Below are 72,089 nucleotides of genomic sequence, written 5' to 3' on the forward strand. Positions count from 1 at the left end.
ACTCAGTAAATTACAAATGCCATTAACCACTCTATCAGACGGTGTGGCTGGCCGCCAACACACCAGCGAACACTCGCAATGGCGTCGCCGTTCAAAGACGGATTTACACCGGCCTGTGGCCTAACTACTAACCTATCAAGCGGCGGCGGTTAAGCAGTACACACAAAATCTCCAAATTTCCGAAGTCATCACGTCCAGTGGAACCAAACAAACCACCAGGTCTACGGCAAACACCAAACTCAACATCGCCATCATAGCGGCCCTTGACAACGCTGATAACAATGGACTTGCATTCGGGAGGACGACGGTTCAATCCCGCGTCACGCCATCCTGATTTAGATTTTCCGTGATTTCCCTAAATCACTCTAGGCAAATGCCAGGATGGTTCCTTTGAAAGGGCACGGCCGACTTCCTTCCCCCTTCTTCCCTAATCCGATGAGACTGATGACCTTGATGTCTGGTCTCCTTCCCCAAAACAACCCCCATCCCCCCGCCCCCAGCCCAACAACGCTCATATTACCGATGGGGAAAACCGACAGGTTAAAATCGATATCAGTGTGTTAGTTCTGAATAATCGATATTTTTCAGCATTTGTCTGCTCTCTGTTATAACAGGCGCTTTTTTCCATTTTTTTTACTAATAACTGGGCGAAAGTGACCCGCCAGGTTAGCCGAGAGCACTAATGTGCTGTTTCCTGGACTCGGGCAGGCGCGCCGGCCCTAGATCGAATCCGCCCGGCGGTTAATGACGAGGGTGGGTGTGCCGGCCAGCCTGGATGTGGTTTTCAGGCGGTTTTCCACAACCCAGTAGGTGAATACCGGGTTGATCCCCATGTCCTGACTCAGTTACACCACTCGCTGACATTTGAAAGCGTTCGCTCTATTTCATGGCTTACACTATATGCAGACAGCTGGGGTACACTAATTGTGTCCTGGGGGGTGCAGGGTGGCAGGAAGGGCATCTGGCCACCCTCTGACACTAGCTTCGCCGAATCCATAGTAACAAAGCCGACCCCGTGTTGAAGTGGGACAAAGGCCCTAAGAAAATGAAGACTAATAACCGGGGAAAAACACATGAATATCAATTAGTTATTGCAGCAGTGTTAAAATTTTTCGTTTTTTAATAAACCGTTTTCAAAGAATGAGTAATTTGTATTCATAAAATTTGCACTGTTCTGAAATGTTGGATTATTATAGAAAATGGGAAAAGTGGTCAGTGCTATTCTAACAACAAGGCTGACAGGAACAATCCACAAACACATGGTGTAAGAATTCGTATAGCATGCTGAGACAATAATGTACCTGTTAGGATGTGGTGTGGCCTATTAGATGGTACGCGTGTACATGCAAGACTTGTCCCATCTAGTCTGTATAGTAGTTTCTCACTGATGTCTTTGGACATCAGTTGTATTACAGAATGGCACCAACCATAATGTGGAAATTTTTAGGAAGTGCAGTATCAATGAAGTAGAATGCTCCACTTGCTTTAAAATATTAACGGTTCACTCATAGCTTGCAATAAAAATAGAAACGGATGACTCCCTGTATCTATTTAATACATGTATTTATTTATGTGCTTGTAGCCCTTGAGAACGGACAAATTAAAGCGAAAGATACAGTTCTTCAACCTCAATTTTCACTCTTTAGCATTGACTATTAGTCCAAATAGTGGTATGGTCCTGATTGCAATGATTTTTAGCAAAGTTTCAAAAAATTAGAATCAATATGAGAATACTGGTGATTTTTTTTAATAGTCAATTACTTATATCTTTTAGAGGAAAGCACCAAACAGTGGACGGACCAGGCTTTCTTTTATTTGACTATTTAATTTAATATTTTGGTTCTACTTTTCTTACAACTAAGGGAGTAAAAATTTTTCAGTCTTTTTTTCGATTTCTTCATTTAACACACGAAATAATACGAATAAAGAACCGAAAATCGGTTATTTCAGAAATTAGTTATTTTGAACGACTTTAACAGTCCGGTTAAACTGGCGTTGAAAAAATCGACATAACCGAAAACCGGCAGTTTCAGCGAGAACCGCCATCTACATGTGTTGGTGCAACCGCCACCGGCAAGGCACTGAGAGCCTCCCAGGCGTCACTCCACGCCCCACGACCACTCCGGTCGTCGACTGTGACAGTCCACAGCAGTGCGTGAAACACCGCTGTCGAACGGACGACGAAACAGGCAGAGGAACTCTTCAATCCGTGGCTACGGTGCGAAATCAAAAGTCCCAGAAACAAAACCAACGGGGACACCGTGCTATAAAAACCGCTTGGCAGCGTTATCATATATCTGATAGTTATTATTGTGAGAGTTTTAAGACAAGCTAACACTTTATGAAATTTTACTAACTTTCGTTCTTCAACTGCTGGGTTTTTGGTTTGCTAGCTGTGCATTGGGTTGTTTCGAGTAGGAACCGTTGTTTAGTCCACGAACATGTCATTTATTGATCATAATTTGTAATGACAACCTTACTCATCATGCTCATCCAGATCAACAAAATCTAGTGCAAGCGCAGATGTGCTGGCGAGGAGTATGTCTGGTTATTTATTCCTATGCCCTCGACAGAAGCTAGACAGGAATCATCTCACGCTTATGGAATTAATTGTGTGATCCAATCAAACCTGATATACTTTCTGAAACCTTCGTTACCAATGAGTACTAATAATTTTATTTATAGGTAGAAACGTTTGTATAAATCTAGGTTTTCTAAAATTCATTATTAATGGATAACTATTTACATTCTACGTCACTATGATAATTTTGAAGCTTTAAGTTGAAAATATGTATATTTCAATTTTACTAAGTTTACCAAACTATGTATCAGTTAATCGAAGCAATATCTTTGACAAAGATGTAACTCATCCAAACCTATTTGCCTCAAATGTAATCTTTGTACGTCTACTTGTTGGCACTTGGCAGGAACCTGTGGTGTAAAGGGGCAGAGTCATGTTTTGTGATGGTATAGAAAGCAAACTTTTTTAGTTGGAATTAGTGGCTCACGGGAGAAATGGATGTTAAATGTCGCCGGCCGAAGTGGCCGTGCGGTTAAAGGCGCTGCAGTCTGGAACCGCAAGACCGCTACGGTCGCAGGTTCGAATCCTGCCTCGGGCATGGATGTTTGTGATGTCCTTAGGTTAGTTAGGTTTAACTAGTTCTAAGTTCTAGGGGACTAATGACCTCAGCAGTTGAGTCCCATAGTGCTCAGAGCCATTTGAACCATTTGTTAAATGTCGTCAGCCTGGTACATGAAGAGTTGAAAATACTAAAGTTGAAAGTGTAGACATTTGATTTCATTTCGTAGTTAGTGGTTCATCTGCGCGTCCACAATCCTGGAAGCATTACATATTCTTCGCACAGCCTAGACCTCTGGCCAAAGCAATACTTCTGTGAAGATGACAACAAGATCGACTTTAAGAACTAAAAACTTATATTTTATTAAAGTGAACATGCCCTTCAGTCACATTCTCCAGAATAATGACAAAAGTCAGTTAAGAGAACAAGTAATTGTTGTTGAAGATGTGTGTTACACCACACAGTACCAGTTGATCAAAAATTTTCGATTAATTTGAGATCATTTGAAAAAGGTCGCTCAACGGAAAGTAGCTGTCTAGAAATGAACATCGAGGTACAACTGCGGTAGCAAATAGTAAGAAATTTTTATTTTTATTTTAGTGAATTCAGATTCAGAATACATTTAAGTAGGAGAAAGGAAATAATTCGCTAACTCCAAGATAAGAAAATACCACATATTGTGTGGTATTGCTACCGAAATGTGAGAAAAAACTTAACAGGAATTCCACCAAGAAATTTCAAGCAATTTGTAGGTTAATATATTTGGAGCAGAGGAAACTCACTGAAGACTAACATGATGTTCTAATCTGGCTACCTCGCCATTGGAAGATATGGGGGATGAAACAGACAGTAACAAGTACCTGCTGATCTCCTTATCAGCAATTTCCTACTAAATGCTTTCAAAAACCCTCGTCATATTCGATAGAATCGAAAGAAACAAACTTTTTGATATTTTATAAAAAATCAAATTAAACAGTAAGAAAAGACAATTTATGAAAGTGACCAAAACATTTAAACGTTTTGATATTAAAATGGGACTGGGTATGGGAATAGGAGACTGGCCTTGGCTCAAAGTTATACTAGAAAAAATAAGCAGGGCGTCGAAACAAGTGAAAGAAATAATTGACAGACTGCCTCACTCTAAAGCTCGCTTATGTTGTTTCGCCTTCCCAGGTGATTTAGCAATATTTTATCTTGTAATGAGTAAGAAGCTTCCTAGTCCGTTCGATAGTGAAAGTGCAGCAAAACTGGAACACAAATATTATACCAAAAAGATATGGAATAATCTCCAAGAGATCTCGATGGACAATCTATAGTAACTTAGTTCAGCTACATATTTCAACTATCTCAATTCACCTACGAAGTTGAGTCACCCTACCGTCACGATTATATCATAAAATAAATAAATGTCGTGTGACTAGGGCCTCCCGTCGGGTAGACCGTTCGCCGGGTGCAAGTCTTCCGATTTGACGCCACTTCGGCGACTTAAGCGTCGATGGGTATGAAATGATCATGACAACATAACACCCAGTCCCTGAGAGGAGAAAATCTCCAACCTAGCCGAGAATCGAACCCGGGCCCTTAGGACTGACATTCTGTCGCTCTGACCACTTTTTTTTATCTCATTTTTGCTCGGTATTGTTTGTTTGATTTGTTCGGTGTGGACGTCCCATGACACCCGTTCAGGTTCATGAATGATCCATACACTCAGTTTTTTTTTTTTTTTTATTGCAGAGGGATAGCTGCACTCTGACTGAACACGCTGAGCTACCATGCAGGCGTCACTCAGCTACCGGGGGTGGACGATTATATCATGAAGCTAATAAAGAGAGAAGGTCTAAACTAAAGGAAAACTGTTGACTCATCCCGAATATCTGACAAAAACCTGAGAAAAAGATAAGTTTTTTTATTTTTTACCTCTTTTTTTTATCACATTTTCAGTTTCATTAAAAAAACTGCTTACACGAGGTGAACATTAATAAAAGCGACAAAGTGCAGTGACGGATTCCTGACTAGAAATGGAGAACAAAATGCCCTATGAACTTGTGTCCAGAAATTCATCATTGCCATGGTAGGTGGCACTGACGAATGACAGTTCCTCTGACCACCTGTGGTGTGCTCCTTGTGTACCCTCACAGACGCCAACCATATCACACGATATTTCAAGCCATTTTGATTGATGCAGTGTACTGTAAGCAGCGGAATGCCACAGCCAGCCCTCTCACGCCCATGTGGGGCAGGGGAATGAAATTACAGTAAAGGCAAAAAAGGCGTCTGTGTGATCATGGGTCCATTTTGACAGACAGACGTGCAGGGAGGTGGCAGACTGTGCGTACACCAGATTTAGAGAACCGGGTTCTGCAGGATATTGAGACAGAACCCTAGTACAAGCTCCAAATATGGTGTACACGCAGCACACCACCTCCCTGCACGTTTGTCTGTCAGAGAGGGCCCATGATCACACAAACGCCCAAAACAGGCTTGAAATGTTATGTCATGTGGTTGTTGCCTGTTAGGGTATTTGTTTTGGTCTGGCCACGCTGCCTCTCAACCGTTTCTATCGGCTTGGCTGTACACAAGCACCGTCTCGGCTTGTTCCCATCATAACTACTGCACCATTCTACTGCTTGCAGCACTCTGTGTCAACCACACAGCCTGCAACACACAAGGAACGCACGGCGCGTGGTCAGAGGAACAGTCATTCCTCAGCGCCATCTATCGTGGCCATCTATCGTGGCCATCTACGGTGATGCTGTGTCGATGAAGGAGACATGCAGGGAGTGCCAAAGATGGCGGGCTTGGTGATACCTTAATGGCAGACATTTCACAGTTCATATACAAATTAATAGTAGCCAGATGAATCATAGTACCTCAAAAAGAAACAAGTACAGGGCTATTACAAATGATTGAAGCGATTTCATAAATTCACTGCAGCTCCATTCATTGACATATGGTCACGACACACTACAGATACGTAGAAAAACTCATAAAATTTTGTTCGGCTGAAGCCGCACTTCAGGTTTCTGCCGCCAGAGCGCTCGAGAGCGCAGTGAGACTAAATGGCGACAGGTGCCGAGAAAGCGTATGTCGTGCTTGAAATGCACTCACATCAGTCAGTCATAACAGTGCAACGACACTTCAGGACGAAGTTCAACAAAGATCCACCAACTGCTAACTCCATTCGGCGATGGTATGCGCAGTTTAAAGCTTCTGGATGCCTCTGTAAGGGGAAATCAACGGGTCGGCCTGCAGTGAGCGAAGAAACGGTTGAACGCGTGCGGGCAAGTTTCACGCGTAGCCCGCGGATGTCGACGAATAAAGCAAGCAGCGAGCTAAACGTACCACAGCCGACGGTTTGGAAAATCTTACGGAAAAGGCTAAAGCAGAAGCCTTACCGTTTACAATTGCTACAAGCCCTGACACCCAATGACAAAGCCAAACGCTTTGAATTTTCGGCGCGGTTGCAACAGCTCATGGAAGAGGATGCGTTCAGTGCGAAACTTGTTTTCAGTGATGAAGCAACATTTTTTCTTAATGGTGAAGCGAACAGATACAATGTGCGAATCTGGGCGGTAGAGAATCCTCACACATTCGTGCAGCAAATTCGCAATTCACCAAAAGTTAACGTGTTTTGTGCAATCTCACGGTTTAAAGTTTACGGCCCCTTTTTGTTCTGCGAAAAAAACGTTACAGGACACATGTATCTGGACATGCTGGAAAATTGGCTCATGCCACAACTGGAGACCGACAGCGCCGACTTCATCTTTCAACAGGATGGTGCTCCACCGCACTTCCATCACGATGTTCGGCATTTCTTAAACAGGAGATTGGAAAACCGATGGATCGGTCGTTGTGGAGATCATGATCAGCAATTCATGTCATGGCCTCCATGCTCTCCCGAGTTAACCCCATGCGATTTCTTTCTGTGGGGTTATGTGAAAGATTCAGTGTTTAAACCTCCTCTACCAAGAAACGTGCCAGAACTGCGAGCTCGCATCAACGATGCTTTCGAACTCATTGATGGCGACATGCTGCGCCGAGTGTGGGAGGAACTTGATTATCGGCTTGATGTCTGCCGAATCACTAAAGGGGCACATATCGAACATTTGTGAATGCCTAAAAAAACTTTTTGAGTTTTTGTATGTGTGTGCAAAGCATTGTGAAAATATCTCAAATAATAAAGTTATTGTAGAGCTGTGAAATCGCTTCAATTATTTGTAATAACCCTGTACATTACCATTATTTGCACGACGATTCTGATGGTGTCATCAGATTTTCAATATCTTTATCGTTTAAAGTTTAGTATCTGACGATAAATTATACAAGTAACACCAAGCAACGAATTTCCTAAATCTAAACGATTCATCCGATTTTGTCGGTCAACATGTCTTTAGAAAGCTATTAGTGTAAACATAAATTTGTATAAATTACAGGCATGTAACTTTAATAGTACATGAGTTATTGGAGGTCAAAGTGGCCCATTACTATCGATCACGTCAGGCCATAAGTACTCCAAAGTTACACGAAAAAACGGTAGCAGCATGCTTGTAAATATATTTATTCATCTATGTCTTTCTTTATATCCGATATAGGCTATTCATGAAGAAATTGGTTAAATATTTACTGTGTTTTAGAATGCACAGAGACATTAGGCTACTGGCCTACCTTCTGTTCTATCCCTTTGATATATGTTTATTTAGTTTGTTTATGTAATTAATAATGTGTGTTAGGGTGTGTTTATGGTCAAGCTGTAGGAATATTTACTTAATTTCAAGTTATTTAAACGTAAATGCCCGCAATGTTCATTCTTTCTCATTTTCTTTCCTTCCAGAATCGTTGTTGTTCGTTTGATACTTTGTTTCTATTTGAACGTATACTAATTCCAGTCCATCGCTCATCCGTATGCTGTTAGCGGGTTAAACTAGTGATAAAGGCAAAGAAGCATCTCACCTAAAGCAGCCATGTAGTGCAGCCAGCGAATAACACTCGAGCTAATATCATTGTGTCAATGCCAATGTTGAAGACGTCACGATCGCACCGGACGCTCCTCATCCTCGCACTGCTCTTGCCTAACTGTCTTGGAATTGTACTTTTCTTTTCAATGTAGCCATTGGATTTCGTTAATCTAAACTGCACACCTGCATTTAAATTTGTACTTATTGAGTCCTCGTATAGCGAGCAGCAGGGGCACATTGTGCATCAAATCTTTTTCCCCCTTCCCGTATTACTCTTGACTGGAATGCAGGAAGGATGGTTGTCGGTATATTGTGTAGCATGAAATTTCTCTGTCATGTTTCCAGAATAAATACTATGGCTGCTTCTTTCTGTCGGCTTTTAGCTACTCAATGAGACGAAAACTATTTATTTTTCTTTAAATCGCTTGTTCTATCGTGCTCATTGCCTTCATCGAACTTGAATTCTTGGCCAATTGTCTTAGAATTTTGATCGATTGAATAGAACATACTTATCCCTGTAAAAGTGGTTTCGTGAGGCTACAACAACAATAAGTATCTTCCCAAGCTGTTATTCTTGAGTCACTTCCAAAGTTATCCCTCTTTTCGTTACTGTCAAGATACAAGTTCCTGTCAGTCCAAATATTGTCAAGAAGCTGTAAGTATGCTGTTGGTAAAGCCCACTAGTGCTCTGTATAAAAATCACTGACTGCGCTGTGTAAAGTCTGTGGCTGGTTGGAATCATTGTCGGAATATTCGCTATTGTAGTGTTGGGGAGTTGGATGTGAACAGCGCGTAGCGTTGGACAGTTGAAGGTGAGCCGCCAGCAGTGGTGGATGTGGGAAGAGAGATGCCAGAGTTTTGAGAGAACAGACGATCGGTCGCCATATGAAACTTCCCCTTTGAAAATTAAGAATGACAGTGCTGGGAAAACTCTTACGGTATTTGATACAGAAACAGCTGAGTAAAACTCAGCGTACTCAGACAGTTTTCTCTTTACTTATTCTGATCATCACTAAACTGACACACAATATTTTGGCGCAACGCAATCTGACTTTCAATAACCCCTTACTAACAATAACATATACCTTTCATGAGTCACTTACCTCACAAAATTCTTCGTTACTCGAACTACTGTAATACAGAAAGCGCCAATACTGCCAGCTAAATAAAAGATTCTAACTACTGAAGGTACTAACTACTGATAAGCATAGTTAGCAAATGAAAGATTTTGACAGAGAACAAACAATGTATTTACCTCAATAGTGTTATATCAGTTCATGACATCCAGTCTTACAAATTTCCTTTTTCTGGCGGACACACTTCCAGATCGCCCTTTCTCAAAACTCTGGCATCTCTCTCCCCACATCCACCACTGCTGTCGGCTCACCTCCAACTGCCCAACGCTTCGGGCTGTTCACATCCAACTGCCCAACACTACACTAGCGAATATTCCAACAATGAGTCCAACGAGCCACAGACTGCACACAGCGCAGTCAGTGATTTTCATACAGAGCACTACGTGGCGTTACCAACATAAAAACCTAAACAGCCTACTTACAAAGCGTATGTAAATGTAGGTCCGTAATAGTCTTGTCCTCAATATTGCTGCAAATATTATTGAAGTACATAAGGCAGCATAGCCGTATGGCCCGGCAATATTGCTATTGCAGCAGGCTGTTGCAGGTAGTTGCCGGTGTGTGGCGGGGGAGTCGCCGGTTTGGTCCGTCTGGACTGGAAACTGTTTCGTGTAGTCGGGCCGTACCTGTCTTTGTCTCCCTAGTACACTCACTCTCGCCTCCTCTTTCTAACACCGACAGCACTGGGGTGCTCAGTCACGTAATCTGACCAGTGAAAAAAAGTGATTTCGCATTACTTCGAAAGTCTGCGCGCCTCCGTAGAGGCACTCAATTTGTTTTTGCCTACAGGAATGGAAAAGTGGACAAACATGAATTTCACAAATGCGATATATATATATATATATATATATATATATATATATATATATATATATATACGACAAGACCTATGGGACGTAATGCATACGAAGACTGCAGTCTCAAGAAGTATATTCTCGCTACTATTGTCGTAGTAGAAGATGATAAGCAGTAGTGAGCTATGATTGAGCTCTACGTGCGTTCAAAAACTTTGAACTTTTTTAATGCATCATTACGCGTGTTCTGTGCTCATGGGCAGAAATTTCCCAAATGTCCATTTTTATAATAATTGCAGTCTTTGTATATATTTCTTTTCACGCAACAGGACTCAGAGATGAAAAGCATCTACAATATTAACAGTTCTCTCACTGTACTGGTTAACCACGCTAAAATATTAACAAAAACATTTGATTTTTTTTCGAACTAACCTTAATGAATTCATTGATCCCTTCTACGAAATCGTTGCATAGTTCTGGTTTAAAAGGCATATCGATGTCAAGTGATGTTCAAAGAGGTACATCGGGCTTCTGTATATATGACCAGTTACCAAGAACTGAAGGGTGAACGCCAGTCTAATTGCAACAGTTACACTGTTCCTCATATTGGCATTGTTCTTACTAATTCTTGGAACAAGAGTTTTTACGTCGAATACAAAACCACGGTGCAACATACTGGTAATGTTCTGGATTAGGTGCTTATCCAGTCTCTGCTCACTGGCTAACGATTCAGGAACAGTTCGACTGCTGAAGAAAGAACGTATCGACAGATCTCGATCGATTTCTCTTTGTCTTGCAAACTTCCTTACCTGTGGAACGCAAAATCAGAAGAACCGCACTTCCACCAACTTCGTTTCACCCACTTTGCGGAAATACAGACGACTTTGTAAGCACTTCTGGCTCGGCAATGTATTGCGGAAAACACTGCCTGGCAACAGTGGTTGGTAATGTTGCCGAGTATACGGCTGCATCTTGTGTAGTCTGCTGTGGGGTGTGGCAGTGTACAATACCTATGAACCGTGTAAGAGAATCCTTAGTGGCAGTTAGATATTAACGCGTATATTATCTGACCTCTATTAGTTGACTTTTACATGCGTGTGTCCACAATGACGCGTCTGCTCACGCAATATTACAAAAGGAATAGTAGTTTGGTTTTTAAGTAGAAATTGAAATTATTCACTGGAAAAAAACTTATAATTAACTGGAGCAGACGGCCATTGTTGCTGACGAATGCATTTTTGTTAGTGGCCAAACTGACTTCTAGAAAAATGCTTCAAAATTTTGGCGAATACTACATCTTTTAATACCACCATCAATTTTGCGGGGCCAGTATCTGTTATATACGAGCGAAACGGCATCATAGCTTGGAGACTGTGATTAGATCATAAAAGGTTCCGTGCTAGCATTCAAGTTTGCAAAACACCTCGTGATGATCGGCAATTAATCTCAGGGACGCTGTACCAAGTTGCAAATGAATAAATGACGGAATACTAAATGTATTTGGCCAGTGCGTCTCCACACCATAATCCGTTAAGCTCGTATTGGTCGTTGCTTCTAACAATAAAACATTTCATGTGCACACATCGAAAAAAGTTTTGCATCACCCCGGTTCCCAGACCTCCTGAAGATAGACGTTGACTGTGGATATTGTATCACAGACACAGTCTCTTTAACTGTTCGGAGACGTTACTAAACCCGTCCAAAGATGTAAACAACCATGCATGAGCAACGTCTATTAGACGGAAGGGGTCCGACAGCCGATCAGTTTGTCATTCCAACCGGAAGGAGCTACATGGCTCGTGTTGTCTGTAGTTCAACCATGCCTAGACGGTCAACACCGTGGTTAGATCGTGCCTGCATTGTTACTTTATGCCAGGAAGGGCTCTCAACAAGGAAAGTGTCCAGGCGTCCCGGAGTGAACCAAAGCGATGTTGTTAGGATATGGAGGAGATACAGAGAGACAGGAACTGTCGATGATATGCCTCGCTCAGGCCGATCAAGGAATACTACTGCAGTTTTTTTTTTTTTTTTTTTTTTTTTTTTTTTTTTTGTGGTTTTAGGGCGCACAACTTCAATGGTCATTAGCGCCCTGACTACTCTAAGAATGCACCGCGAGGCACAAGTTGAACACAACAACTAAAAGGGAAAACACGATAAAAGACAGACTGACAGGCATAGGATTAAAAAACAGCATCATCAAATGTCCTTAGCGAGGTTTGTCAAATTGATAAAACGAAGAACACGAGCAGCTGCTCGTGGGTCATCCGCTAAAATTGCATCGAAAGTATTTGGCAGGTTAAGATCGAGGCGCAGTGTGTTAAGATCTGGACAGGACATTAAAATGTGTCTAACCGTCAGCAAGTGCCCACATGGGCAGAACGGCGCCGGCGCAGCCGTCAGCAGATGGCGATGGCTGAACCGGCAGTGTCCAATTCTTAACCGGGCTAAAACGACCTCCTCCCGCCGAGAAGGGCGTGAGGAGGACGTCCAAGCCACGATACTACTGCAGTGGATGACCAATAGCTACGTATTATGGCTTGGAGGAACCCTGACAGCAACGCCACCATGTTGAATAATGCTTCTCGTGCAGCCACAGGACGTCGTGTTACGACTCAGACTGTGTACAATAGGCTGCATGATGCGCAATTTCACTCCCGACGTCCATAGCGAGGTCCATCTTTGCAACTATGACACCATGCAGCACGGTACATATGGGTCCAACAACATGCCGATTGGACCGCTCAGGATTGGCGTGACGTTCTCTTCACTAAAGTGTCGAATATGCCTTCAACATGACAATCGTCGTAGACGTGTTTGGAGGCAACCTGGTCAGGCTGGATGGCTTAGACACACTGTCCAGGGGGTGCATCAAAGTGGAGGTTCCCTGCTGTTTTGCGGTGGCATTATGTGGGGCCGACGTAAGCCGCTGGTGGTCATGGAAGGCGCCGTGAATGCCATCCTTCAATCGATAGTGCAACCATATCGGCAGCATATTGGCGAGGCATTCGTCTTTATGGGCGACGATTCGTGCCCCCATCGTGCACATCTTGTGAATGACTTCTGCCGGCCGGTGTGGCCGAGCGGTTCTAGGCGCTTCAGTCTGGAACCGCGCGACCGCTACGGTCGCAGGTTCGAATCGTGCCTCTGGCATGGATGTGTGTGATGTCCTTAGGTTAGTTAGGTTTAAGTAGTTCTACGTTCTAGGGGACTGATGACCTCAGATGTTAAGTCCCATAGTGCTCAGAGCCATTTGAACCATTTTGAATGACTTCTTCCAAGGTAACGAAATCGCTCGATTAGAGTGGCCAGAATTTTTTCCAGACATGAACCCTATCGAACATGCCTATGATAGATTGAAAAGGGCTGTTTGTGGACGGCGTGACCGACCAACCAATCTGAGGAATATACGGCGAATCGCCTTTGAGGAGTGGGACAATCTGGAACAACAGTGTCTTGATGAACTTGTAGATAGTATGCCACGACGAGTACAGGCATGCATCGACGCAAGAGGGTGTGCTATTGGGTATTAGAGGTACCGGTGTGTAAAGCAATGTGGACCACCACCTCTGAAGGTCTCGCTGTGTGGTGGTACAACATGCAATGTGTGGTTTCCACCAGTAACAAAAAGAGCAGAAATGATGTTTATGCTGATATCTATTCCAATTTTCTGTACAGGTTCCGGAACTGTCGGAACCGAGGTTATGCAAAACGTTTTTTGATGTGTCTATCATACATCTATTAGGAGAACTGTTAAAATCAGAACTAATTTACATTAATTTAATTTAAAATGGTTCTGAAGCTAATACATGACACTTATATCACATTTGTCTACTCAAAAGAAAGATTAATTAAAGATACGTAAGGAACGCAACTATAGTGCGTCCTCTCATTAAAAAGGCTAACGGACAAGAGAAAGAGATCGGAGCAAGACTCTCCTCACTTACTTTCTCAAACAGAAGAACGTATTACAATAGATCGCGAACAGCCACCAGCTTCGCTCTTTATACCACCTCTAGCGTCACTTACCTCTGATTCAAGAAATGTGTACTACTGACCATTAAAATTGGTACACCACGAAGATGACGTGCTACAGACGCGAAATTTAACCGACAGGAATAGGATGCTCCGATATGCAAATGATTAGCTTTTCAGAGCATTCACACAAGGTTGGCGCCGGTGGCGACACCTACAACGTGCTGACATGAGGAAAGTTTCCAACTGATTTCTCATACACAAACAGCAGTTGACCGGCGCTGCCTGGTGAAACGATGTTATGATGCCTCGTCTAAGGAGGAGAAATGCGTACCATCACGTTTCCGACTTTAATAATGGTCGGATTGTAGCCTATCACGATTGCGGTTTATCGCATCGCGACATTACTGATCGCGTTGGTCGAGATCCAATGACTGTTAGCAGAATAAGGAATCAGTGGGTTCAGGAGGGTAATACGGAACGCCGTGTTGGATCCCAACGGCCTTGTATCACTAGCAGTCGAGATGACAGGCATCTTATCCGCATGGCTGTAACGGATCGTGCAGTCACGTCTCGATCCCTGAGTCAACAGATGGGGACGTTTGCAAGACAACAACCATCTGCTCTAACAGTTCGCCGACGTTTGCAGCAGCATGGACTATCAGGTCGGAGACCAAGGCTGCGGTTACCCTTGACGGTGCATCACAGACAGGAGCGCCTGCGATGGTGTACTCAACGACGAACCTGCGTGCACGAATGGCAAAACGTCATTTTTTCGGATGAATCCAGGTTCTGTTTACAGCATCGTGATGGTCGCTTCCGTGTTTGGCGACATCGCGGTGAACGCACATTGTAAGCGTGTATTCGTCATCGCCATACTGGCGTATCACCCGGGGTGCCATTGGTTACACGTCTCGGTCACCTCCCGTTCGCATTGACGGCATTTCGAACAGTGGACGTTACATTTCAGATGTGTTACGTCCCGTGGCTCTACCCTTCATTCGATCCCTGCGTAACCCTACATTTCAGTAGGATAATGCACGACCGCATGTTGCAGGTCCTGTAGGGGCCTTTGTGGATACAGAAAATGTTCGACTGCTGCCCTGGCCACCACATTCTCCAGATCTCTCACCAATTGAAAACGCCTGGTCAATGGTGGCCGAGCAAGTGGCTCGTCACAATACATCAGTCACTACTCTTGATGAACTGTGGTATCGTGTTGAAGCTGGATAGGCAGCTATACCTGTACACGCCATCCAACCTCTGTTTGACTCAATCCCCAGGCGTATCAAGGTCGTTATTACGGCCAGAGGTGGTTGTTCTGGGTACTGATTTCTCAGGATCTATGCACCCAAATTGCGTCAAAATGTAATCACATGTCAGTTCTAGCATAATATATTTGTCCAATGAATGCCCGTTTATCATCTGCATTTCTTCTTGGTGTAGCAGTTTTAATGGCCAGTAGTGTATGTGTTATGAGGAGCTGTTAGAGCTCTGTATCCTAATCTCTTTAACTCCCTAAACACAGTCGCTGTGCTAGCTGGACTGCTGGGAGCACTTAATTTACGAGTGATCCCTTCTGCTGATTTCGTGGGACTTTTTACTATCACCGTCTGCAATGCTCGGTGGACCCTGTCCGTGAGTACACGAGGTCTGCCAGGTCTCGGTATAGCTGTGATTGCTCTTTCGCGTTTCCATTTCACGATCACGTCATCATCAGTCCACTATGGTAGCTTTACAAGGCCTGAATTGTCCCCGATTGGTTCGTTACTCAAGGGACATCCAATAACTTAGCCCACATTCAAAGTCACTGAACTCTCCTGACCGACCCATGCTGCTGTTACTGTTTCTCTGCTGACAACGATACTCACAGCCTCCTTTTATAGCTGCAGGTCAGCCTCCCGCCTCGCGTTACGTGCGAGTGTCCACACATTTTTGATCAGACGCTGCATACTCAGGTGTTCCGGCGAAACCGTGTACCAGCACTTTCACCTGAAGATCGTGGCCAGTTGAACCGCGGAAATATTGTGTCAAGATGACGTTATGATCCAGCTGCACACCCGAGAAGAATATTATCAATTATTACGCCGGGAAAGCCTTCGTAATCACATGGTTCGTTCATTTGTTGTGTGCCGGCGGTGTGGTATAGTGCCAGGCAACGTTGCTTAACGTCCCTTGCTTGCGAATCCGCTTAAAAAAATCTGATTTTTTGCGTTTCATCTTAGAACGATGCTCAGAGTACTATCAACAAAATGGGAGTCAAAACATTCAAATGGACACAGGGACGTTGTTTAAAAACCAACTTAAAGATCTCTCGGTGTGCGACGACACTCATGTTTCCATTGCTTTCACTAGTCAGATGTCGTCATTAGACTCCCTTCCGCGAAAGAGTTGGCAACCCTGTTAGAAGATACGCTTTGCGACAGTCTTATGTTTTCCCTTGTATATCTTTGGTTTTCGAGTGTTGTTTCGCATATAAACAGTTCTATAGTTTGAGTTTTTGCTACTTTGTCACTCTCGAAACTTATTATGCCTGCAAGAGAGTGTTTTGGTACTGGTATGACGTTCTAATGTTGCTAGGAGTATATTCTGGGTTCGGAGTGAGGCAATCTTCGGTGGCAGTTAATTTCATGAGCGTGGCCCCAGCCGAAAAGTGAGTCCTTGATGCAGTTAAAGAGGCTAGAATAACAGGAGAAACAAGAAAAGGAACAGAAAGAATGACGAACATGTAAACCAAGAAGATTATGCAGTTAGAATGTATTAGGAGCAACACAAGTGACAATAGATCAAATATAACTTTGAATGCAGTTTCCTGAAAATTTAATTTTCTGTATGTTTATTTTATGGTTCAAATGGTTCAAATGGCTCTGAGCACTATGGGACTTAACTTCTAAGGTCAACAGTCCCCTAGAACTGAGAACTACTTAAACCTAACTTACCTAACGACATCACACACATCCATGCCCGAGGCAGGATTCGAACCTGCGACCGTAGCGGTCGCGCGGTTCTAGACTGTAGCGCATTTAACCGGTTTATTTTATGCACAAAAATCAATTTGAGTAGAGGTTTGAAATTTCTTGGGATGTTTCAGTATACTATTTGCAGTAAAGAAAACTACAGACGCTAAAAAAACTACCAACAGGAAGAGAACTGCATACTGAATAGTAACAGAAAAGTATTGTCAGATGAAATTATTTCTGGAATAAAAACTTGTGACTGAAATGTCACGACTGTAGTCTGCTTTTTAGATGGACATCTTGCTTATGTGTACATAAAGTTTCAGGCATCTAAGAAAGACCGTGGTGTATGGGCCTCGCCGTGCTCGCCGCCCTTGTCTTTTGTCGTCCTGGATGTACGGTGCCCCGATCATTGGGTGCCTTGACGTGCAGAATTGTGGTAGGTTCGTCGTCTCGTGCTCAACAGCTTCCCAGCTCGTAATTTACAAGCTACAAATTACGTATGACTTTTATTCTGTGTTTGACTAAGAAGGTCGTTGAAACTTACTGTGGCATGGGTAGCTGCCGGAGATGGTTCTGAACTTGGTTCCACAGGGGCTATTTTAAGGAGGCTGATGTTCCTCATTTCGTTTCTCATCATCTGTGGAGTGTGTGTTTTAAGTGTTTTCATGTAATTTTAACTTGTTTTAGGACATATTGACCGCTTGGGGACTGGTTGCCGTTGTGTACGATCCCGGCAGCCGTATAGTTAATGGTTTAATCATTTGTCACGGCAGCATTTGGTATGTTTATTTATTGTTGAAACTGCCTTAAAGCAACTGGAAGTGATCTATAAGTTTCCTGCTAATTTGCTGGGAGACGGGTAATGTTAGAGTATTGCTCCATAAGAATTTGGGGGCATGATTATACAGGGTGGTCCATTGATCATGACCGGGCCAAATATCTCACGAAATAAGCGTCAAACGAAAAAACCTACAAAGAACGAAACTCCTCTAGCTTGAAGGGGGAAACCAGATGGCGCTATGGTTGGCCCGCTAGATGGAGCTGCCATAGGACAAATGGATATCAACTGCGTTTTTTTTAATAGGAACCCCCATGTTTTATTACATATTCGTGTAGTACGTACAGAAATATGAATGTTTTAGTTGGACCACTTTTTCCGCTTTGTGGTAGATGGCGCTGTAATAGTCACAAACATATGGCTCACAATTTTAGACCAACAGTTGGTAACAGGCAGGTTTTTTAAATTAAAATACAGAACGTAGGTACGTTTGAACATTTTATTTCGGTTGTTCCAATGCGATAAATGTACCTCTGTGAACTTATCATTTCTGAGAACGCATGCTGTTACAGCGTGATTACCTGTAAATACCACATTAATGTAATAAATGCTCAAAATGATGTCCGCAAAACGTCAATGCATTTGGCAATACGTGTAACGACATTCCTCTCAACAGCGAGTAGTTCGCCTTCCGTAATGTTCGCACATGCATTAACAATGCGCTGACGCATGTTGTCAGGTGTTTTCCGTGGTCACGATAGCAAATATCCTTCAACTTTCCCCACAGAAAGAAATCCTGGGACGTCAGATCCGGTGAACGTGCGGGCCATGGTATGGTGCTTCGACGATCAATCCACCTGTCATGAAATAAGTTATTCAGTACCGATTCAACAGCACGCGAGCTATGTGCCGGACATCCATCATGTTGGAAGTACATCGACATTCTGTCATGTAGTGAAACATCTTGTAGTAACATCGGTAGAACATTACGTAGGAAATCAGCATACATTGCTCCATTTAGAATGTCATCGATAAAATGGGGGGGGGGGGGGCAATTATCATTCCTCCCATAATGCCGCACCATACATTAACCCGCCAAGGTAGCTGATGTTCCACTTGCCACAGCCATCATGGATTTTCCGCTGCCCAATAGTGCATATTATGCCGGTTTACGTTACCGCTGTTGGTGAATGACGCTTCGTCACTAAATAGAACACGTGCAATAAATCTGTCATTTTCCCGTAATTTCTCTTGTGCCCAGTGGCAGAACTGTACACGACGTTCAAAGTCGTCGCCATGCAATTCCTGGTGCATATAAATATGGTAGGGTGCAATCGATGTTGATGTAACCTTCTCATGACCGACGTATCTGAGATTCCCGATTCTCGCGCAATTTGTCTGCTACTGATATGCGGATTAGCCGCGACAGCAGCTTAAACACCTACTTGGACATCATCATTTGTTGCAGGTCGTGGTTGATGTTTCACATGTGGCTGAACACTTCCCCTTTCCTTAAATAACGTAACTATCGGGCGAACGGTTCGGACACTTCGATGATGTCGCCCAGGATACCGAGCAGCACACATAGCACAGCACACGCCCGTTGGGCATGTTGATCACAATAGCCATACATCAACACGATATCGACCTTTTCCGTAATTGGTAAACGGTTCATTTTAACACGGGTAATGTATCACGAAGCAGATAACGACCACACTGGCGGAATTTTATTTATTATTTTTTTTTTCTTTATTGTATTTCAATTCCCCATCGGGGCGGGCTGGCAGCAGCACATGCGCTGCTCTTCAGCCGAAAGACATAGAACAAAACAAGAGAAGACATTTAAAAACAGCAAAGGAGAGAAGAAGGCGAACATAGATATAAAAAAGGGAGAACATCATGGAAGGCAATATACAAAAAACGGGGTGACTGTAAAATGGAGATAAAAAACTGTTTAAAAGTAGCACACACAAAAAGCCACACATTGCGACGATTAAAAGAACACAAGGCACAGTATGACTGGAGCATAAAGGTGTTGACGGATGGCATAGCACACAACGTAACACTCACGGCGAACCTCACGGCAGTACACAATGAAAATCACACCTCTTGACGCACACGAGAAAACAGCACTAAACACAACATTGACGTGGCACACTGATGATGATCAAGACAGAGGATCTGCCAGGTTCAAGGAGATGAGGGAGACCTGAAGAAGGGAGGGAGGGGAAGAGATGGGGGAGGGGAATGGGGGGCGCTCGGGAGAGGGCCAGGTAGGGAGGGATGGGTGAAGGAGAGAGGCAAGTATGGGGTGCAGGATCTCAGGGGAGGGGGGAATGGAGGAAAATCCGCTCTGGGAGAAGGAGGAAAGAGGAGAAGGGGCCCTGGGGAGGGGGGGGGGGGGAACAAGGCCGGGTTATAGTTGGAAGGAAGGGTATATGTCACGGCGAAGTTCGTCATCCGGGAGGGGGAGGCGTTGGAAATTGCCCTGATGAAGGAGATGGAGGGTGTGGAGGTGGAGAGAGGGAGGGATACAGTGATAGAGGCGCGGCAACGGGCGAGGGGTGGAGAGGAAGGAGGAAACCAGAGGGTGGGGGGGATCAACCCTGCGAACAATGTAAAGGATGCGGAGATGTTGGAGGAACAAGAGGAGGTGGGGGAAGGGGATCAGTTCATACAGGAGCCGTGTGGGGGAAGGAAGGCGGATACGGAAGGCAAGGCGGAGCGCATGACGTTCAAGGATTTGGAGAGCCTTGTAAAAGCGGGTGGGGGCGGAGATCCAGGCGACGCTGGCATAACAGAGGATAGGACGGATAAGGGATTTGTAGGTGTGGAGGATGGTAGAAGGATGCAGTCCCCATGTCCGGCCGGACAGGAGTTTCAGCAGGCGGAGGCGGGAATGGGCTTTCTGCTGGATGGTCAGGAGATGAGGGGTCCAGGTGAGGTGTCGGTCAAGGGTGAGGCCAAGGTATTTCAGGGTGGGGGTGAGTTGGATAGGACGCCCATAAAGGGTGAGGTAGAAATCTTGGAGGCGAAAGGAGCGAGTGGTACGACCTATGATGATTGCCTGGGTTTTGGAGGGGTTGAGACGGAGGAGCCACTGGTTACACCAAGTGGTGAACTGGTTAAGGTGGGTTTGGAGGGTACGTTGAGACCGTTGAAGGGTAGGATAGAGAGCCAGGAAGGCGGTGTCATCAGCATATTGGAGAAGGTGAACTGGTGGGGGTGGCTTGGGCATATCAGCTGTATACAAGAGATAAAGGAGAGGGGAGAGGACAGAACCCTGGGGGACGCCAGCCGTGGGATAAAAGATACGGGAGTTGGTGTTGTGGAGGGTGACATAGGAAGGACGGTGCGAGAGGAAGGAAGCGACCAGACGGACAAAATTGATAGGCAGGGCGTAGGTTTGGAGTTTAAAGAGGAGACCGGGATGCCATACACGGTCATAGGCATTTTGGAGGTCAAGGGAAACAAAAATGGCGGAGCGACGGGAGTTGAGCTGGAGGGACAGAAGGTGAACAAGGTTGAGGAGTTGGTCGTCAGCAGAGAAGGAGGGTCGGAAGCCACACTGGGTAAGGGGGAGGAGGTGGTGTTGAGCAAGGTGCCGATGGATACGGTGGGAGAGGATGGATTCAAGGACCTTACTGAAGACGGAGGTGAGGCAGATGGGACGATAGGAAGAGGTGGCAGAAGGGGGTTTGTTGGGCTTGAGGAAGAGGAGGACGCGGGAGGTCTTCCACAGGTCAGGGTAGAAGCCAGTAGAGAGGATGACATTATAGAGATGGGCGAGGACAGTTAGGAAGGAATAGGGGCTTTCTCGAAGGTGACGGTAGGTGACACAGTCGTGACCAGGGGCCGTGTTGCGTTTGGACTGGAGAAGAAGTTTAATGTCTTGTGCTGTGATGGGAGTGTTGATGTCGGAGGGGGGCAACTGCCCCAAGTACTGGAGACTAGGAGCAAGTGGAGCGACTGAGGTATCAGCACGTTCCATGACGGTGGGGAAAAGAGAATAATCAAAGTGGGGATCGTCGGGGATGGAGAAGACCTCGGAAAGGTGGGAAGCGAAGTGGTTGGCCTTACTGAGGTTGTCTGGAAGGGGGCGATCGTTATGGAGAAGGGGGTAGTGGGGAGCGGAAAGGGAACCAGTAAGACGATGGAAGGCAGACCAGTACTTGGAGGAGTTGATAGGGAGGGTGGCATTGAGTCGTGTGCAGGTCTGGCGCCAGTCCCGGCGTTTCGTTGCTGTAATAAGGTTCCGTACGTGTCGCTGTATTTGCCGGTGGCGTTGGAGTGTATCCCTGTCACGAGTGCGGAGGAAGGAGCGATAGAGGCGGCGGGATTCACGGAGGAGGAGGACAGCCCGCGGGGGGAGAGTGGGACGGTGTGGGTGGATGGTTTTAGTAGGAACATGGGCCTTCACGGCGTCAGTAATTACCGTCTGAAGGAAGGACGAGGCGCGGATGATGTCGTCAGGATGGCGATAGGTAAGAGGAATTTTACGTGATACCACGTACTTATACGTTTGTGACTGTTACAGCGCCACCTATCACAAAGCGTTTGACCTATCGCAGCGCCATCTAGCGGGCCAACCATAGCGCCATCTGGTTTCCCCCTTCAAGCAAGAGGAGTTTCGTTCTTTGTAGTTTTTTCGTTTCATGTTTATTTCGTGAGATATTTGGCCCGGTCACTATCAATGGACTACCCTGTATAGTCCAGTGTGGCTGTGATTTGACCTTTGTTTTCATTGCAATTTATTTGTGCTGCAGGCCATTTGTTAAGTCTGCTCGTTTCCTGGCGCCGGTGCTGTTATGGATTCTTGTCAGGACCGCTCATTGTGAGGCAGGTCGGACTATATATAAATATATACCGCCTGCTAATGAACCTGTGCACAAGCCGTGGGGAGTGAACGCTCGTATTGCCTGCCGGCCGTAGCGTTATTGCTTCCAAATACTGCTCTGGGCCTTAACGCTGTTCTCTGAAGTTAAATGAGGCCATTTTATTAATATTAGCGTTTCTGTAATTTATTTTACTGGTTGAGTTATTACTAGCCATTCTTATTTAACACTTACGTTAATCATTTGTGTATCTTTAGTGAATGTGCAACTTGTTACTTTTCCTGGGCGCCAGTTTTGCGACATTGATTGGCCCACTTTGCATTTTTAGTATAAGCATGTTTCACTGTGTGGGCAGCTAGAAAATAGATTAAGGAAAGGCAAACGTACGTTTCTAGCATTTGTAGACTTAGAGAAAGCTTTTGACAATGTTGACTGGAATAATCAGTTTCAAATTCTGAAGGTGGCAGGGGTAAAATACAGGGAGCGAAAGGCTATTCACAATTTTTGCAGAAACCAGATGGCAGCTATAAGAGTCGAGGGACATGAAAGGGAAGCAGTGGTTGGGAAGGGACTGCGACTGGGCTCTAGCCTATCCCCGATGTTATTCAATCTGTATATTGAGCAAGCAGCAAAGGAAACAAAAGAAAAGTTTAGAGTAGGAATTAAAATCTATGGAGATGAAATTAAGACTTTGAGGTTTGCCGATGACATTGTAATTCTGTCAGAAACAGCAAAGGACTTGGTGGTGGTGGTGGTGGTTAGTGTTTAACGTCCCGTCGACAACGAGGTCATTAGAGACGGAGCGCGGGTTAGGGAAGGATTGGGAAGGAAATCGGCCGTGCCCCTTCAAAGGAACCATCCCGACATTTGCCTGAAACGATTTAGGGAAATCACGGAAAACCTAAATCAGGATGGCCGGAGACGGGATTGTACCGTCGTCCTCCCGAATGCGAGTCCAGTGCGCTAACAAAGGACTTGGAAGAGCAGTTGAACGGAATGGATAGTGTCTTGAAAGGAGGATATAAGATGAACATCAACAAAAGCAAAACGAGGATAATGGAATGTAGTCGAGTTAAATCGGGTGATGCTGATAGTCTTAGGTTAGAAAATGAGACACTTAAAGTAGTAAAGGCTATTTGGGGAGCAAAATAACTGATGATGGTCGAAGTAGAGAGGATATAAAATGTAGACTGGCAATAGCAAGGAAAGCGTTTCTGAAGAAGAGAAATTTGTTAACATCGAGTATAGATTTAAGTGTCAGGAAGTCATTTCTGAAAGTATTTGTATGGAGTGCAGCCATGTATGGAAGTGAAACGTGGACAATAAATAGTTTGGACAAGAAGAGAACAGAAGCTTTCGAAATGTGGTGCTACAGAAGAATGCTGAAGGTTAGATGGGTAGATCACATAACTAATGAGGAGGTATTGAATAGAATTGGAGAGAAGAGAAATTTGTGGCACAACTTGACTAGAAGAAGGGATCGGTTGGTAGGACATATTCTGAAGCATCAAGGGATCACCAATTTAGTATTGGAGGGCAGCGCGGAGGGTAAAAATCGTAGAGGGAGACCAAGAGGTGAATACACTAAACAGATTCAGAAGGATGTAGGTTGCAGTAGGTACTGGGAGATGAAGAAGCTTGCACAGGAAAGAGTAGCATGTGGAGCTGCATCAAACCAGTCTCTGGACTGAAGACCACAACAACAGCAAGCTTTAAGATCTTTGTTTTTGTGATGAAGGTGTGGTATTATGTGGCTGTGTAACTTTGGGTTGGAGGTGTATAGTGTTACTAGTCTTTTGAGATGTGTTTAAACAAGAATGATTGATTATTCACCGTGCCTACTACTTATGATTTTGGTTGCGGACGCAAAGTGTGATTCTTATTCGTGTTTATGTAATTCAATTAAAGTGAGGATATGTATATTGCATCAGTAAGAGGGCAAATTCCGAATTGAAGTTTATAATAAAGTCTGTTTTGAGTCAAATTATAATTATAAAACAATCACAAGCTTCCAGAATGAGATTTTCACTCTGCAATCACAAACTTGTCCATCACCAGTGATCCCGGGTTTGCCATTTCCTTTAAATAACTGTAGTGACATGGTAATTTTGGATTTTATTAAGAATTGAGTAGTACCACAGTTCCATACCTTAAACGGCAAATCAAGGAATCTGGAAGCAGAATCCACGCCAAAATCACTGACTGTGTAAGAAGAAGTGTTGTTACAGGAAGCGATCTCTTGGTGTTCGGAAGGATACACCGACCCCTGACAGCCCCTGCGCTGACCAGTGTTTCCTTATCGCCCCGAGACGTGCAGCGTCGGATGAGAGACGGGCAGATCGGAGGTAGCTGGGGGAGGCGGCGCCCTCGGCCAGAGACGGCGCTATTGATCTGGCGGAAGGCGGAAGCTGCGGAGGCGGCGGCGGCGGCGGTGGAGGCGGAGGCGTCGGCGTCGCCACGGGCAACGGCGCCCGCCCTGGCCTCAGCACGTGCCAGGCTCTCGTCCCATTACGCTTTATGGAGTTTCCGATTTGGCCCGAGTCGATCAGGAACGCCGCATTTCTCCCTTTGCTCGCGCAATCTTCCCAAACCGGCAAATAGACTTCGAGATACCAAACGAAAGTCTCTCTGCAATCTTGATTTCACTTCTTTTACTTCGTATACGAGGGGCGTTCAGTAAGTAACGTAACAAATTTCTTTCTCGGATAATTTCGGTTGAAAAAATGGGGGATCTCTTGTGGGACACGGAAAATATAACCGCTTTATCCCCTATAGTTTCATGAAGTCCCGATAGCTGGAGGCGCTGTATGTAGTCTTCGTAACGGAGCTGCGTTCCAGGCGAAGAGCTCCCATTGCGTTTCTTTTGGCAGAAAACCAGAACATCAAAGGCGCTTGCTGAATGTCTACCGAGACCTGCCAGTGAACAAAAGCACGACGAGTCGTTGGGCGCTGCGTATGTCATCGTCGAAACAAGGCCACGCAAACCAGTCCGATTACCCGTGTGCCACGGCTACTGCAATGTTGGGACGTGCGGACACTCCCATTCGAGATGATCGCCGGATCATAATCAAACACTTCGCTGTCAAACTAGACATGTCTGTTGGTAGTACTGACACACTCGTCCACCGATTGGGATATTCAAAGGTGTGTCCCTGCTGGGTTCCTCCCCGCCCAACATAAGACCATGAAGAGCAAAGAATGACCATCTGTGCGGAATTTCTTGCGCGTTACGAGGCTGATCGTGTCAGTGTTTTGTCGGACACCGTCACAGGCAATGAAACATGGGTTCATCACTTCGAGCCCAAATCAAAACTGCACCTCCCCTCCAAAGAAGAAGTACAAAGCCGCGCCCTCCGCCGCTTAATGGGACTCTGAAGAGATTATTCTGTTTGATGTCCTCCCTTATGGTGTAGCGACCAACTCGGAACTGTGTTGTGATGGAAAAAAATTTTTTTTGCGCTACTTACTGAATCCTAGTCGTACCTTGTACAACGAATAGATGTTAACAAAAACTGAATCGGACTTGCTTTAACATTGTAAAGTGTGGCAATTTACACTACAGGCCATTAAAATTGCTATAACAAGAAGAAATGCAGATGATAAACGGGTATTCATTGGACAAATATATTATACTAGAACTGACGTGTGATTACATTTTCACGCAGTTTGGGTGCATAGATCCTGAGAAATCAGTACCCAGAACAACCACCTCTGGCCGTAATAACGACCTTGATACGCCTGGGCATTGAGTCAAACAGAGCTTGGATGGCGTGTACAGGTACAGCTGCCCATGCAGCTTCAACCCGATACCACAGTTCATCAAGAATAGTGACTGGCGTATTGTGACGAGCCACTTGCTCGGCCACCATTGACCAGACGTTTTCAATTGGTGAGAGATCTGGAGAATGTGGTGGCCAGGGCAGCAGTCGAACATTTTCTGTATCCAGAAAGGCCCGTACAGGACCTGAAACATGCGGTCGTGCATTATCCTGCTGAAATGTAGGGTTTGGTTCAAATAGTTCAAATGGCTCTGAGCACTATGGGACTTAACATCTGAGGTCATCAGTCCCCTAGAGCCTAGAACTACTTAAACCTAACTAACCTAAGGTCATCACACACATCCATGCCTGAGGCAGGATTCGAACCTGCGACCGAAACGGTCACGCGACTCCAGACTGAAGCGCCTAGAACCACACGGCCACACCGGCCGGCTTGTAGGGTTTGGCAGGGATCGAATGAAGGGTAGAGCCACGGGTCGTAACACAACCTAAATGTAACGTCCACTGTTCAAAGTGCCGTCAATGCGAGCAAGAGGTGACCGAGGCGTGTAACCAATGGCACCCCATAGCATCACACCGGATGATACGCCAGTATGGCGATGACGAATACACGCTTCCAATGTGCGTTCACCGCGATGTCGCCAAACACGAATGCGACCATCATGATGCTGTAAACAGATCCTGGATTCATCCGAAAAAATGACGTTTTGCCATTCGTGCACCCAGGTTTGTCGTTGAGTACACCATCTCAGGCGCTCCTGCCTGTGATGCAGCGTCAAGGGTAACCGCAGCCATGGTCTTCGACCTGATGGTCCATGCTGCTGCAAACGTCGTCGAACTGTTCATGCAGATGGTTTTTGTCTTGCAAACATCCCTGTCTGTTGACTCAGGGATCGAGACGCGGTTGCACAATCCGTTACAGCCATGCGGATAAGATGCCTGTCATCTCGACTGCTAGTGAAACGGGCCGTTGAAATCCAGCACGGCGTTCCGTATTACCCTCCTGAACCCACCGATTCCATATTCTGCTAACAGTCATTGGATCTCGACCAACGCGAGCAACAATGTCGCGATACGATAAACCGCAATCGCGATAGGCCACCGGCGCCGACCTTGTGTGAATGTTCTGAAAAGCTGATCATTTGCATATAACAGCAACTTCTTCCTGTCGGTTAAATTTCGTGTCTGTAGCATGTCATCTTCGTGGTGTAGCAATTTTACTGGCCAGTGGTGTAATATCGACACATGTGCAAACTCTGCAGCTTCCATTGCTATCTGTTTTGAATGTACGCCGGCCACGGTGGCCGTGCGGTTCTGGCGCTGAAGTCCGGAACCGCGGGACTGCTACGGTCGCAGGTTCGAATCCTGCCTCGGGCATGGGTGTGTGTGATGTCCTTAGATTAGTTGGGTTTAGATATTTCTAAGTTCTAGGGGACTGATGACCTAAGATGTTGAGTCCCATAGTGCTCAGAGCCATTTGAACCATTTTGAATGTACGCACTTCTGAGCATCATTCGTGGAAGACGATGCTCTAAAACTTTTAGCGATATTACCCATCCAGCACTAACGTTTGTAAACATCTCAGTGCCGAGAACGGTAGATCTGACTGCTTTTGTACGCTCACGAACATTAACATTTCAGCACCGTGAAGGAGGAATGTAACAAACGTCAAACTGGAATGATCTGTACTACCTCGTCGGTTACGCAAGTGATTAGCATTTCATCGCTACAACAAAAAGTCAGTAGAATTAATGTCATGTATATTCTTAATATAAGGAAAGATTACGCTGCGGGTTGCTGATTCAGATGAAGGCTCAACGGTAAACAATGGTAAAGCCGTCGTCTCACCGGACGTGAAAACGCGCGTAGGCGTGGAGCTGGGACGTCACAGAGTGGAATTCTACGCTCGATTACGCTGCGGGGCGTGAAATGAAAAACCAGGCATGTCAGATTTCTGCCTCGTGGAGAGGAACGTGGGCAATCAGACGCGATATCGTTTTACGTCACAAGCAGATCTCACGAGCCGTCGTATTGAATTAGTCTACGTATTTGGTGGGCTTTCTTCATCACAGAGTACATCGAATGAATATAAGCTGTTTCATAGCATCAGCAAATTGAGGAGCTTTCGAAACCACTTCATTTACACAGAAGCACCAAAGAAACTGGTATAGGCATGCGTATTCAAATACAGAGATAGGTAAACAGGCGGAATATGGCGCTGCGGTCGGCAACGCTTGTATAAGGCAATAAGTGTCTGGCGCAGCTTTTAGATCGGTTACTGCTGCTACAGTGAAGGTTATCAAGATGTGAGTTTGAACGTGGTGTTATAGTCGGCTCACGAGCGATGGCACATAGCACCTCAGGGTAGCGATGAAGTGGGGATTTTCCCGTGCGACTATCTCACGGGTGTACCGTGATTATCAGGAATACCGTAAAACATCAAATCTCCGACATCGCTGAGGCCGGAAATAAAGCCTGCAAGTACAGGGCCAACGACGACTGAAGAGTGACAGAAGTGCAACCCTTCTGCAGATTGCTGCAGATTTCAATACTGGGTCACCAACAAGTGTTAGCGTGCGAACCACTGAACGAAACATCATCGATATGGGCTTTCGGAGCCGAGGGCCCACTCGTGTGCCCTTAATGACAGCGCGACACGAAGCTTTACGCCTCACCTGGACCCGTCAACACTGACATTGGGCTGTTGACGACGGGAAACATGTTGCCTGGTCGGACGAGTCTCGTTTCAAATTGTATCGAGCGAATGGACGTTTACGGGTAGGGATCCGTGGACCCTATATGTCAGCAGGGGACTGTTCAAGCTGGTGGAGACACTGTAATGTTGTGGAGCTGAGCAGATGGAGTGATATGAGACCCCTGATACGTCTAGATACGACTCTGACACGTGACACTTACATAAGCATCTGTCTGATCAGCTGCATCCATTCATATCAGTTGTGCATTCCGAAGGACTTGGACAATTCCAGCAGTATAAGACGACACCGCACACATCCAGAATTTCTACAGAGGAACACTCTTATGAGCTTAAACACATCAGCTGGCCACCAAACTTTCCAGACATGAACATTATTGAGTACATCTGGGATGCCTTGCAACGTGCTGTTCAGAAGAAATCTCCACCTCCTCGTACTCTTAAGGATTTATGGACATCCCTGTAGGATTCATTATGTCAGTTCCCTCCATCACTACTTCAGACATTACTCGAGTTCATACCACGTCGTATTGCGGCACCTCTGCGTGCTTGCGGTGGCCCTACACGATATTAGGCAGGCGTACCAGTTTCTTTGGCTCTTCAGTGTAGCTACGAGTTGTTATAATAAAATGACGGGAAGCTACATATCAGTACATAAACGCTTCCTGTGTTTAATGTTTCTACTGTTACAACTTGTGTGCTGTGAAAGCGTACCGTTTCAGTGCTATAGCATTATGACCTATCAAAAGCGAGTAGTTTTGCTATAAAAAAATGAAACGATCGTGTGGCGTTGATGAGCGGGAAGCCCCATGCGGGGAAGTTACGCCGCCGGGCGCAAGTCTGATTTCAGGTGACGCCACATTATGCGATTCGCTTGGCGGTGATGATGAAATGAGGGTGAGAACAACAAAACAGCCAGTGCACGAGCGGAGAAACTCTCCAGTCCAGCCTGGAATCGAACTCGGCCCCGCTGAACGGTAGTCAAACACGTTACCACTCAGCTCCGCAGGCGGACAGTTTTGACATAATTTATCATAGTTAAATATCAATTTATGAATTTTTATTTTTTTGTGGATACAGCCTTTACCCAGTGTGTACTATAAACGGAAGCCCATCTGTCATGTTGAAGTCTTAGTTGAATCGATAGCATTGTGGTCTCTGAAGTGAAAGTTAGCACAATTTGTCAAAGTTAAACATCAAATAATAACATTTGTAGATACGGGCTTTTCCCAGTGATACTATATACGGACGCCTAGCTGCTATGTTAAGTCATAGATGAGTCGATGGCGTTCTGGACTGTACAGCAAAAATTAGAGATTAATGTCTACTTCCCACCAAACATTTTTTTCCCTTTTTGTTTTCCAAAAGGGTATTGGTCCTTTCTTGTAAATTTAATGAATGTGTTACCTTCAGTAGTCGATGTTATTTATAGTAAGTAATATGTCTGCTGCAATTCTTGTTGCAGAGTCTAACGACTGGAGTGTTTCCCCAGAGGCCACAAATCTTATCGTGACTGCCAGTCTACCTCAGAAAGTAAACAAAAGTTCCACACTTGAAGTTTTTGCTCTTACGAAACTTTGTGTATACTATATATACCTGTCTTTTGGTTTTATGGACTGCTTCATATTTGTATCTTTTCGTCTCAAAAAGTGGTTCAAATGGCTCAGAGCACTATGGGACTCAACATCTGAGGTCATCAGTCCCCTAGAACTTAGAACTACTTAAACCTAACTAACCTAAGGACATCACACACATCAATGCCCGAGGCAGGATTCGAACCTGCGACCGTAGTGGTAGCGCGGTTCCAGCCTGAAGCGCCTAGAACGGCTCGGCCACACCGGCCGGCTCATCTTGTCGGCAAATATCTTTCAATATAGGTGATCAGCTTCGAAAAAAATCTCCTCTTTCATTCAAATACTATTATCAAACCACTCTCGATGTTGTAATATACGTAATGAAGTATGTTACTTCACAGTGATGATAGCAAAGCAACATCGAAAATATGGATATTACGCATGGGCACAACTGAAGTTTTTTTTTTACTTTATTGAATTTTGATTCCACCCGAGGGCGGCGTGCTGGCAGAAGCTTAGTACGCTGCTCTGCAGCCTACAGAATTTTCAAAACATATGAAGAAAAAAAACAATAAAAGCAGGGAATAAAACGGTGGAAAATTGTGGAAAGTTAAAAAATAAAACAAAGAGTGGGTGATGCTAATAAAATACACAGGAAGCAGACAGGTAAAGTAGTAGACAGACAATTAAAAAACAGGGCGACAGTCTGGTTTCTGTTAGTAAGAGATATAAAATTCACACCCGGCGACAGTACAATGTCCGTTTGCAACACTTCAGAAAAGATGCACAACACTTAACAATCACTGGAAACACTGCACTAAAAAGTTGACATGAAGATGACACACCACAGCCAAAGGCAGATTTGGGGGGGGGGGGGGAGGGGAGACTGGACAGATGAGGGGACAAAAGGGGGAGGAGAGGAAAAACGAAAGGGGGGAACCGACGGAGGGAGAGGACTCATAAGGGGGGCAGGGGCAGGGCAGACGCGAGAGGAAATGGGAAAAGGCAGAGGAGGGAAATGTAAAAGGACTCAGGGGAGAGAAGGGAGGCAGAAAGAGGGGGTAGGCAGCGAAAAAACAGGATGGAAGGGGGGGAGAGGGAGCCTAGGAAAAGGACAGAGGAAGAGAAGGGGAGGTGAGGATCAGAGATGATAGGATGGATAAATGGAGGGAGACAGGGCATCATCCAGGAGGGGGAGTTGGCGGAAGCCAGCTTGGGAAAGGAGATGAAGGGTGTAGAGGTTGACGGTAGGGGGGACACAACAGTGAAGGTGCGGCAGAGGGCAGATGTTGGAGAGAAGCAACCAGGGGATGAGGGGGATTAAGGTGGGAGAAGGTGTAGTGTATGCGAATATGTTCGAGGAATAGGAGCAGATGGGGGAAAGGAATCAGGTCGTAAAGGATCCGCGTGAGGGACAGAAGGCATATTCGGAAGGCAAGGTGGAGTGCATGGCGCTCAAGGATCTGGAGGGATTTATAGAATTTGGGGGGGGGGGGGCGGGCGGATATCCAGGTGGGACTGGCGTAACAGAAGATGGGGTGGATTAAGGATTTGTTGGTGTGGAGGATGGTAGAGGGGTTCAACCCCCATGTCCAGCCAGAGAAGAGTTTGAGGAGTCGGAGGCAGTTGTTGGCTTTGGATTGGATAGAGTGGAGATGAGAGATCCAGGTGAGGTGACGGTCAATGGTGAGGCCAAGGTAGGTGAGGGTGGAGGAGAGGTCGATAGGACAGGTGCTGATGTTAAGGGAGAAATCAAGGAGCCAGAAGGAGTGAGTGGTACGACTTATGATGATTGCCTGGGTCTTGGAAGGATACAACTGAAGTTAGACACTACAACTATATTCAATTCAAAACCGAAAATAGGATGAAGATCCAACTGAGTTAACGAATAACTTCTACTAGTACGTGAATGTCACTTTGGCAGCGTTATCCGCTGTTCGCTCTTCAAACCATCGACAAGTTCAGAATACCATTCGCGGTTGCCTCCGCTTTTCTGCGACAGCCACTAACAAACACAACTATTTTAGGAGTGTCCTCTTTCGCAAAGAAAATATGTGGTTTGCGACCCGTATAAAACCGACAACGGCCGCTGGAGAGCTCTGAGAGCCCAAATCACGTTAACCAGCTCGTCCCGTGTGCCGACGGGCGCTGTCTCTCGTTGTAGTCGAATGTCCCATCCGCGTCCACGGCAAGATCAGCTGCTCGTCCCGTGTGAGGACGGTTTAAGGGACAAGTTGGTTGTTTTGAGAAGTTCCAAGCTAAAGTTTCATAAAACCTCATAAATAGGCTACTTCAAATTGATCCGCAGTGAATTTTTTATTCAGATAATTAGTTGTTATCAAATGCTTCTACAGTAAAGAAATTTTTTGAAATTCGCACCTTCTATCTAAAACTTTCCTCTTAAAAATACAAGGGAACTTAACAATGTTTACTTGCAAATTTAGTGCACGTAATATGAGTTACCACTGACTTACCATTGTTTACTTGCTGGACACGCTGACGAAACATTACTGTGAAACCCCTCAAAGATACAAATTTATAAGATCAGAACCGTTTCAGTTTATGATACCAAGATTTGCATTATCACGTTTTGAAATAATGATGTACAACAACCTCAAAGAGTAATCTGTGATTTAAGGACGTCGCTTAAGATGTATGACGTCACACTGCCACGTAAATTCACGTAAACAATAGTAAGGGACACAGCTTAATATTCTTTACTTGCTTACATTTACTCGATTAGCAACGACTTTTGAACCGCATTTGCGTTCCGTTCAGGAACATTTTCAGGATCTTTATCTGAGCCTCGTCATCCTCTGATTTGTCCAGATCGTCTCTGAAAAAAATTTTCATGGCACAGTTCACGCGCACAGAGGCGAAAAATGTAAACAAGAGGCGCAGCAGACTCTGCCCATTCGATCGTCAGCGTCGGATGTGTTGGCACCGGGTCAGGCGGAGCGCTCCACTACGTAGTGCTATGGGAGGACACATTCGAAGTTGAAGATACCAGCAGTACAAAGCAAGTTAAACGGCAAAGTCCTCTATAATCAAACACACAAAGCGGTTGCAAATATTTACCAATTTATGAAGAAAGAAACTGTGCCAGATGTTCCATTAAAACTAAAATGCACATTGAAACGAGTGACCGAAGCAACTGGTGTATCGTTGACTTCTGTTTGGCGAATCAAGAGTCCAGGCAGCTGAATGCTCGACATTTTCAGCACCTCATAAAGAAAGGTCCGAAGATACAAGAACGTAAGCTTAGACAGTTTTACTGAGAAAGTCGTTCGCCGCATGCTGAATACGTTCTACATTGCAGATAAAAGGAAACCCACTTTGGTGGTAATTTATAAAAAAGTTACAAAGTTTAATAAATTTTGAAGGAAGTATAAACAGACATAGCAAAATGCTTGACACTGTAGTAGGCTTTAGATGGAAGAAGACGGCGAATAATCGAAAAGTTGTCCTGAAACAAAGTAGCATCAGGACAAAATAATTTGCTTATTTGAAAAGTATAAGAGAGAAGAGGCTTGAGTGACTTCCAATTTAATATTTTACATATGGACGACAATATGTTCACACTCCCCCCCCCCCCCCCCCCCCCCTCCGCCATGGACCATAGACCTTGCCGTTGGTGGGGAGGCTTGCGCGCCTCAGCGATACAGATAGCCGCATAGTAGGTGCAACCACAACGGATGGGTATCTGTTGAGAGGCCAGACAAACGCGAGGTTCCTGAAGAGGGGCAGCAGCCTTTTCAGTAGTTGCAGGGGCAACAGTCTGGATGATTGACTGATCTGGCCTTGTAACACTAACCAAAATGGCCTTGCTGTTGTGGTACTGCGAACGGCTGAAATCAAGGGGAAACTACAGCCGTAATTTTTCCCGAGGGCATGTAGCTTTACTGTATGATTAAATGATGATGGCGTCCTCTTGTTTAAAATATTCCGGAGGTAAAATAGTCCCCCATTCGCATCTCCGGGCAGGGACTACTCATGAGGACTTCGTTATCAGGAGAAAGAAAAACTGGCGTTCTACGGATCAGAGCGTGGAATGTCAGATCCCTTAATCGCGCAGGTAGGTTAGAAAATTTAAAAAGGAAAATGGATAGGTTAAAGCTAGATATAGTGGGAATTAGTGAAGTTCGGTGGCAGGAGGAACAAGACTTCTGGTCAGGTGAATACAGGGTTATAAATACAAAATCAAATAGGGGTAATGCAGGAGTAGGTTTAATATTGAATAAAAAAAATAGGAGTGCGGGTAAACTACTACAAACAGCATAGTGAACGTATTATTGTGGCCCAGATAGACACGAAACCCACGCCGACTACTGTAGTACAAGTTTATATGCCAACTGGCTCTGCAGATTATGAAGAAGTTGATGAAATGTATGATGAGATTAAAGAAATTATTCAGGTAGTGAAGGGAGACGAAAATTTAATAGTCATGGGTGACTGGAATTCGAGAGAAAGAAAAGGGAGAGAAGGAAACGTAGTAGGTGAATATGGATTGGGGCTAAGAAATGAAAGAGGAAGCCGTCTGTTAGAATTTTGCACAGAGCATAACTTAATCATAGCTAACACTTGTTTCAAGAATCATAAAAGAAGGTTGTATACATGGAAGAATCCTGTATATACTAGAAGGTATCAGATAGATTATGTGATGGTAAGACAGAGATTTAGGAACCAGGTTTTAAACTGTAAGACATTTCCAGGGGCAGATGTGGACCACAATCTATTGGTTATGAACTGCATAGTAAAACTGAAGAAACTGCAAAAAGGTGGGAGTTTAAGGAAATGGGACCTGGATAAGCTGACTAAACCACAGGCTCGACAGAGTTTCAGGGAGAACATAAGGGAACAATTGACAGGAATGAGGGAAAGAAATACAGTAGAAGAACAATGGGTAGCTCTTAGGGATGAAGTAGTGAAGGCAGCAGAGGATCAAGTAGGTAAAAAGACGAGGGCTAGTAGAAATCCTTGGTTAACAGAAGAAATATTGAATTTAATTGATGAAAGGAGAAAGTATAAAAATGCGGTAAATGAAGCAGGCAAAAAGGAATACAAACGTCTAAAAAATGAGATCGACAGGAAGTGCAAAATGGCTAAGCAGGGATGGCTAGAGGACAAATGTAAGGATGTAGAGGCTTATCTCATGAGGGGTAAGATAGATACTGCCTACAGGAAAATTAAAGAGACCTTTGGGGAAAAGAGAAACATTTGCCTGAATATATCACTAGGGGTAAGATAGATACTGCTTACAGGATAATTAAAGAGAGCGTTGGAGAAAAGAGAACCACTTGTATGAATATCAAGAGTTCAGATGGAAACCCAGTTCTAAGCAAAGAAGGGAAAGTAGAAAAGTGGAAGGAGTATTTAGAGGGTGATGTACTTGAGGACAATATTATGGACATGGAAGAGAATGTAGATGAAGACGATTTGGGAGATATGATACTGCGTGAAGAGTTCGACAGAGCACTTGAAGACCTGAGTCAAAACAGGGCCCCGGGAGTAGACAACATTCCATTAGAACTACTGTCGGCCTTGGGAGAGTCAGTCTTGACAAAACTCTACCATCTGGTGAGCAAGATGTGTGAGACAAGCGAAATACCCTCAGACTTCAAGAAGAATATAATAATTCCAATCCCAAAGAAAGCAGGTGTTGACAGATGTGAAAATTACCGGACTATCAGTTTAATAAGTCACAGCTGCAAAATATTAACACGAATTCTTTACAGACGAATGGAAAAACTGGTAGAAGCCGACCCCGGGGAAGATCGGTTTGGATTCCGTAGAAATGATGGAACACGTGAGGCAATACTGACCCTACGACTTATCTCAGAAGAAAGATTAAGGAAAGGCAAACCTACGTTTCTAGCATTTGTAGACTTAGAGAAAGCTTTTGACAATGTTGACTGGAATACTCTCTTTCAAATTCTGAAGGTGGCAGGGGTAAAATACAGGGAGCGAAAGGCCATTTACAATTTGTACAGAAACCAGATGGCAGTTATAAGAGTCGAGGGGCATGAAAGGGAAGCAGTGGTTGGGAAGGGAGTGAGGCAGGGTTGTAGCCTCTCCCCGATGTTAGTCAATCTGTATATTGAGCAAGCAGTAAAGGAAACAAAAGAAAAGTTCGGAGTAGGTATTAAAATCTATGGATAAGAAATAAAAACTTTGAGGTTCGCCGATGACATTGTAATTCTGTCAGAGACAGAAAAGGACTTGGAAGAGCAGTTGAACGGAATGGACAGTGTCTTGAAAGGAGGATATAAGATGAACATCAACAAAAGCAAAACGAGGATAATGGAATGTAGTCAAATTAAGTCGGGTGATGCTGAGGGAATTAGATTATGAAATGAGACACTTAAATTTGTAAATGAGTTTTGTTATTTGGGGAGCAAAATAACTGATGATAGTCGAATTAGAAAAGATATAAAATGTAGACTGGCAATGGCAAGGAAAGCGTTTTTAAAGAAGAGAAATTTATTAACATCGAGTTTAGATTTAAGTGTCAGAAAGTCGTTTCTGAAAGTATTTGAATGAAGTGTAGCCATATATGGAAGTGAAAGATGGACGCTAAACAGTTTGGACAAGAAGAGAATAGAAGCTTTCGAAATGTGGTGCTACAGAAGAAAGCTGAAGATTAGATGGGTAGATCACATAATTAATGTGGAGGTATTGAATAGAATTGGCGAGAAGAGGAGTTTGTGGCACAACTTGACAAGAAGAAGGGACCGGTTGGTAGGACATGTTCAGAGGCATCAAGGGATCACAAATTTATCATTGGAGGGCAGTGTGGAGGGTAAAAATCGCAGAAGGAGATCAAGAGGTGAATACACTAAGCAGATTCAGAAGAATGTAGGTTGCAGTAAGTACTGGGAGATGAAGAAGCCTGCACAGGATAGGGTAGCATGGAGAGCTGCATCAAACCAGTCTCAGGACTGAAGACTAAAACAACAACAACATGTTTACACTTGTCACACAGTATCGTACGGATCAAGAGACAATTCATTACAGGGTCCGTTGAAACCATTTTTGAAAGGAAGTAGACTTATCGTAATCTATGCTGTCGTGGAGAACGGTTTTGTACAGAATTCCTACATAAGGTTTAAATCTAGCCAGATAACGGGGAATTATCACTGCTACATGCACTTCTCAAATGACAAAAAGTGGATTAGTGAGAGAGTGATACCTTATCTGATACCTTATAATGCCCTCGTCATAGATAGTGGCCGTTAAAACAGTAAGGAAATGACCCGTGGTCCATCATCAAATTCCACCAGGAGAAAATGATGCCCTGGTTGCCAGTAAAAGGAAGTTCTCTCCACAAGGACATTTATTGATCAAAATGAACAAACCAGGACACACGGCTTATAAAATCGACAATATTTTAAACAAACATGGCCATACAGTGTTAATTCCTCCGTACCGTACAGAATGCTATGGAGCTGGCATAAGTAAGAGTTAAGACCAGTGTTACTGAAAATGGTTTGAAATTCCGATTCGACACGGTATTCAGATGCCTGGAAGAAACGATGTGAGCACGTAAAAAAACTGAAGAGCAATACACACCGTAAGGCCAAAAAAAAAACGTTGCACCAAGATGGAATTTTCAGAATACGATAGAAATCGGTGGATTTGATGTACATGTACAGACAAACAAATGATTACAATTTCAGAAGAATTGAATGACTTATTCACAAGGAAGAGACGCACATATTGAGTAACTTAATAGTGCGTTGGTCCACCTCTGGCCCTTATGCAAGTATTTATTCGACTTTCCACTGATTGATCGAGTTGCTGAATGTCCCCCTAAGAGACGCCGTGCCAAGATCTGTCTAATTGGTGTTAGACTCCAAGGGTTCTCAATTATGGAGAGATCCGGCGACCTTGCTGGCCAATGTAAGGTTTGGCAGGCACGAGGACAAGCAGTAGAATCTCTCGCCCAGGGCCGGCGGACACTATCTTGCTTAAACGTTAAGCCCATGATGGCTTGCCATGAAGGGCAAAAAAAGGGCATAAAATATCGTCGACGTACCGCCGTGCTGTGTGGGTGACGCGCATGGACAACGAAAGCGCTACTGCTTTGAAATGTAACGGCACCGCTTACCATCACTGACGGTTGTCGGGAGAAACTCAAGCTGGTATGCCACCGCTACCCGGGGCATCTCCAGACACTTCTTCGCTGGCGATCGGGGCTCAGTTAGAGACGAAACTCACCACATAAGACAGTTAACACCACTGCAAACGGCTTTGTTGGCATTCAGAAGTCAATGGCAGTCGGTGTAGGAGTGACCGGGAGCTCATTCCCCGTTTCTGTGAACCGCCTATTAATAATCCTTGTGGTCACTGAAGTGCCAGTTGCACATCGGATCGATGACAGTGATGAATCCGGAGCTCTGAGTGCCTCTGCAACGACTGACTTTCTTCACGTTCTGTCGTCTGTGTAGATCAGCGGTTCCCAAGCGGAGTCTTGTCCCTTCAGCACCACAAACCAACCAACATAACCGGGGTAATTACCCCCTGAGGGGTAAAGTATAGTCTTCTGAGGGGTAAAAACTAAACGATTCGATTCTGGTTCGAATGGCTCTGAGCACTATGGGACTTAACTTCTGATGTCATCGGTCCCCTAGAACTTAGAACTACTTAAACCTAACTAACCTAAGGCCATCACACACATCCACGCCCGAGGCACGATTCGAACCTGCGACAGTAGCGGTCGCGCGGTTCCAGACTGTAGCGCCTAGAACCGCTCGGTCACCCCGGCCGGCGATTCGGTTCTGTTTCAGTCACGAAACTGCACTACTGGACATTAAAATTGCTACATCCAAGAAGAAATGCAGATGATAAACGGGTAGGGTACTCATTAGACAAATATATTATACTAGAATTGACATGTGATTACATTTTCATGCAGTTTAGGAACATAATAAGGCGTAATAACGGCCTTGATACGCCTGGGCATTGAGTCAGAGCTTGAATGGCGTGTACAGGTACAGCTGCCAATGCAGCTTCACCACGATACCACAGTTCACCAAGAATAGTGACTGGCGTATTGTGACGAGCCAGTTGCTCGGCCACCATTGACCAGACGTTTTCAATTGGTGAGAGATCTGGAGAATGTGCTGGCCAGGGCAGCAGTCGAACATTTTCTGTATCCAGAAAGGCCCGTACAGGACCTGCAACATACGGTCGTGCATTATCCTGCTGAAATGTAGGGTTTCGCAGGGATCGAATGAAGGGTAGAACCACGGGTCGAAACACATCTGACATGTAACGTCCACTGTTCAAAGTACCGTCAGTGCTAACAAGAGGTGACCGAGACGTGTAACCCATGGCACCCCATACCATCACCCCGGGTGATACGCCAGTACGGCGATGACGAATACACGCTTACAATGTGCGTTCACTGCGATATCCGATGTCGCCAAACACGGTGCGACCATCATGATGCTGTAAACAGAACCTGGATTCATCCGAAAAAATGACGTTTTGCCATTCGTGCACCCAGGTTCGTCGTTAAGTACACCATCGCAGGCGCTCCTGTCTGTGATGCAGCGTCAAGGGTAACCACAGCCATGGTCTCCGACCTGATAGTCCATGCTGCTCCAAACGTCGTCGAACTGTTCGTCCAGATGGTTGTTGTCTTGCAAACGTCCCCATCTGTTGACTCAGGAATCGAGACGTGGCTGCACGATCCGTTACAGCCATGTGGATAAGATGCCTCTCATCTCGACTGCTAGTGATACGATGCCGTTAGGATCCAGCACGGCGTTCCGTATTACCCTCCTGAACCCACCGATTCCATATTCTGCTAACAGTCATTGGATCTCGACCAACGCGAGCAGCAATGTCGCGATACGATAAACTGCAATCGCGATAGGCTACAATCCGACATTTATCAAAGTCAGAAACGTGATGGTACGCATTTCTCCTCCTTACACGAGGCATCACAACAACGCTTCACCGGGCAACGCCGGTCAACTGCTGTTTGTGTGTGAGAAATCGGTTGGAAACTTTCCTCATGTCAGCACGTTGTAGGTGTCGCCACCGGCGCCAACCTTGTGTGAATGCTCTGAAAAGCTAATTGTTGTGACTTGGCAAGACAGCCAAGTCACTATGAGGTAAATCCCAAAGGCACGCGTTTAAGCTCACGCAGGCTGGTGTGAGGTCTGGAACATTACAAGGAAATGAGAACTTAGAAAAACGGACGCAGTTGCAGTAATACTTAACTTTAATCCATAATTGGTGTACATCGCAGTTGACTGTACATGCTTCACAAGATAAATATCAAATGATATGGCGCCTTGCTAGGTCGTAGCAAATGACGTAGCTAAAGGCTATGCTAACTATCGTCTCGGCGCCAACCTTGTGTGAATGCTCTGAAAAGTTAATTGTTGTGACTTGGCAAGACAGCCAAGTCACTATGAGGTAAATCCGAAAGGCACGCGTTTAAGCTCACGCAGGCTGGCGTGAGGTCTGGAACATTACAAGGAAATGAGAACTTAGAAAAACGGACGCAGTTGCAGTAATACTTAACTTTAATCCATAATTGGTGTACATCGCTCCTGACTGTACATGCTTCACAAGATAAATATCAAATGATATGGCGCTTTGCTAGGTCGTAGCAAATGACGTAGCTGAATTCTATGCTAACTATCGTCTCGGCAAATGAGAGCGTAATTTGTCAGTGAACCATCGCTAGCAAAGTCGGCTCTACAACTGGGGCGAGTGCTAGGAAGTCTCTCTAGACCTGCCGTGTGGCGGCGCTCGGTCTGCAATCACTGACAGTGGCGACACACGGGTCCGACGTATACTAGCGGACCGCGGCCGATTTAAAGGCTATCACCTAGCAAGTGTGGTGTCTGTCGGTGACACCACACTAATCATTTGCATGTCACAGCATCCTCTTCCTGTCGGTTAAATTTCGCGTCTGTAGCACGTCATCTTCGTGGTGCAGCAATTTTAATGGCCAGTAGTGTAAATTATTTTCAAAATATCGTTACTATTTTCACAATTTTGTAAGATTCTAATCTTGATTATGTAAGTTATCAATAATTACATTTATCAACTAGTAGCATTAATGTTGTGGAGGTTACAGGTTCCTCACGTAGTCAACCCATTACACACATATGTTGTGCTTTTTCCCATACATCCCTGATATTAAAAGTGAAGCATATAGATAACAGATGCTAAATGTCTCAAGAAAAGTCTTCTTCAAGTTGTAGATATTACCTGCAATAATCCAGAAATTGCTGCATTACTCGCTTCGAAACAGATAAATGAATTAATTGACAGCACGACACAGCAGTAACTAGATAAGCGCTACTATAGCGCTGTACACTGTTTCATTATTATTATTATTAGATTACATCAAATGCGACATAATCGCGTATACAAACAGTGATCCAATACTGTAAAATGCTTTTTTATTCCAGTCTCTGATCACAATATGAACTCTTCAGACGATGACCGGTTTCAGTCTGTAATCACCATCCTCAGATCTTTTTTACACCATGTCCTAAAGTGATATGGCGATAATGGCATCGTCAAAACATATAATCAGCATAGCATCGTCACATAGATTTAAAAAATGGTGTAGAATAGGCCACATGGTGTAAAAAAGATCTGAGGATGGTGATTACAGACTGAAACCGATCATCGTCAAAAGAGCTCATATTGTGATCAGAGACTGGAATAAAAAAGTATTATTAGCTTAGTTAGACACAAAGCATTAGCAGCCTGAAGTCGACCAATTTCTGCCAGTTCAGATGTAAGGAGTGCAGCAATGAAGTGATTTACGAACATACGTATAGTGCACACATCTGAACTTTTTTTATTTTAAATGGTTTTGCAATGCGCAGGTCAAGCAAGTGCCGCAATGGAGACGAGTAATACAGGGGAAGCATATTTTGTAACAAGCGTGTATCCTCAATGTGGATAGTTGTCTTTCTTTGCTGAGAAAGAGTTCTGGGTAGCACAAGAGATGCGCCACGAATTCCTTCGTCATTCATTCTATCGGGCGCACGCACGCACACACACACACACACACACACACACACACACACACACACAAACTAAATATCATCCAACTATCATAATTTTAAAAACAAAACTGTTCCAAGAAAAGGCTTTCAGTCTAAGTTTACTTAGGTGCTAAAGTTGGTGATAATGTAGGTGATAGGAGTTGGGGGTGGGGGAGGGGGGAAGGGCGGGGATATTAGCTAAAGCCTGATTGCCCACAGGGGTAATGGTGTAAAAAAAGGTTGGTAACCTCTTCTTTAGGTCGATCATTTTGCACAAATACTTCATGGGGCGTCGTTTTTTGTCTTAGATTGTGTAAACCTACCATCTTCACTCTTGTCCCTGTGTTTTCGTATAATGAAAGTAAATAAAAATCGTCATATGTTTGGATGTTGGCAGTGGAGAGGAAGATATTTATTTGATCACAGTCATCATCATCGTCATCAGTTTCATGCGTTTGACGCTTCGACTTTTGATCCTATTCTTGGTCTTTCCATCTTCTCTTTAGTGGCCTTCCCATTTTTCGGAATCCTCTTTATTTGTATTTGTCCGCCCTCGCGACATCTAGTGATCAATTCCGCATTACATAAATATGTCCGGATACTTCTGCTTGGATAGCGTATCACGTACTGCGATACGTCTGTGAGGCCTGTTCTCCTTTAGCCGTGTCCTGATAAAGCAACCCATATTTATAAGTTAAACTTATTTGCACTCCCCGCTCACCTCAATTTAAGCTAAAGATTAATGCACCCTCTCACACTTATTGCATTAAACTTTACCTTACACGTTTCTGTGCATTATTTCTCCACATAATGTGTATGTATGTCAGTTCACAAGGAACGAATGTATTGTACATATGATTTTTGGGTTAGTCTGTCAGTGATCACGGGCTGATTTTCCAATCGTATTTACATCATCCACTTTTTCTATTGGTTTACTGAGAGTAAATTGTGTTGTGTTTCATACATAATGCAGTTAATAACACAAATGCACTGTCCTGTACCCCCTTTCTTCCATACTGCCGTACGAGTGTTAAGAAGCTCTCCCCGCTCTGTGTATCAGCTATCGCAATTATCAAGGAACGGAAAAGGTAAACAGAGACAAAAATTTCGTTGTAATATGTAATAAAGTAAACTGTAGTCTGTCTATTTTGTTATAAATCAAGTATTTCAGAGGACAACATGAAAATAACTTGTCAGACTACACACAAGAGTTAACTTCTGTCGTTTATCTCTTCTTGCTTGATCTGAAAATCAGTCATGAGTATTATGAATCTGTGTGTAACGCAAATGATATATTTCATTTTAAATTTTTTAAATTTAGGCTGCTTTCAAAACAGTGATACAGTTCTGTAGGTGAGAGTTTGAGACATAGACAAATACTATTGGATATCATTGATGCTGATCAGACGCGATAAATTTCGCATCTGAACGCAGGAAGACCCAAAGACTAGGAAATAATGTATCTTGTCAGACAGTGACGTTTATGGTGCCTCCAGAGAGCCATCTTAGTCCACTCTGTTGATCTGCAAGTCAGCGATAATCCATAAGGAGCCAGATAGAGATTTGTACAGGGACCATACATATTTACCATTCTGTGTAACGTGGAGTCTTACATATTACTGATTATAAATCATTACTGTGGAATTTTTAGGGAGCACGTTTTTGTAAAGAGAGAAATTTTTTGTTTTAGTTCTGCTCGAGAGCTAACATTTAATCCAACTGGCAAGACTCAGCGTTAGTGACTGACCAGTCAAAGAAATTAAAGACAAGCTCATTAGTTACACTACCAGAATATCAGAGCATGTAAGTGGCTATGATGTACTACTACAGTCAACTGAAGAATTCTGTCGTGCATGTAAGTTGTTCTGTGCCTAATCAATAGAGTCAAATGCCTAGTGCAGTCCGGCCAGCCACAGCCTACAAGCAAGTATGTAGATGCTTTCAGCTCATGATCAACATGGAAGCCACGAGGAGGTATTAACTATATATAGAAAAGTCTAAAGCGCCCCTGCAAAAATCCATCTAATAATACTCATTTGCCTCAAAATCATTAATAAGTAACACCCAGAAATGTGATGCTGGTATAATAATGTACATAACTTTTTTTGAAATCTTTGTTTGTGGTGGAAATGTGATAGTAAGTTTTAATTTAAACGCCTTAGCCCATGTTAAGCAATTTTGTGGCGGTTAGATATCATAAATTTAGCTGCGACCGTAGATGGATGATTCACGTGGATTTACAATAAATTATGATATATTTTTAAATACATCTTCCAGTTGACGTACCAGATCGTCTAATTTCAATCATTGCGAAGGCTGTGTGGAGTTAGTTTACTTCGATTAGTCTATCTTATTGCAATTAGCTGCACTTACGTGCATTATTAGTAAAGAACGAATTTTATTAATATAAATTGTTTCTCCAAACTGGATAGCATAAATTTATCGCTACATAAATAGCTTACCCATAGTATGCTTGACAAAGTTCACTAAAATATTTAAGAACAATATGACAACAATTTTTACGATAGGATATTGCGGTGCCTGTGCTGTTGAAAACAACGATGCATTGTTTCTTCTGACATGCACGAATGCCTTCGACCTGGAAACTCAATGCCTGGAATGCAACCGTCTTCAGTGCTAAGTCCCGCTACGAACTGAGGCCCGATCACCAGCCACAGACAGTGCTAGAATTCCAACCTGACTGTCGCCGGCCAACCACGAGTGATGATCTGGGGTGACATTTCTTTTCATAGCAGGTCTCCTTTGGCTGTCGTCCGCAGCGCCCTTAGAGGACAGCGGTATACCCCGTTCTTTTGACCTTCATGGCAAGCAGACTGGGCTTATATTTCAGCAAGATAGTGCCCGCCCGCACACGGCGAGAGTTTCTACTTCTTGTCTCTGTGCCTGCCAAACCCTACCTAGGCCAGCATGTGCGCTGGTTCTCCCCCAACTGAGCACGTTTGGAACACTATGGGCAGCGCCTCCCAACCATCTCTGGATTTTGATCATGTAACGCGCCAGTTGGACACAATTTTGCACGATATGCCTCAGGAGGATATTCAACAACCCAATCAATCAATGCTAAACCGAGTAACTGCTTGCACAAGGGGCCAATGCCTTACTGACTTCCTGGCAGATTAAAACTGTGTGCTGGACCGAGACCCGAACTCGGGACCATTGCCTTTCGCGGGCAAGTGCTCTACCAACTGAGCTACCCAAGCACGACTCTCGGTCCGGCACACAGTTTTAATCTGCCAGGAAGTTTCATATCAGCGCACACTCCACTGCATAGTGAAAATTTCATTCTAGAAACAACCCCCAGGCTGTGGCTAAGCCTTGTCTCCGCAATATCCTTTCTTCCAGGCTTCTGTGAAGTTTGGAAGGTAAGAGACGAGGTACTGGCGAAACTAAAGGTGTGAGGACGGGGCGTGAGTCGTGCTTGGGTATCTCAGTTGGTAGAGCACTTGCCCGCGAAAGGCAATGGTCCCGAGTTCGAGTCTCGGTCCGGCACACAGTTTTAATCTGCCAGGAAGTTTCATATCAGCGCACGCTCCACTGTAGAGTGAAAATTTCATTCCGTTACTGACTTGTTCAATTTGTGAAGCTCTTTGTCTTGAATCAATCATCCAATTTTTCTGAAACTGTAATCTAGCGATTTCGATCCCATTCGGATAATTCCTTCGCGGTACCTCGTGTCTTCTGTCAACTGCCGAAGGCAGTGTGGCCGATATGGCTAGAGAAAATTACAAAAAGAAAAAGAAAGAAGAAAAAAAGTATAGTGGAGCATTTTCTAGACGTGTTTAGTCTCTGGAAATAATGACAGTGAACGCTACATGGTGTTACGTCAAATTATAAACTGTTTGATTTCTAATGTGTAATTGTATCTGCAATCACTCTAAAGATCTGTGAAGTTCTTAACAGTGAAGCTACCGTTTACGACCAAACTGAGCGTTTCACATGCATATGCTTGTAAAATAAACCTGCTTAATGTTCTTTTTATGCCCGTTCCTACTCTCACTCTTTTGCTCGTCCGCTACACAGCAGTATCTCGTCCCCAGCCTTGCAGTGTAATAAAGATCAACGCCTTCCAGCATGTGTCGGAATTGAACAGTGGCATATCGTGGCGTATCGAGAGAGCAGCTTGTCGTTCTTTCTTCCTGATTTTATACTACATTCATGCTCGTAAATTAAGGATAACTGCAGAAGTTGGTGCCACACAACGTGGCACTACACAAAACTGGCGCTAATACCATAGGCACATAGGGAACACACAAGACACATGTCTGCAAGTCCGTGGTATTGGTGATAAGTTGAGAAAACCGTCCCTAAACATATGTGGTACAAAACGCCACTGTTTCCTGCGCATGTACCCCGACATCAATATGAGATATGATCACCATGCACACGTACACAGGCCGGACAACGGATTGGCATACTCTGGATCAGGTGGTCGAGCAGATGCTGGGGTATAGCCTCCCATTCTTGCACCAGTGCCTGTCGGAGCTCCTGAAGTGTCGTATGGGTTTCAAGACGTGCAGAGATATGTCGACCGAGAGAATCCCAGACGTGCTCGATGGGGTTTTGGTCTGGAGAACAGGCAGGCCACTTTATTCGCCTCATATCTTCTGTTTCAAGGCACTCCTCCACGATGGCAACTCGGTGGGGCCGTGCGTTATCATCCAGCAGGTGGAAGGTGGGACCACTGCACCCCTGAAAATGACGCCCCGATACACCTGACCTGTTACAGTTCCTCTGTCAAAGACGTGCAGGGGTGTACGTGCACCAATCATAATTCACCCCACACCATCAAACCACGACCTCCATACAGGTCCCTTTCAACGACATTAAGCGGTTGCTATCTGGTTCCTGGTTCACGCCAGATGAAAAACCGGCGAGAATCAGTTATCAGACTATACCTGGACTCTTCCGTGAACATAACCTGAGACCACCGTTCCAATGACCATGTACTGTATTCTTGACACTAGGCTTAACGGGCTCTCCTGTGGCCAGGGGTCAGTGGAATGCACCTCCAGTTCTCCGAGCGAATGAAACATGTCTGTTCAGTCGTCTGTAGACTGTGTGTCTGGAGACAACTGTTCCAGTGGCTGCGGTAAGGTCCCGAGCAAGTCTGCCTGTAGTACTCCGTCGCCGTCTTCGGGCACTGATAGTGAGATATCGGTCTTCTTGTGGTGTTGTACACTGAGGACGTCCCGTAATGTAGCGCCTGGATACGTTTCCTGTCTGCTGGAATCGTTCCCATAATCCTGATACCACACTTTGTGGCACACGGAGGGCCCATGCTATGACCTCTCTGTGTTTTACCAGCCTCCAGTCGCCCTAGCATTCTACCCCTCATAACGTCATCAATATGTGTTCTTTGAGCCATTTTCAACACACAGTCACCATCAGCACGTCTGAAAACGGCTGCACACTTACTCGCTGCGCCGTACTCTGACATGCACCAACATACCTCTGTGTATGTGGGCTGCTGCCAGCGCCACCGTGAGACGACTACAGGTCAAATGCACCGCATGGTCATAAACCTACGTGATTTAAACCCGCAAACCGCCCCACCAGAGCGTTGTTTCACCAATATTTTCACGGGCCCGGCTTGTTAATTATTGGATTTGGCAGTGTTAGTGTGTGGTCAGATGCCCTTGCGCTTCGTGTCACCAAAAAAATCCTCCCCCCTCCCCTCTACCCCCACCCCTACCTTCTTACTGGAATTTGTCTACCCTGTCTGTCTGCGACTCGTGCTATCCCATGCCAAAGTGTGCGGACCCGTTCTGAATGTCTGTAACTCAGGTGACAGAGGTGGGACATAGGTATGAGCCCGGTACTCACCTAGTCGGACGTGGCAAACCGCTTAACAACCACATTCAGGCTGCCTGCACACCGCCCTCGCCGTTAGTCCGCAGGGGCCGGCGGGCCTCTCTGAATCCTGGGAGCGGCGAGCAAACGCGCGCGGTTGTCCGGTCGGGATCGAGACAGCAGTTTATCGCTCCGCGATATTGCAGCTCGCTGTGGTCGAGATCCAACGACTGTCATGTCAATATGGATCGATGCGTTCAGAAGGGCAATTAACCCACTCAGTACGTCAGCGGCCCCAGACGCGCCAGGAAAATATACAGTGCGCAAAACAAAGGATCACTTTTTCAGAACCTCTTCAATTGTTCCCCATTGCAATGCGTTAGTTTGAAATTTGAGTCACGGATGCCTACATCCGTACACTGTAACGGTGCAGAAGAGTGGCTCCCTGCGACATCACCTTCGGACTCGGTGACACTTCAGACACTAAGAGAAGGCCAGAGCTCAGAAGTTCATGCGAGGTGTGAAGTGTGTTAAAGATGTCACAACTGGCACCAAATTTCACCACAATTCTGCCCAGTGTCACTATGTACGAGTCACCCTATGGCAGGGTGGTCGCACATTTCACCTATTCTTTTGAAGCTTCCGGGATGGAGGTTAGAACCGCGACGGCCAGTGTTGAAACCATTCGGTTTTCTTATTGATGAGCCAAAGAAAACATTTCAGACACACCGCCGTTCAGAAACGACACATAAAGGCCCCGGCGGGGGGGCGGGGGGGGGGGGGCGGGGGGGGGGGGGTAGGTGGGAGGGTGTTTGGGAGTGGCATAAAGGGAGTCATTCCCACACATTGTTGTTGTTGTTGATGATGTTGTCTTCAGTCCAGAGACTGGTTTGATGCAGCTCTACATGCTATCCTGTGCAAGCTTCATCTCCCAGTACCTACTGCAACCTACGTCCTTCTGAATCTGTTTAGGGTGTTCATCTCTTGGTCTCCCTCTACGATTTTTACCCTCCGTGCTGCCCTCGATTACTAAATTGGTGATCCCTTGATGCCTCAGAATATGTCCTATCAACCGATCCCTTCTTCTAGTTAAGTTGTGCCACAAATTTCTCTTCTCCCCAGTTCTATTCAATACCTCCTCATTAGTTATGTGATCTACCCATCTAATCTTCAACATTCTTGTTTAGCACCACATTTCGAAAGCTTCTATTCTCTTTTTGTCTAAACTATTTATTGTCCACGTTTCACTACCACACATGGCTACAGTCATACAAATACTTTCAGAAAAGACTACCTGACACTTAAATCTATACTCGATGTTAACAAATTTCTCTTCTTTAAAAACGCTTTCCTTGCCATTGCCAGTCTACATTTTCTTCGACCATCATCAGTTATTTTGCTCCCCAAATAGTGAAACCCATATATTGCTTTAAGTGTCTCATTTCCTAATCTAAACCCCTCAGCATCACCCGATTTAATTCGACTACATTCCATTATCCTCGTTTTGCCATTGTTGAAATTCATCTTATATCCTCCTTTAAAGACACTGTCTATTCCGTTCAGCTGCTCTTCCAGGTCCTTTGCTGTGTCTGACAGAATTACAATGTCATCGGTGAACCTCAAAGTTTTAATTTCTTCTCCATAGATTTTAATTCCTACTCCGAATTTTTCTTTTGTTTCCTTTACTGCTTGCTCAATACACAGATCGAATAACATCGGGGTGAGGCTACAACCCTGTCTCACTGCCTTCCCAGCCACTGCTTCCCTTTCATGCCCCTCGACTCTTATAACTGACATCTGGTTTCTGTACAAATTGTAAATGGCCTTTCGTTCCCCGTATTTTACCCCTGCCACCTTCAGAATTTGAAAGAGAGTATTCCAGTCAACATTGTCGAAAGCTTTCTCTAAATCTACAAATGCTAGAAACGTAGGTTTGCCTTTCTTTAATCTATTTTCTAAGATAAGTCGTAGGGTCAGTATTGCCTCACGTGTTCCACACATTAGGCTGTCGAAAACGATAGCTCGCCGGACGACGTTCTAGAGAATAGTTGACATTTCTGACATCCCATGGACGCTTTAACCCTTTTTGTAAGGACGCCGTGGACCACGAATCGCATTAAAGTAATTGTATCCCTTCGGAGTGCATTGCGACCGCAATTTGTATTCTGGTGTACAGTGTGGAACCACGAGGGACCGTTTAAAGCCATTCGATGAAATTTGAACGCGATTCATAGCAGCAAAGGGTGTGTATGCTTTCTCAGCCTTCCTGCTTCGCGCCCTCCCGTGGCGTGACCACAGACAGGTGCGACGTTGACAACGTGTGTGAATAAGTGGCAGATGGTCCCGCCAAGATCTGCCAGTTGAGCAACACTTTCAGTGCCGCATGCCTACGTTTGTTGAGCACATTGAAAAAGTGAATACTCGTAACAAGAGTCCTAGGCGCTTGCAGGTAGGCAACCCATTGACACTTCCCCGATCCTGCACGCCTACAGCCGATTTAGCTTTTAAATTCGCATTATATAGTCCTGACTTGTCGCCCATTCACTATCACCTGTTCCTAGGTTAGAAGAACATTTGGCTGGAAAGCGAGTCAGCTCCGACGACGAGGTGAAAGAAGAGGTTCATAACTTTCTGAACAGCATGGCGGCGAGCTGGTATGACATGGGCATACAAAAACTGCCACAGCGTCTACAAAAATGCATCGACAGAAATTGTGATTATGCCGAAAAATAGCTAAATGTTCAAGCTGTTAACTGATGTAAACCATTGTAGAAATAAACAGGTCTATGTACTCATTAAAAAAATAGGAAACCTTACTTTAGGGATTTCCCTTGTAAAATTATAGCTCGAGTAATTAATGAGAGATTTAGACCATGCACCGCTGACATCATAGGCCAACAGCAGACTTTTGCTTTTAGAAGGACGAATTTACAAACTGCGACTTTGTATCGCGATGTCATTGCGCTAAGGCAGGCAAGCAACATACAATGTGGACTGTTTTACATAGACTTCCATAAGGCATTTGATCAAGTTTATCACAAATACCTGATAGAGACAATGCGCCGAATGGACTTCCTGCCAAAAATCATCGACATGATCAAGAACATGGCAATGGGTGTTACTGCACAAGTCTCCCTTAATTGTCAACTGACAAAACAAATTGAAATAAAAAGGGGTGTTCCTAAGGAAGTCCCTTATCCATGCTCCTGTTTGTAATATCGCTAGTACCTTTCCTGAGAGAGCGACAGCACAGGCTGACAGGCATTACCACTCAAGGGACAAAGACCGTGGTAGGTGCTTACGTGGACGACGTAGGCGTAATCATCAGAGACCAAACAGATGTGACACAACTAGAGATGGTACTTGCAAAATATTGTTCCGTTCAGGTGCGAGGGTAAATGAAAAGAAAAGTAAATTTCTAAATATAAAGGGGCTTGCTAACTTGGACATTGAGTGGGCGAACAATGTTAATGAACACAAAGCTCTTAGAATAGCACTGACAACTTCCCTTTTAAAATTGATAGCAATAAATTGGCGAGAGGTGGCAAGAAATATCAAGGGAGCTTTGATTGAAAACTGTCAACGTAGCATAGACCAGTTCCATAGAACACTGTTTATCAACACGTATATTTTATCCAAGGCCTACTACATAGCACAGGTTCTCCCCATTCCATCAATGGTGGCGAAGACGATCATGTCCACCTTAGCAAAGCTTTTGTGGAAAGGGGAATTGTTTCGAGTGCCGGTGAAGACAGCAGTTTTGGATTCAAGCAATGAAGGAATGGGACTAACTGACATAAAGTCTAAAGCGATGGCATTGTATGTCAAACGAATATGGAGCATAATGTGTAACGATCCAAGGTGCATTACAGCAAAAGTATACGACATTGCCAGGCCAGAAAGTGTAGAACCGCCAATAAATATACAAAAATAAGTTTTAAACTAAAGCATATTAGGAAGTATTATCTTGAACTAAGCTATCTCAGCAAAAAGCTTTTAAACTGCAAAAACGTCACAGCAAAGGCGATTTTAGCTGAAAGACGGAAACACGAAAGGGAAAATAACATAGAAACTGAATATGGTGGAATAGCATGGAATGTGGTCTCGAAGAACATCAGTAGTGATATTCTTTCGTCTGACGTGAGAACAGCGTGGTACAAGGTAGTCAATGACACCGTCAGCACTAATGAGCTCTCTTTGCCATCGTTTTAAGTGACACTAACCTCTGCAGTAAATGCAACCTCGTTGATAGTGTGCCTCATCGTTACACATGTGGAGATCAGATTATCAACTGGAGGTTGACCAGGGAGAAAATTGCTCAAATAAGAAGAGCTTCAGCAAACAGTGTACCGAGTAACATTTTCTTCAGACCAGAAGAGAGATACTACCCTCATGCAAAAAATAACGCAGTTAATGGGCAAATATACAAGTTACATTTTTGACAATATTGCGAGCGATGAACATATTGAATACAAGATGTATATGCAAAATGAATTCCAGAAGTATCAGAATCACAATAACAAATATGGTAACATCATCCGAATTGTCTTCAACCAAATAGGTGTAGTTTAGGAACAAGTGGATTCCTCGTGGATAGTGGATGGATTGGGTCACATTCCCGACCCTAACCTCACCTGCAAGTCACACATGAAAAATAAATCAGTTGTACAGATGATACAAGAATATGACGGCAAACATCTGGTGTCTATTATAAAGGAAGATCTTGAACTCCATAAGGATGCCTTTCGAACGGTGGAACTGACAACAAATAACAAGGCAGTGAAGGACTCTGCAATGTCGCTGTTCGGGACTGCTCTTCTGTCCACGTAATTTACCCTGGAAGGAACACACACCAAGGATTTACTGAATGATTAATTTGGGTCTGGGAAATGATGATGAGGAACCTCAGGCTGCAGAAGAAGAAAATGTGCATGCTGAACTGCCACCACTTGAAGGTGACAGTGAAGATGCTAAGTGTGTGCTACTGCCAAAGACTGAATATCATTCCTCATTCTATGAATGCTGTAATTTATTACTGCAATTATCTGTCACCTTATTTATGTTATTTCATTGTAAGCTAGCCATTTTTGTTACTGTTTGTTAAAAAAAAAGCAGGCGGCTAGGACCGTCTCCCGGATTTTCTCTGTACACGTGGATTTTTAATGTGGTTAACAGACATTGGCAGGTGACACTGACAGCGTCCCCGAACTGTCTGGTCTTAGAGGGACACTTCGCCATTTTATTCATGCATATGTCAATGTCGCGCCCCTCCGCGGTGATACCACAGGAGGTCGCGAAACATTATGGACGAAAAAGCATAAGCACCCCTTTCCGCTACGAATTGCCTTCAAATTTCGTCGAATGATTTTGAACGGTCCCTAGTGGTTCCACGCTCTACACCAGAGCAAAACCTGCAGTCGTACTACGCTCCAAGGGGGAGCGATCAGGTTCAAAGGTGTGCAGGGCCACAACGTCGCCGGCCGTTGTGGCCGAGGGTTCTAGGCGCTTCATTCCGGAACCGCTCTGCTGCTACGGTCGCAGGTTCGAATCCTGCCTCGGGCATGGCTAGGTGAGTCAGGTTTAAGTAGTTCTAAGTCTAGGGGACTGATGACCTCAGATGTTAAGTCCCATACTGCTCAGAGCCATCTGAACCATTTGAACCACAACGCCCTTAGAGAAGGGCTGAAACGTTCGTAGGGTGGCAGCACTGTCAAAGATTATCAAGACGTCGTCTCCTGTTGATCATCGCACTGCGAGCTGTCGTTTTTGGCAGTAAAATATGTGGGATTCTGCCCCTCAAAGGAAGAAGTTCCTTGATTGACTTCCTTTATGCCACCCACTTAGGTCTTCTCGTGTCGATTCAGAGCAGTGGTGTGACTGAAATGTGTAATGTGGGTAAGAGAGGTTGCAACGACCTTCCACATTATGTGGCACGTTCACAGTGGCACTGCAGAGAGCTGTGGTGACATGGGAGGCTCCGAAGAAAACGAAAGTTGCTAGATTGCATTTGCCATTATCACACAGGCCAAACCCTTGACGTGATGAAACGGAGTTGCTCTTAGGAACACAAGAATATCATCTCTGGTCCGCATAGCCGGTACTGTGGACAACAAGCGTTTCATTTGTGACCTGCCAGTGGCTGTCCCCTATCTTCAAAGTTACCGAGAGGTTATCTTTCCACAGAAATGTTGCGCGTGTTTCTCTGATCGGCCTTGTTACGTAGGGTGTTCGACTGTTGCCCTGACCAGTACTTTCTCCAGATCTCCAAATCGTTGTAAACATCTGACCATGCATTGCCGAGAGACTCACTGGCACGCCAGCGCTTGCTAGTCACTACGATTGAGCTTTTCATAGGATGGAAGCAGGATTGGATGACGTACCCGTATCTGTCGTCAAAGTTGAGTTCGACTCGATGTACAGCTTGGTTAGAGCCATTCGTATTAAGGGGTGTGTCAGTTCTGTGTACTAAATTTCGCAACCCATGTATGTGTGTGTGTGTGTTTGAGGTTTACGGGCGCTAAACAGCGGGGTCATCAGCGCCCAAACCCATGTATCACCAAGTTGGCTAGAAATTTAATCATGTATTCTTCCCACCATACTGTATGTGAACAATAATTTCGTAATTGACAGCATTGCTTATGTTACAGTTTTAATGGTCACGAATGAACATGACAATACACTAATGATTTTGGCACAATGTCTTTGCACAACTGCATGGAGTACTATAGAACCCCTGCTTCCTCAATCACATTCACTGTTCAGTCCACTTGGCATTACGCCAAGTCGAACAACACTGCAGAGGCCTTCCATCTGTATTGGAATAGCACCTCAGCACAATCATAGACGTTTGAGATTTGAAAAGGACTCTGGAAACAAAGTTTCATTTGATTAAAGCACCTATGTCTGGGTTACAGGCAGGATCCCCTATCTCGCTCGATGCTGAGGTGCTATTCCAATATAGTTGGAGAGCCTCTGCAATGCTGTTCGAGTTTGGGGGGGAATGCCAAGTGTGCTGAGGCGCGACTGGGAATTTGATTGAAGAAGAAGGCGTGCTAGGGTAGCCCGAACAGTTGCGGAAAGTCGCTGTGCTAGAATGGAGTAGTGGTTAGCGCATCTGCCTAGTGACCACGATGCCCAGCATCGAATTTTGACCTTCGTACAAACTTTTATTCGTCGGTACAGTCTGCATATATACATCAATGATGATTTATTTTACAAAGCTGCACACCATCTCTGACTTCCAAAGTTCAGTTTTTTATAGATCCCATACGGATTGCAGTAAGAGAGTTTAAACGTGATGACTTGGTATCGGACAAATTGTTGTTCTACGGATCGGAGCGTGGAATGTCAGATCCCTTAATCGCGCAGGTAGGTTAGAAATTTAAAAAGGGAAATGGATAGGTTAAAGTTAGATATAGTGAGAATTAGTGAAGTTCGGTGGCAGGAGGAACAAGACTTTTGGTCAGGGTTATAAATACAAAATCAAATAGGGGTAATGCAGGAGTAGGTTTAATGATGAATAAAGAATAAGAGTGCGCGTAAGCTACTACAAACAGCATAGTGAACGCATTATTGTGGCCAAGATAGACACGAAGCCCACGCCTACTGCAGTAGTACAAGTTTATGTGCCAACTAGCTCTGCAAATGATGAAGAAATTGATGAAATGTATGATGAGATAAAAGAAATTATTCAGGTAGTGAAGGGAGACGAAAATTTAATAGTCATGGGTGACTGGAATTCGGCAGTAGGAAAAGGAAGAGAAGGAAACGTAGTAGGTGAATATGGATTGGGGCTAAGAAATGAAAGAGGAAGCCGCCTGGTAGAATTTTTCACAGAGCATAACTTAATCATAGCTAACACTTGTTTCAAGAATCATGAAAGAAAGTTGTATACATGGAAGAACCCTGGAGATACTAAAGGTTTCAGACAGATTATATAATGGTAAGACAGAGATTTAGGAACCAGATTTTAAATTGCAAGGCATTTCCAGAGGCAGATGTGGACTCTGATCACAATCTATTGGTTATGAACTGTAGATTAAAACTGAAGAAACTGCAAAAAGGTGGGAATTTAAATCGATGGGATCTGGATAAACTGAAAGAACCAGAGGTTGTACAGAGTTTCAGGAAGAGCATAAGGGAACAATTGACAGTAATGGGGGAAAGAAATACAGTGGAAGAAGAATGGGTAGCTTTGAGGAATGAAATAGTGAGGGCAGCAGAGGATCAAGTAGGTAAAAAGACGAGGGCTAGTAGAAATCCTTGGGTAACGGAAGAGATATTGAATTTAATTGATGAAAGGAGAAGATACAAAAATGCAGTAAGTGAAGCAGGCAAAAAGGAATACAAACGTCTCAAAAATGAGATCGACGGGCAGTGCAAAATGGTTAAACAGGGATGGCTAGAGGACAAATGAAAGGATGTAGAGGCTTATCTCACGAGGGGTAAGATAGATACTGCCTACAGGAAAATTAAAGAGACCTTTGGGGAAAAGAGAAACATTTGCCTGAATATCAAGATCTCAGTTGGAAACCCAGTTCTAAGCAAAGAAGGGAAAACAGAAAGGTGGAAGGAGTATGTAGAGGGTCTATACAGGGGTGATGTTCTTGAGGACAATGTTATGGAAATGGAAGAGGAGGTAGAAGAAGATGAAATGGGAGATATGATCCTGATTGAAGAGTTTGATAGAGCACTGAAAGATCTAAGTCGAAACAAGTCCCCGGGAGTAGACATCATTCCATTAGAACTACTGACAGCCTTTGGAGAGCCAGTCCTGGCAAAACTCTATCATCTGGTGAGCAAGATGTATGACACAGGCGAAATTCCCTCAGACTTCAAGGAGAATATAACAATGCCAAAGAAAAGCAGGTGTTGACAGATGTGAAAATTACCGAACTATCAGTTTAATAAGTCACAGCTGCAAAAAACTAACGCGAGTTCTTTACAGACGAATGGAAAAACTGGTAGAAGCCGACCTCGGGGGAGATCAGTTTGGATTCCGTAGAAATGTTGGAACACGTGAGGCAATACTGACCCTACGACTTATCTCAGAAGAAAGATTAAGGAAAGGCAAACCTACGTTTCTAGCATTTGTAGACTTAGAGAAAGCTTTTGACAATGTTGACTGGAATACTCTCTTTCAAATTCTGAAGGTGGCAGGGGTCAAATACAGGGAGCGAAAGGCCATTTACAATTTGTACAGAAACCAGATGGCAGTTATAAGAGTCGAGGGCGTGAAAGGGAAGCAGTGGTTGGGAAGGGAGTGAGACAGGGTTGTAGCCTCTCCCCGATGTTATTCAATCTGTATATTGAGCAAGCAGTAAAGGAAACAAAAGAAAAATTCGGAGTAGGAATTAAAATCCATGGAGAAGAAATAAAAACTTTGAGGTTCACCGGTTACATTGTAATTCTGTCAGACACAGCGCAGGACCTGGAAGAGCAGTTGAATGGAACGCACAGTGTCTTGAAAGGAGGATATAAGATGAATATCAACAAAGGCAAAACGAGGATAATGGAATGTAGTCGAATTAAATCGGGTGATGCTGAGGGGATTAGATTAGGAAATGAGACGCTTAAAGTAGTAAAGGAGTTTTCTATTTGGGGAGCAAAATAACTGATGATGGTCGAAGTAGAGAAGATATAAAATGTAGACTGGCAATGGCAAGGAAAGCGTTCCTGAAAAGAGAAATTTGTTAACATCGAGTATTGATTTAAGTGTCACGAAGTCCTTTCTGAAAGTATTTGTATGGAGTGTAGCCATGTATGGAAGTGAAACATGGACGATAAATAGTTTAGACAAGAAGAGAATAGAGGCTTTCGAAATGTGGTGCTACAGAAGAATGCTGAAGATTAGATGGGTAGATCACATAACTAATGAGGAGTTATTGAATAGAATTGGGGAGAAAGGGAGTTTGTGGCACAACTTTACTATAAGAAGGGATCGGTTTGTAGGACATGTTCTGAGGTATCAAGGGATCACAAATTTAGTACTGGAGGGCAGCGTGGTGGGTAAAAATAGAGAGAGACCAAGTGATGAATACACTAAGCAAATTCAGAAGGATGTAGGCTGCAGTAGGTACTCGGAGATGAAGAAGCTTGCACAGAATAGAGTAGCATGGAGAGCTGCATCAAACCAGTCTCAGGTGTGAAGACCACAGCAACAACTGCACAACATTACACTAGAAAATACATTACGCACTTCTACCCGACTGCAGCCGTCCGCTGTGGTCAAGCTGTTCTAGGCGCTTCAGTCCTGAACTACGCGGCTGCTACGGTCGCAGGCTCGAATCGTGCTTTGGGCATGGCAATGTGTGATGTCCTTAGATTAGTTACGTTGAAGTAGTTCTAAGTGTAGCGGACTGGTGGCCTCAGATGTTAAGTCCCTTAGTGCTTAGAGCCATTTGAACCATTTTTTTTTCTACCCGACTGCAATGCAGAAATGTTATGTGTGATACGTGGCCCACGTAGTCTCTTACCTACTTAAAACTTCAAATTCGTTCACAACGGGTTTTGGAGACTAGTTAAATCAGCACCGTTGGTTGGCAAAAAAATTACCATACAAATAAAATTATAGTATTTTAAACATAGCTGCACAACAGCAACGGTTCTACGTATTAAAATTATTAACAGCCGACCAGTTGCAATGGATAAAGCATTTTTTACCTAGGTTTCAACAAATTTAAATTTGTCTTCTTCAGAAGGTGGCAATTTTACATTAGTATGGACTGATGTATCATCGCCGTTTTTACAAATGTCGGCATAAATCCATTTGTCAAAATTAAAATATAGCCCTAGAAATAGGGTTTGTCACGTAAATACAAATTTATATTTACGTGACAAACCCTATTTCTACAAATTTATATTTACGTGACAAACCCTATTTCTACAAATTTATATTTACGTGACAAACCCTATTTCTAGGGCTATATTTTAATTTTGACAAATGGATTTATGCCGACATTTGTAAAAACAGCGATGATACATCAGTCCATACTAATGTAAAATTGCCACCTTCTGAAGAAGACAAATTTAAATTTGTTGAAACCTAGGTAAAGAATGCTTTATCCATTGCAACTGGTCGGCTGTTAATAATTTTAATAAATAAAATTATGTTTTTTTTTCTGTAGAGTTGTTACAGTAAAGATGACAGAGCTTCTGATACAAATTACAATCATTACGGAAGTTAGCCACCCTCTCTTCAAAAATAAAGCTTACCTCTTTTCCCCGCTGGAAGATATTTATCAGTTTTCCAAGAAGAGTTTTATTTATTTTTGTTTCCAAGAACAGTTAATTTTATTCGTTCCATGAGGAATATTTTTTTCGTAAATAAGTTCATTCCCCCCAAAATAAGGATTTAAGTTTCACAAGGCGTACTTAAGCAGCTTGGAAGACGTCGCTGGACGAATTCCGCGACGAACGGGGTTCCGCGTCTTTTTTAAGGGGAAGATCTTATCTGTTAATAAGATTCTTCACCAACGTAATTTCAAAAGACCTTCGAGGTGCCAGACAACTACAATCACAGTCCGAGAAAGTGATTCACCGTCAACTGACATACTTTCTTAAGAATCAATGTTTGGCCACGCCAAAGAGCCCAAATATGCCGTGCGTGCAATATGTGATGATAAAAGAAGTAAGACTTAGCTCCATAACAGAGAAAGCAGTAACCCAAAAAAGTACTTACCTACTATTACTAAATCTTTTCCTTTCGTCATACTCTCAGCAATTAGTTAAATGTCTTTAAGAAGCCATTGAGTCAGACTTTGACTTTTGCAGACTAAGTTTCATCAATAACTTAGAATGTAAATTTTTTAAAGAAAGCCCCCAGATGGTAAACAATATAATTTATTACAAAAGGTATGTTGATGATATAATAATCTTATTTGATGGCACAGCAGAATAAATTGATAACCTTGCAAAAGAAATGAATAAAATGCATCAGAACATCATCTTCACTGTAGGACACCAAACACAAGTAGGTTTAAATTTTCTGGATCTCTGCATAAGTAGCTCCAACAACACACACAAATTTCAAGTATACAGGAAACCAACATACACAGATAACACAATTAATAAATGATCCTGCCACCCGGATAAACATAAGATGGTTTTATACAGAGCAATGCTAAACAGAATGCACAAAATACCACTAGAACCAGCTGACCAAGTAAAAGAACTAAACACCAACAAAGCAACTGCTTACAATAATGGTTAAAATCAAAAATTAATAGATGAACTGAACTCTAAGACAAATCCCCACATAACCAAACACAATAACTAAACAGCATTAAAGAATATCACAACAAAGCCACAAGAAAAATATGTAAGCTTGCCATTTGTAAGAAAACTGTCATATAAAATAGCAAACCTGTTCCGAGGAACAGATATCATAATCAGCTACTATACAAATAACAAAATAAAGGACAAAGCTATCCATAACATTAAAAATAATACCAAACCATACAATCAATCAGGAATCTACAAACTTAACTGCAACTCATGTCCAAAAACATACATAGGCCAAACAGGGAGAAACTTCAACATACCTTTTCGAGAACACATGGACGCTCTTCGTATAAAAAACTTAAATAAATCCACATTTGCCCAACATGTAGCAGAAGAAGAACATCAAGTAACAGACATATCCCATAACCTAGAAATTCTCCACCTAGCCAACAAAGGAAAAAGAATGAACCTCCTAGAAGAAATCGAAATTTATTCACATAAACATGCATCCTCTTCTGACACACTTAACGACCAAACAGAGTTACCAAACCGAATATTTCTGAAAAACTTCCACACTCTACTTATCAAACCACTTACTAAGCACAATCAAGAAATAACATAATCTAATATAAGCCCAACAAATGCATGTAATAATATACAACATAAAAATCTTAATTCTATCTTTGTTATATTGTAAATGTATGAATTACTGCTCTGTATAAATGTGTTATATTAGTTTATTATCTTCAATACTAACTAAGTAACAAAAAAACTTAGTATACATCGTACTTGGAACGCTTCTATCACCCAAGTCAGTAGCTTAGCTAGAACCTCAAAAACTTCGTAAAATATAAGTCTGTCCATAGATAAACTGCTTGCATGCAAAGTTTTTAAAAAAAACTGTCAGTCGACAACATGGCGGATAACGCAGTGCGCCTTCGTAAAATACGTGACAAAAAGTGTTTGTGCTGTTACAAAAAAGAAGAAAAGCAAAGGAAAAACGAGGAGAGGAGAATGTAAGTAAAATGAACAACTGATAGTGCGTAACTTTAAACTCGCGAAATTGAAGTAAATGATTGGAATCGTTGCTTTTGCACAGGCCAGCTGCAGCATCCAAACTGCTGTCGAGATTGTACCACTGTAGAAGCTGAAGATACATGTAATTTGCCAGCTGAAAATGGGTACAAATCCGAAATGAATAATGGCATAAATAAAACGCATTAAAAAAAAGTGGTTGATCGCTGTATTTTTATAGTAAAATATCGTTATCCACGGCCACGGAGCTCAACAGTCCAAATAAAATGGACAAATTGCTGTTGTTTTTACACTGATATTTCATTACAAACTCTTATAACATACTTGGCACCTTGATTGCTAGTCCATATTTCCATACCTGGCAACCACTATGAACCATCTCAAAATGAAGTCATGTTTATGTTGACATACAGTCTCGGACCTATTAGTGTGGATAAATGAAGCACAAAAATAATTAGCTTCACATTTGCCAGTAATACTTCAGTTTTATGCCTTAAAAGACATGTTCTTTTTTTTTTAAATATGGGATGATGGTTTAACCACACCAAAGTACTACCTTTCATTTCAGCACTGGTTACTGGTTACTGGTTACAGGCCATCCATGCACGACATGGCCAGACCCAAACTTCTATATGTCGTTGTTCCCACGTCAGAACCTGTACTTGTACACAAGTTATGTAATTTCCGTACAGGGGAGAATATTTTAATTGAAAGTCACTGTCTTGCATGTCGGAAAAAAGGTTGCATCGTTCTTCTTAACAACACATGCATTGCAATATCGTATTTATCCGAAGAACCCGGCAACGTCATTCAATTAAAAGGACCTGTGCGGGAAAGAACGAGTACATGTTGTGGCTCAAGAACGACGACATATGGAAGTTTGGGTCTGGCTGTGACTCATGCACGGACAGCCACAGTGGATCCGGCACGGTAGCTCAGCGTGTTCGGCCAGAGGGCTGTTTGCCTACTTTAATAAAAAAAAACTGAGTAAAAGAATCAACGATCAACTTCAACGGATGTCTTGTGACGTCCGCCCAGACCAAACGCAAAGAACAATACCGAACATAAAAAAGTGGTTAAGAGGACCGCTCGCATAAAGCGGGAAATCTGGGTTCGAATCCCGGTACGGCACAAATTTTCACTGCCGTCATTCCCTGATACAGTCTATGGTTGTTAGCATTCGCAACTGCGAATGCATTTCTTGTACTTCATAACTGTTGTAGTTGCCGCAGTGTCTGTTTTTTCGGCCATTCATGCATGGCCGAAGGAACACTGCATTTAACAGCACCGGTGCTGCAACATCGTATCGTAAAAATTGTTGTAATGCTGGTCTTAGTGGTTTCAGTGAACTTTGTCAAGCACACATCGGGTAAGCCATTTATGGAGCGATAAATTTATGGTATCCAGCTTGGAGAAATAATTTACATAAATGTCATTCGATCTTCACTAATACTGCACGTAAGTGCAGTTAATTGCAAGAAGATAGACTAATCATAGTAAATTATATGAGTACAACCTTCGCAATCATTGAAATTAGGTGATCTGGTACACCACCTGGAAGATGTAATTAATCATAATTTAATCATAATTTATCGTAAATCCACGTGAATTATCCATCTACGATCACATCTAAATTTTTGATAAGTAACTGCCACAAAATTGCTTAACATGCTCTAAAGTGTTTAAAATAAAACCTACTATCACATTTCCATCACAAACAAAGATTTCAAAAACAGTTATGTACATTATTGTCCCAGCATCACATTACTGGGTGCTACTTATTAATGATTTTGAGCAAACGAATACTATTAGACGGACTTTCACAGGGGTGCTTTAGAGTTTTTTTTTATATAGTTAACAGGAATTGCGTAACCAGTGCTTAAATTTAACAGTCTAATATACATTGTAAATAGACTGTTAAGGTTTTTATGCTGCTAACGCCACGTAGCGCTCTGTATGGAAATCACTTACTGTGCTGTGTGGAGTCTGTGGCTGGTTGGCATTGTTGGAATATTCGCTATTGTAGTGTTGGGCAGTTGGATGTGAACAGCGCGTAGCGTTACGCAGTTGGAGGTGAGCCGCCAGCAGTGGTGGATGTGGAGAGGTTGCTGTAAGCGGACGATCTAGATGTGTGTCCCCCAGAAAAAGGAAATTTGTAAAGATGGATGTCATGAATTGATATACGTATATATATGATGAATTTTGAACACTATCAAGCTAAATACATTGTTTGTTCTCTATCAAAATCTTTCATTTGCTAACTATGCCTATCAGTAATCAGTGCCTTCAGTAGTTAGAATCTTTTATTTAGCTAGCAGTACTGGCGCTCGCTGTATTGCAGTAGTTCGAGTAACGAAGATTTTTATGAGGTAAGTGATTCATGAAAGGTATAGGTTATTGTTAGTGAGGTTCGTTCTTTTGTAGGGATTATTGAAAGTCAGATTGTGTTGCGCTAAAAAAATATTGTGTGTCAGTTTAGTGATGATCAAAGTAAAGAGAGAAATATCTGAGTACGTTCAGTTTTGCTCAGCTGTTTGAAAATCAAATAACGTAGAAGTTTACCAGCACAGTCATTCACAATTTTTCAGTGGGGACGTTACAACATGGTGGCAGCCAGCCAAGAAACATTTTAAGAAATTGTTTTAACAAAATTTATTTCAAAGGCCCAGTCAGATCTTTACTAGTGTTCTCCCCGAGTAACTTACGCGGTGCCTACGTGACACAAGTCGCTCGTCTTTCAAAACCGAGGCAGTTCTGTCCAGTTAAAGCTCCTGGAAAGAGATGCCTTGAACTCTCTGCTGAAACTGCTAGGGAATTCACGCCATTGGTTTTAGCCAATAGCGTGCGCGAGATACCGAACACGTGTGTGGACGCTGGAGTGTTCTGCGGTGCAGAACACAGTTGCTTCTCTCTCTTGTAATCCAGACCTCGAGCAGGACAGACGTCTTTGCCTGCTTTTCACAACCGGCCACCAACGTAAGTTAACATGAACCGCTTCTCCGCCACAGCTTACGGCGCGATGGTGCAGAGACCTCTGGGGGTCTTCGACATCCATGCCGTCTGGCGGGGATTCAAATTCCGTGGCGCGCGGTACCAGAAAAGCTGTCTTCAGGAACAAATTCAGTGTGGGAACCCGTGTCCGAAAACATCATCCGACCACGCTACAGAGCGTCGAAGCTACAGGCGCCGACGCCTGGATGTGTATGTATATAAAGCGTGATTTCATGATATTATAAACTTTCATGGGTGATGGAGAACGATAAATGTATCAATTTGAGATAAGGGACCCGCGTCAGCAAACGAGCGAGTCGAAAGTTATAAGCAAAGATCGTTGTGGTGCCTCTGACAGTGGAATACGTGTACCGGTACTGTAGTTGCTGAGACTGCAGAGTAGGCAACTTTCAGAGGTGGTAGTATGGACGAAAACAAGAAAAGATGTCTGGTAGTCATGGACTCTAAAATACATACGTTAAGAGCTATGAGCACTTGCTCAATAGAGGAGGTGTTTTTCATAGTAGCGAAGATGAGCAACTCCTCATAGCTTTTTATGTATGCATTTCAGAGTCCATCTATATAGGATATTTTTTCCTTGTTTTGATCCATACTACCACCTATGAAAGTTGCCTAGCGTACAGCCGTATGGACAACAGTACCGATACATGTATTCTGCTGTCAAAGGTATCAGAACGATTTTCGCTTATATCGTTCGACTCATTCGTTTGCGGACGCGGGTCCCGTACCTAAAATTGATACATTTATCGTTCTCCATAATCCCAGAAAGTTTGTAACATCGTCACAAAATAATCTTGTACGTACATTCATACACAGGCGCCGGCACCTCCAATTTGGACATTTCCGGGCACGGGTTCCTGTCCTCATTTTGTTCAAGAGACCTACATCCGCTAGAAGTTTACCGCTGTGATTGTGAAACACGCTGTGTAGACACTTACACACATACATTTTTATAACATGTACTACCTGAAAAACCCGCCATTGTCCAGGTATTCATTTTGCCAGTTTTCTATTTGAATCGAAAACAAAAAAATTGAACTGTTTTTGTAGAGTTACATCCAGGACAGTTTCTGAACGCTGGGCGCAGCTGTTTCGCGGGTCTGCAACGCGGTTTTGTAAACGTCTGTGTGGCAACGCCTCTTCAAAGTCCTATAGAAGGCGACTGTTTTCGCCTACAGCCATTTGCGCTTCACAGTTGAAACCTGTCAAACGCGCTGCCAGGTGTCAGGGATTACCTCGACTATAGGAAAATATAACTGACCATAGACAACATTTTTGTTCATTCCTCATTACTAAAAGGGCATTCTGTTAGCAAAAAGGTGAATGGCCTTTCAGATCATGATGCACAAATTTTAACTCTAAAAGATTTTTGTGCAGCAACACATTGTTTAGGGAAGTTGATCCAATTGCTGTAGACACCTTTGTAAACTTTATCAAGGAACAAGAGTGGCAAGATGTATACAGTAGACGGTAAATATAATACTTTTCTCAAGACTTTTCTCGTGCTCTTTGAAAGTTGCTTTCCGTTAGAACGTTCAAAACAGGGTACTAGCACAAACAGGCAGCCTGGGTGGCTGACTAGAGGGATAAGAATATCTTGTAGAACAGAGTGGCAATTATACCAAAACGTTAGAAACAATCAAAATCTAAACGCAGCAGCCCATTACAAACAGTATAGTAAGGTGTTTAAAAATGTTACTAGGAAGGCGAAAAGTATGTGGTATGCAGATAGAATAGCTAAGTCTCAGGAGAAAATTAAAACCATATGGTCAGTCGTAAAGGAAGTTGCTGGTCTGCAGAGACAGGTCGAGGATATAGAATCAGCGCGTAGTGGGAATGTCCGTGTTACTGATAAGTCGCATATATCTACAGTATTTAATAATCACTTTCTGAATATAGCAGGTGAACTAAATAGAAACCTAGTCCCAACAGGGAATCATATAGCGCTTTTAGAAAAAAGTGTTCCGAGACTGTTGCCTGAAATGCTCCTCCATGATACTGACAAGAGGGAGATTGAGTTAATAATTAAATCACTAAAGACCAAGAACTCTCATGGATGTGACGGGGTATCTAGCAGAATACTGAAGTATTGTTCTATGTAAGTTAGCCCAGTACTTAGCCATATCTGTAACTTTTCCTTTAGGAGTGGTCGGTTTCCTGTCCGATTAGAGTACTAGGTAGTGAAGCCACTTTATAAAAAGGGAGACAGGAATAATGTTGACAATTATAGACCTATTTCTATGCCATCGGTGTTTGCTAAAGTTATCGAGAAGGTTGTATATACAAGGTTAGTGGAGCATTTAAATTCACATAATTTGCTGTCAAATGTACAGTTTGGTTTTAGAAATGGTTTAACAACTGAAAATGCTATATTCTCTTTTCTCTGTGAAGTTTTGGACGGACTAAATGAAAGGTTGCGAACGCTAGGTGTTTTCTTTGATTTAACGAAGGCTTTTGACTGTGTTGACCACAAAATATTACTGCAGAAGTTGGACCATTATGGAGTAAGGGGAGTAGCCTACAATTGGTTTTCCTCTTACATTAAGAACAGAAAGCAGAAGTTAATTCTCCGCAATATTGAGAGTGGTAGTGATGTTCAGTCCCAATGGGGCACTGTTAAGTGAGGCATTCCCCAAGGGTCGGTGCTGGGGCCACTGTTGTTTCTTATTTATATAAATGATATGCCTTCTAGTATTACAGGTGATTCAAAAATATTTCTGTTTGCTGATGACACCAGCTTGGCAGTGAAGGGTCTTGTGTGTAATATTGAAACAGTATCAAATAATGAAGTTCATGAAATAGGTTCGTGGCTTGCGGAAAATAATTTGATGCTAAATCACAGTAAGACTCAGTTTTTACAGTTTCTAACTCACAATTCAACAAGAACCGATATTTTGATCGGACAGAATGGGCATATTATAAGCGAGACGGAACAGTTCAAGTACCCAGGCGTTCGGATAGATAGTAAGCTGCTGTGGAAAGCCCATGTCCAGGATCTTGTTCAGAAACTAAATGCTGCTTTATTTACCATTAGAACAGTATCTGACAGTTCAACACGAGAAATAGTCTACTTCGCATATTTTCATACGCCTATGTCATATAGTGTTATTTTTTAGGGTAATTCTTCTGATTCAAAAAGGGAATTTTTGGCTCAAAACGGGCTGTTCGAGCTATGTGGTGTAAGTTCGAGAACCTCTTGTCGACCCCTATTCCATGGTCTGGGAATTCTGACATTTCCCTCACAGTATATATTTTCTTTAATGTCGTTTGTTGTTAGCAATATTAGCCTATTCCCAAGAGTTAGCAGCTTTCACTCAGTTAATACTAGGCAGAAATCAAATCTGCATGTGGAATGCACTTCCTTGACTCTTGTACAGAAAGGAGTGCAGTATTCTGCTGCATCCATTTTCAATAAGCTACCACAAGAACTAAAAATCTTAGCAGTAGTCCAAACTCTTTTAAGTCTAAACTGAAGAGTTTCCTCATGGCTCACTCCTTCTATTCTGTCGAGGAGCTCCTGGAAGAGCTAAAAAATTAAGCAAATTCCGGTGTTACATTGTTGATTTTCTTTATTTAAACGTACGACTTGTCGCCTGAATATGTTTTTTATAATTCATTTTATCTGTTTCTACTATCGTGTTATAATTTCATGTATTGACTCGTTCCATGACCATGGAGACTTCTCCTTAATTTGGTCCCACGGAACAATAAAGAAATAAATAAAATAAAAATAAATGAAACTTCGTGCATGAAGCGGGATTTTTCTCGCATCTCAGTGTTTATGACAATGTATCTCTTGAACCATGTGTCGTCTAATGTTATATTTGTGTAGGTACATTCAGTGGCATATGTAGGCACTGTGTGCAGATAATTGCGAATACAGTTAGTAGCAAAGAAGTAATAAATTTAAACGTCATGCACAATGTGGAAATTTTTCACGCATCTCAGCGTTTATGACATTATATCCCCTGAATTAAGTGAACTACCATCACATAATTTTGTAGGTGCATTTAGCGGCATATGTAGATACAGTCTGCAAAATGTATTGAGAAAGAGTTAGTAGCACAGAAGCAATAAATTTAAACATCCATGTTGCGGTAATTTTTCACACTTAACTCCTGATTTATGACTGGCAGGTGGTTCTTACCCCACAGCTATTGTCGCCTGACAGTAAGGGATATGTGTAGTAAGTTTGGTTGAAATCGGTCCTGTGGTTTAGGAGGAGATGTGAGACACACCTACATACACACACATACGTTTATTTTATGTGTGGATATGGATCCATGTATTCATGCGACAACCAGAAGTTAAAGGAACGCATGCCTATCCTGTGGTAAACGGACTGCCAAATCACTATGCTCAGTTATCACATTACGCAACTTAGTTATATTTACAGCACTGATACCATCTACGTAAACAGTTAGACTTATGAATGACAAAGATACTGAAGAATTTAAGGAAAGCTTAAAAACGTGACTCTTCACAATGGGCCTAATGACAACTCTAAATTACCGTATTTCTGTAATGAGTTGGCATCGATTTTTGAAAGTAGCTTTGCCAAAAAGACAATCAAATGTAATAATGGGAAGTCATTAGAGACCTCAGGTCGCCACAGGAGTCGGTTTCTTCACAATGAAAAGAGGCCTTGTTCAAAATATTCATAACAAGTAATGACCCAGAAATATTTTCGTATTATGAACAGCACTCTTACATATTAATAAAAGTTGTGAAAAATACAGGAGTATCCACATATTGTCAAAAAATTAACAGAGCAGACAATAAAATGAAATCAATATGGAATATTTTTGAAAGAGTGAAAGATATAAGCTCCCGTCTCCTTGGAGATTATATGGGTTAATTAATGATTATTATGTTACATTCCTCTTGATTTAGTTGACCGTGTATATCAAGACTTCGTTCATTGTTAAATGCAATGGTGTGGTACTAACTGATGGAGAAGCATTAAGAACTGATAAAATTTAATTTATTTCTTTTATCACACTGCACAAACATAAACACACTATTATTCAAACTGTGTGTCACTACTATTAAACATATAGATAAATCCTTCGCTACGCAACCACCTTTGGCTCACGCTGCCTACACCTTCCACAGCCTCTCAACAACTGCCTCTGCTTGCGACTCTCTGCGCCACTGGGCATTGTCACCCTCCAAAGAACAACCACTTACAGGTACTACACACCATTACCCTCACAAAGAGAAAGAAGCCATAGAAGATGACGTTACCTATGTCAACGAGAATGGGAGTATGTTGAAAGACAGTTCATGTGGAACAGATATTTTTAATAATTACTTTTTAAAAATGGGGAGGGGGGGGGGGGCGAAAGGATGCAAACAGTTCAGAAAAGAAAGAAGACTCAGGGAGCAGCATGGAAGGCTTTTACAAGTAGTTGATTAGACGTGACCCATTACATCACTTGTTATACAATACGACTCATTAAAAGCCAAGAAATTGCTTGTGTACTCGTTGACGGGTTCTCTTCAACGTGATGCAGTACGGCGTGTCCTTGCAGCACCCGTGCGAGGTGGCGCAGTGGTTAGACACTGGACTCGCATTCGGGAGGACGACGCTTCAATCCCGCGTCCGGCCATCCTGATTTAGGTTTTCCGTGATTTCCCTAAATCGTTTCAGGCAAATGCCGGGATGGTTCCTTTGAAAGGGCACGGCCGATTTCCTTTCCAATCCTTCCCTAACCCGAGCCTGCGCTCCGTCTCTAATGACCTCGTTGTCGACGGGACGTTAAACACTAACCACCACCACCACCACCACCATCTTCCATTACCGTGAGCTTCGCCATTCAGAAGGATAATGTCGGTGTATTCTGCTAGCGTGTACTGAACCTTGTTGCTCTAACAGTCGCAGACACGTGAATCAGGCTGGAACCAGGTCAGAGAGGTAGGACAGGCATCAAATGGCATCTGACATTCGGACATATCCATCCACCCCTTCCTTCCCTCCACCCCCCCCCCCCCCCGCCCCGCCCATCATGATTACTGATTACCCTGTTGAATATCTACCTAGAAGACACGTTTTCAAACTACTGTAGCACCTAAACGGAACGTTTCCGGACATGAACTCCTATTCCTATTCGAAATATTACGTACTCAGTTCCCTCTACAAGTTCTAGAAGTCTGTAACGATAATTTCCAAACGCTCTGTATACACTGACAAGCCAGAACATTATGACCACCAGCTTAGTAGTTTGTGCGGCTTCCGAACGAAATACATCACTAACGGGTCATATAATTCGCCTAAATGACGGCCGCTGATTTGCGTAAGCGGTGGTGAGGCCCGATAGTGGCCCAGATGAGTTCCTTAGGATTTACATCAGACGAATTTGGTCGCCGAATCATCAACGTTAATTCAGTGCAACGCCAACTCTAGCATCCCGATTCCGCCCTGAGATGCTGGAATTGGCATTCGTGTGTACGTGAGCTGTGCTTGTGTGTGTGTGAGAGAGAGAGAGAGAGAGAGAGAGAGAGAATGAGAATGGTGGAATGGTGTATGTGTCTCTCTTTTGCTGACAAAGGGCTGCGACCGAAAGTTATGCGTGTGTGTCTTCTAATTGTGCCTGTCTGCATACTTGAGGTGTATTCTTTACGGTAAGCAGCAGTCTGTCTTTTCTTACGTTGTTGATATTCCCACCTGGAGTTTCCACTGTTTGATTATTGCTACTTTACCCTTTACATAGATTATTGGCAGTGAACTGACCTCCATTCTCCTGTTAGTTAACTCCGAGGGCATCTCATAGACACTGGCTGTGAGACTCGTAATAACAATACAGCTGCTTCTGACGCGACGAGTCAGGAGCATTGAGAAGTGAGGTGAGGCGGAATTTCCCTTTTGTCGTGGCAAACTTTACCCTCCGCCACTGTCCTGGCAACCACGTGAACGTGCAGAAGGCGGTGTCTAAACTCATGCGCGCGTCGCGTCTCTGGCCGACATTGTGACGGTCTGGCGCGCTGCCGCTAATTACCGAGTTCGTAGCTGCGCCGCCCTCGCTAACCGAAACAGTTCTGCGTGTTGAGGCCTCCCCCAACATCCATTTCACTGCCGCAGGCAAAACCACACAAACTTTCCCTCAAAATAAACCCATCCAACAGTCGTGGAGTATTTAGACAACAGTCATTCGTATGTCGTGAGGGAACGAGGAGACAATGAACAGCATTGCACAGTGTCTCTGCTGTCTCATTGAAACGAAAAAGGACTACAGGTTGTTACAATATAAAAAAAATTGAAGACACCGTCGAATATACACTACTGGCCATTAAAACTGCTACACCACGAAGATGACGTGCTACAAATGCGAAATTTAACAGACAGGAAGAAGATGCTGTGATATGTAAATGATTAGCTTTTCAGAGCATTCACACAAGGTTGACGCCGGT

Source organism: Schistocerca serialis, chromosome 6 (genome assembly GCF_023864345.2).
Source record: "Schistocerca serialis cubense isolate TAMUIC-IGC-003099 chromosome 6, iqSchSeri2.2, whole genome shotgun sequence".
NCBI classification, from domain to species: domain Eukaryota; kingdom Metazoa; phylum Arthropoda; class Insecta; order Orthoptera; family Acrididae; genus Schistocerca; species Schistocerca serialis.